The sequence below is a fragment of the Homarus americanus genome, unplaced genomic scaffold (genome assembly GCF_018991925.1).
Source record: "Homarus americanus isolate GMGI-L3 unplaced genomic scaffold, GMGI_Hamer_2.0 scaffold48406, whole genome shotgun sequence".
Classification (NCBI taxonomy): domain Eukaryota; kingdom Metazoa; phylum Arthropoda; class Malacostraca; order Decapoda; family Nephropidae; genus Homarus; species Homarus americanus.
Window position 1 is genome coordinate 4,526,941 of NW_024753828.1, and position 60,948 is coordinate 4,587,888.

At 40.8% G+C, this 60,948-nt stretch overlaps 1 protein-coding gene across 2 annotated transcripts; it reads right to left on the reverse strand.

Annotated features, from left to right (window-relative positions):
- Positions 1 to 12,360: 12,360 nt before the first annotated feature.
- On the reverse strand, positions 12,361 to 59,884 carry LOC121855482 (putative mediator of RNA polymerase II transcription subunit 26). Of its 2 annotated transcripts, none has more exons than XM_042350457.1 (4): positions 59,582 to 59,884; positions 19,840 to 19,962; positions 17,823 to 19,332; positions 12,361 to 15,871 (listed from the first exon to the last, which is right to left on the reverse strand). In XM_042350457.1, exons 2-4 carry the CDS (start codon positions 19,952 to 19,954, stop codon positions 15,529 to 15,531), a joined length of 1,968 nt encoding a protein of 655 aa, XP_042206391.1. In that variant the 5' UTR covers positions 19,955 to 19,962; positions 59,582 to 59,884; the 3' UTR covers positions 12,361 to 15,528. The 2 variants fall into 2 exon arrangements, with proteins under 2 accessions (XP_042206391.1, XP_042206390.1); XM_042350456.1 differs by lacking the exon at positions 59,582 to 59,884 and adding an exon at positions 52,947 to 53,515.
- Between the last annotated feature and the right edge of the window lie 1,064 nt (positions 59,885 to 60,948).

Here is a 60,948-nt window from a genome sequence, read left to right on the forward strand (position 1 = left end):
TCATGTATTTTTAAATCCTTATCTGTAAAACAATATAAAATTGACTACTATTTTTAATAATTTATTCTAGATATAGTAAGTTCTAAAATAAGGTCAATGAGAAAAGTTGTACGAGTAGTCACACCTGGCATACACAACTGAGCTTCGCCTTGCGCATAGTTTACTAACACTCATTTTGACATAAAACCGCTTACAATTGTCCCTTCTAAACCATAAATTAACAGTACTTTGACCTTTACCCTCGTTATCTAAATAAAATTGCTTCCGATAAATTTTCGTCAATAATATATCCTCTCTAAGCGTTAATACGATCTCACATAATCATTAAACTTTTGTAATAAGAATAAAGTACCTAATGATCCTTTATTTTTATCATTTAAACTCCTTTATCAATTTATTAGCCGTTCGAATGGTCGAAGTATTCTTTTTTCTGACCTTCCCCGTCCAGTGTAAATACAGGATGAAATTGGAGAAAACCTGCCACAGTATTTTTCGTAGACAACTATCTCACACTGGCTCGGGGAGCTGGGATTAAACCCGGGACACCGTATGAGAGGCCAATGCGCAACCAACACCTTTGATTACTATAAGTTCATTATCTAATCAACTCTTAATTATCATCGCTAGTATGTGAGAGAGAGAATAAATGACCTTTACTATAATAAAAGGCTTAAAACATTCATATCAATATAATATACTGTATACCGAAAATAAGTCTTCCTGGTGCTGGGAACAGGACCAAGAGAGAGAGAGAGAGCTAATCAACATTCTGTACAGCCCGTAGCTGGCTTCACCAGTGTGTGATTAGAATGATTGTCACTGTGCATCATGCGTCTTGTCGTTCGTTATTATTATTATTAGTGCAGCTCAAGTCTTCAAAGAAAATGTATTCTATCATTCTACCCTACTCTGGATACTACTGGAAGCTTAGGAAGTGAAGAGATGAATGAGTGGTAAACAGACCTCTCACTTTCTTTTTCACGCCTCCCCCCTACTTTCTCACGCCTCCTCCAATAGTTGTGCGCCCTGTGTTTTTTTTTTCTTTTCTTTTTTATAATAATTTCACCACTTATCAACTTACTAGCCGTTCGGGCGGTTGGTCTGTCCAATGTTAGTACAGGAGGAAACCGGAGTTCAGGAAACCTGTAATGGTTGGTCGGGTCACCTCGATGATACCCTTCTCACTTTTATCTGGGCCAAGCAGGAGTCGAACCCTTGACGTTTATATGGGAGATATGCATGTTACCGCTGTACCACTGACAACTTTTTTTTTACGAGTAATAGCCCACACGGGCACAGGTCATCGACCCACAACGGGGTCTAGGGGGACGAAAAAATAAGAATAAAAGAAATTAAAAATATTAAAGAAAAAGACTATTAATCTACACCACGTATTGTGATTACAGGTGTAAATACACACACACACACACCATCTACACACACTGTAGATGGTGTGTGGACAAGAATGCCTGAGTAACCATTATACTGTACACGTATACAAGACATGCACTCTTACATACAACATATGCTGGTGTACACACTATTACATACAAATATGCTGGTGCACACACTGTTACATACAACATATGCTGGTGTAAACACTCTTACACACAACATACTCTAGTGTACAATTCTTACATACAACATACGCAGGTGTGCACACTCTTACATACAACATACGCAGGTGTACACACTCTTACATACAACAAACGCAGGTGTACACGCTCTTACAACATACGCAGGTACACACACTCACTGTAACAATACTAGCTACTTTGGCCTGGGAGATCATGAATACCCTGTCAGAGAAGATTTTGACAACACGGAGAGATTCTTTAACCAGACTTGAGAAAAACTAGGACATGATCAGGTACTGTATATTGTTTGAATACCTGCACTGGCTATGTATAATGTTTGTATACCACTATATATGTACGTTTTGTATACCTGCATTGTCTATGTACATTATTTATTTATTTGTATACGTGCACTGTCCATGTACATTATTTGTATACGTGCACTAAGTACATTTTTGTTTGTAAATCTGCTTTGACTATTATGTGTATACCTGCACTATGCGCATTATTTGTATGCCTGCACTATACACATTGATTGTATCCCTGCATTATGTACATATAAAGTCAATGTGAACTTGTATAACTATTTTAATGAATAAATATCTCTGCCCACCTATCTACAAGTACGTATTTCTGAGTTGTCTTGACTCAGTAAACTCAAAGTCCTCTTACGTCACCATTTACTAACGGTAATTAAACATCTATTTATCTCGTTTATTCAGTAAGGTCAACTTTCCGTACGCTCAGACGCCTCTATAAGGACTGGCTGGTCACTGAAGCATAGTTGACGCCGGTCCAACAACTTTCAGGGGTGAAGCACTAATATGGCGGACAAGAACATTACCGACAGATAAAGAGCTTCTCCTACCCTTCATAGTCGCCACTAAAAGCTCACCTTATAAACTTGTATTTTCTGTTCACCGTGCAGTAGTTATCTGGTTTCTACAATATATGAACGATACAGTTAATGCTTCTCTCAGCACTGAACTACCCCGAAGTCGGTGCCAAAAGCGACTGGCGCCCAAATTGTTACACTGCCAGTAAGGATCACTTGGTCTTGGCAAGACCCAATCTTCTCAGAAAATTTTATTTTTTTTGTTTTCAAAATAAGTCAAGTGAAAAGCCATCTAGTTTAATCGTTATCGCTTGGTCAGTTTCATGGAAAGTTCTTTTGGGGAGTTGTTAAAAATAGTGTCTTTTTATGATCAACAAATATAGTTGTCATGTTGTAATAAATATAACGAAACTCCAGATGATTTTGAAGAATTTGTTTTATAATTTGTTACACCGCTGCCGAGTTACATTAAATGGTCGTACGTCCGGCAGTGAGTTACTCCACCTGACAAATTCTTGCCAACGTGGCCAGCGCGTTAGGATGATCCTATATTTTTAGTTTGAGGCGGTGTAATCACTAACTGAGGTTTTCCCTCTGCGCACAATCCCTGGTATGAGTAAGCTAGCAACTTAAATTTAATATATTTAACAGTATAGCACCCTATTAAACGACCCTAAATCCCGCAGGAATCAGACTCTCGCGTACCGTCCTCATATCTGGGGGTTGGTGACCACAGTCCTCCACTCTAAACGTCATCGAGCTCTTTTTACCAATCCCCCAAGGCAGTCAGTCTATGACATAGACTACGAGCCGATCAGTGGTGAAGAGGATAAAAGTAAAGTAAAAAGTATAGTCTTGGTAAATATTGACTACACCACCACGGAATTTTCATAGAAAACGATTTTAAAAACGCTGCAACTTCACTGTTTTATAGCGGACACTGTCGTAGTTGTGGCAAATGTGTTAAAGTGTTTATTTAAAAGTTCAACCTAACCTAACCTAACCAACCCGAAAAAATGATTATCATATCAGAACTCACTGGTGAAAACATAGTAAGAACATAAACATCAAAACAAATAACGAGTCGGTGGTGTAGTCGCCAATATTAGCCTCTGGGCTATCCTTGGCTGACTTACTATTTACTTCTATGTATATACCTCTTGCCTTTGTACATAATGCACGTGACGAACCACTCCAGCATGAAATAGTGTGACGATCTTACTGAGAATGCGTGGCGCGTGACTGACCTACCTCCAGAAAGACCTAACATCCCAAGAAAAGGTGCAACACAGTGATTCCAGAATGTCATCTCGATTATCCAAGTATACTGAGGGCCTTAGAACTAGCAACCCTTCAGAAAAGGCACAATAGCGCAGATGTCATTGAAACATTAAAAATCCTGACGCTGAAAGGATGGAAAACGTGAACCCGGGCCATTTTTGATATCCCGCCAACAGGAGGGGACGTAACTACAAGCTCGCCAAGTTATCATCCAGAACGATAAGGAAATACTTCTTCACGCAGAGGCTGGTAGACTTAAGCAATTGTCTACCAGCCCAAGCTGTGAAATCATGAACAATACTGGGCATCAAAATAATCTTTGGCAAAATTAAGAACACAGGGAGGGGGGAGGGGGTTGTCTTACACAAGCCACTGGCCTTCTCTCAGCATGGTTCTCTAGTTAGTGGCCAAAGGCTTATGTTGTGGACACCTCATATATGAGGCCCAATTCATTGGCTTCTTGTGCCCGTTTTCCCTTAATTATAATTACTCTTTCACTTGACCACTTATCAATTTATTAGCTGTTCATTGTTATGAACTTTATTGTCTAGTTTTAGTACCGGAGGAAACCTGCAATGTTTGGTAGTGTCACACCCTTCCCACGTGTGTCCAAGCCAGGACTCAACTCGTGGAAGGGATGAGATACGCGCGATACCTTGGTCTTCTTTAGATAGATTGGTAGGATTACGAAAACTCTTTACAAGACAACAAAATTATATTATTACAAAATACAAAGGATGCATATTATTATAATGGGACTATCTATTTACACCTTGAGCTCCACACGCGGGATGGACGTAAGGAAGAAGTTAACAGTTCAATACTGTACAGTGGTAGAGGGACTAGGGCCCCAAAGAACCACTAAGTCAAACATACTGTACAGGTGTATATAGTCTTCTCGTACCTTTATGATTTTCTTCAATGAACTAAACTCACAATTATTTGTTAAATAAATAAATATATACACACACACACATATATATATATATATATATATATATATATATATATATATATATATATATATATATATATATATATATATATATATATATATATATATATATATATATATATAAATGATGGGAGTTTTACCTTTTTTTAGAAGTTACGCGGTTTTAGGAGCAAGAGGAAACTCATCATCATATTTACACTGTTAGCAAGTGTGCATGTACTGTACATGTACGTGAGGATATTCAGTCATCATCTGTACACTTACATGTGTTAAACATTTTCATTTATGAATAAGTAATAAATAAATCACAAATAACTGTTATCATCGTTAATTATTCATAGGTCAGTTGTGAGTCAGTACATTACACAAAGAAAACGTAGGGGTACCAGAACATTATGTACACCAAATACAATAAAAATAATAATATTTTAATGTGTTCTGATCAACAATCACTAGCAAATATAAAACTATTAGCTTCAACTGACAAAAAACTTTAGAGTAGAAAATTACTGTAACAATTATTTCAAACTATTTGACAAAAACTTCTCGCTAGAGGATATTTATCATTGAAATGGGATAAAATTCTAATCACTAATGAGTTGAATAACTCAGCCTAAAGTTAAACAAGTTCTAACTGTTTTTTTACACGATTTTCCATCCTGATAAAAATAAAGTTTTCAGTACAGTACTTGCTGTCACCCGGGAGCTGCTATTAAAATAAAATGAAAGTAATATATCACTGTAATTAGCTATAAACAAATATTTTCATATTGTAGATCAAACGTGAAAGAATATCTCCCATCATTTACCATAGGTATATGTGTACACACATCAGTCAAAATCTGATCAAGATTTTTACAAACTTTTAAAATAAGAGTGTGAGCATTAATATATTGTATACAGTAAAGCAGTGTGCATGATGCTCGCCCAAACACTACACTACCAAGAGTGCCAATAAGCTTCAAGTGTGTCTTTTTAAATGCTTCCAAACCAGCCAAATATTAATATCGCAACAATGAAGGCATTTAATTATTTAATTAAAAGAACCACAATGGAAATAAGCTTCTAATAGCTTTCTTGGGATATCCTAGGTTAAATTGACTTGCTGTGACTGTATGGTACGTGCCATTATTTCTGTACCTGCGTGCATAATAAACCAATGTGAACTTGAATGGTGACGGTACTAAATAATCACCATCTATCTAACAGTAAGGTATACAGTGAGGAGTTTTACACACACACATTGGTCTACCCGCTGTAGTTTAACATTCAACTTAAATACTCACTCGACAAAATTACTATCAGAGCAGAAAATATTGATGTATAATGCTTTACAAAGTGGCTTCAGCAAATTCTCTTGAACGCGTTACATTATAAAATGAGTGAAAATGGCCAACTTACAAGGAAGGATTTACTGTAATCCATTTCTGTAATTTGCCAGCTGGTCAATGTATCATTATTTTCAAAGTCATCAGTGGTCAGTTTAAATAGTGACCAATCTAGCAAGTGAAAATTCATGTTACTGGCCATTCTATTCACGGACCATTTCAGTCACTAACCGATTTAACCAGCAACCACTTTAGGTAAGCATAATTTCAGTGGTTATTTTAAGTTGGTCATTCTAGCCACAAACATTTAGCCCCTGACAATATCTGTAAGTGCAAAAGACTCAATAACGTTTTACCGAGGAACCCAACATAATTGTTTTTGATTAAATCTTGAAAGCCATTTTCTACTCGGCTGTAAGGTAAGTTAGTAGGACAACATAGACTCATTTTATGTGTTGTCATCCATCTACTCTACTGTATGTAACATGTCCATAGAGTATCAGGGGCCATGTTTTTTTTCACTCACGAACACTGATGTTGCCATCTTCTGATACCTGGTACATCTACTGTACTCCACTACGCCTCTTGTCTTCCCCTCTTATCTTCCGATGATTAATTAATACATTGTAACAACAACTTCTCCTGTTCCTGTCCCACCACACTGTATACTGTAGCATCATTTTTGTGTTTTTGTCAAGTTTTGTATTCCCTGTATCATCACCAAGTGTTAGTGTGGTGAAGGATGTAAGCTACAAGAAAGTAGCCTTAAAAACAAGCTAATACAGTACGGTATAACAGTCACACAGTGAGTGACATAGCCATGGCTTCACTCACCATAATAGTTACACTTGGAGGTTATATAAATTATAAGCTATCTCTCATTTTGTTATTAATGTTATGAAAAGTATTTGTTTTCGTGTACAGTAGTTTAATGAACCATGAATAAAAAATGGTACTGTATTGTATTTATTATGGAAATAGGTGTAAATGTTCACTGTATTTAAAATAGCTGTAAATGTTCACTCAAAAAAGCTATACTGTATGTGGTTTTGTTTCGTTCCCTGGGGAACACTCCACAGATACTGTGTTATTTTTTCTTCAGGATCAGCATTCCCCGTTTGTCCAGATTATTGAGGCTGCTTGGAATGTCTGATCAGTTTTATAACGAAGTAATTTTAAGGAAGCCTGCCTCAACACACAGTCTGCCTAAATACACAAAGACACAATCTGTCTCAACACACAATCTACCTCAAAACATAGACTGCTTCAATACACAATCTGCCTCAACACATAGGCTGCTGCCTCAACACATGGGCCAATAAAATTATCAAAGTAATAAAGTATGAGCTCATAAGATTAAAGAAAATATCAACACCATAACAACTTATTACTGTACAGGGTATGTACTCTACTGCAAATTTCTTTAACAATATTAAAGGGTAGAGGTGTTAGGCGCGTCTCTGCAACAGAGCGTGATCGGCATTCGGGCCTTTGCTGATGAGCGGCATAAATTGGACAGTGATTACATAAGATCATCAAGATCGTCCTAGCGAAATGAAAGTGTAAATCGAAGTAGGATTTTTAATGCTAGACGCGATTGTATTTTTGAAAACTCAATCTCCACCGAGTTGGTGGTACTGTACAGCCCAGGTCAAGAGGCCTACAACCACAAAATCATTGCCATATGACAAAGCTTTTATTTTATTTTTTTACAGAGTTGTGGTCACGGCTGTGATAAAGGCCAACCAGGGAGTGTAGTACTGTGCCTTTAGTTAAATCAGTTCATAGTGGCATCAGTGACCGCGGACGAGGTTGTAAATAACTTATAAGTGAATACAAATTGGCAAGCAAACTGGCAAGGCACCACTGCCAGCAGAAACCAAGTCGTGTTATAGGTGCCACAGACTTTAAATTTTATTTTGTTTGTGTGCTTTCTCATGGACTGAAACTATGCCTACAACTCACCATTCACAGGGAGATACAGTGTACACAGCGATAACACAAAGAGATATAGTCGTTGATGAGAATGGGAAAAGAAAGTATAAGGAAATACTAGTTGAAAAAAAAATCAACAAGCTTGGCTATCCTAAAAGGCATTTTATTACCGCCCCAAAGAAAGTTTTATTTTATTTTTCTGTGTTTCTAAAGGACTGAGTGGGTGTATAAAATCCGTTATTCATAGCAAAATGCAGTGTACATAGAGATAGCACATAGATACCGACAAATCGCAGAAGTGAACTGAAAAAAAGAAAAGAAGAAAAACAGAAGACAACCCTAAAGGCAACAGAGGAGGTTAAAACCATCAGAGGGCAGCCAAGTACTGTTTTTTTTCTTTATTTTTAAATAGGTGTAGATCTATACACAGTCTGCACCCCCCCCCCCACAACATCAACAACAACCATGAGTATGATATGTGATTACTGCAGGGGGATGACGGATATGGAGGATACAGGCCTGACCCTTGCAACGTTTAGGACGATGTAAGCTGCAGTAAAGCATGGAGGCTGTTGCTGGTATTGCCCTGAATGCATAGTCAAGGTGAAAGAGGCGATTGCAAGCCATTGGGGAACGAGTTCCCTAGGGATGAAAATAGATGAAGCTGGAGCCTTACTGGTTGCCAAACTAGAACAAGTTGGGAAAGAGATCCTCGCTAAGACTGAGGAAGTAGCCGATAGAATGAAGGTGGTTGCGAAGAGGAATTATGCTGAGGCATTAGCAGGGCCACGGGAGGTGCAAGATATCACGGGTTCGATTCCCGGGCGGGTGGAAGTTGTTTGGACATACTTCCTAGCCCCCATTAGTCCCTGTTCACCTAGCAGTAAAGTAGGTACCTGTTGTAAGTCGAAAGTTGCGAATTCGTATTCAGGGAGTTGTTGGAGCTTTTAATAACATGATGACATAAACCACTGACTCTTCAGGCTTCTACGCCCTTGACTCTTCAGGCTTCTACGCCCTTAACTCATGAGACATAAAGGCAAGCATGAACTTAGCATGCTTCCCTGCTGGGCGCTGTAAACGCTTCTGCGCTTCACCTTACACAAGGACGTAGAGGGGTGCCCAATTAAAAAAAAAAAAAAAAAGTTCTACAGCAGCTAGGGACTCTAAAGAAGTGTGTCGAAGAAATGAAAATTAACGGACCTACTGTTAGGGGAGAGGAGGAACAACGGGAATATTTCCAGCGCAGGAACAATGTAATAGTTGTTGGAGTCCCTGAGAGCCAGGCGGAGGGAACTGAGAGTAAGATAGCACACGATAAGATGCAGTTTAAGAATATTTGTACAGAGGTTCTGAAGATGCCATCAACCCCTCAGGATGTGAGGAGGCTGTGACAAAAGCAGGGGGATAAGCCTCGCCCCCTCAGGATCACACTAGTGAGTGAGGAGGAGAAATGGGAGGTTATTCGGCAGGCAAAAAACTTAGCAAGGAGTGAGGCATTTCGGAGTGTATTCATTCACCCAGATCGCACGGTAATGCAGAGGGAACAGCACAGGAAGCTCCTGCAGGGCTTGAAGCAGAAGAGGGAGAAGTCGAAGAGGAATAGGGACGGGTGTACAGTACATGGGTTTTATTCAGGGGGAGAGTAGTGAAAGCAAGTGTGCCGACACAGGGCCAGGGGCAGCAGCGCACCCTCCACCCGCTCTACCCCCCACCCGGGAGGTGGCACCAGCTCCGCCTACCTAATTGAGGTGTATAAGCATCTCAAGGGGCACTACTCAGTCGAGTGTCCTTACTTGGAGCTGGCGGACGCTCGCCCCACAAGGGGTCACAGCTCAAGATTGAAGAAGCAGCAAGTCCAGAAGACTGTGAGGGCAAACTTTTTTTGAGTGAGAGTTGTGAACTCTTGGGACAATCTACCAGAAAGTGTTGTGACGGCACCGAATGTGAGCTCTTTCAAGACCAGACTTGACCAGGTTCAGGTACATTCAGGAGCCGGTGCATGCCCAGTACTCGCCAACAGTACGTAACAGAGACGTGACCGATAACTCAAGCGGGTAACGAGCCGATCAATTGGTGAAGAGGATAAAAGAAACAGAAAAGTAACAGAGATATGACTGATCGCCCAAGCGGCAAACGAGCCAATCGGTGGTGAAGAGGATAAAAGTAAAGTATAACTCACAACAATTATGAAATTAATTACAAACATATTCAGGAAAATTGTCAAACAGTAACTACAGTATTTGAAGCAACAGTAATGACAATAATGATAACAATAATAATATTACTGTACTAATAACATTAAACAACAATAATGTTATTAATAATGTAATAACAATACTGTAATCATATTAACAATGAAATGATAAGATAAAATAAATAAATATTCTAATAATAATAGTGTAAAACATTCTCATTTCTATGAACTATGTGCAGAATACCTGTTCCATTAACCTTACCTCACACTGTGTAACAATGTACAAACATTAAAAATCTTAAAATCGTATAAGATGTTTGTGAGTGTTTTCATCAAGTGTATGTGTGTCCAAGTACTTCCTGTAGTGTTGTGGGTGTCTTTCAAACAATATACAGTATATGTAAGTATACAACCATTGTTGCATCAGAGGTGTTCATGTTCAATTACATGTTGGATGATGGAGAAGATATGTAACCGAAATATTAATTTCAAGAGAACGCGCACACACACACACACACAGAGCAACTTAAAGCAGAAATACAGCACAAGTAAATGCATGTAGTCACAATTACTGCCAAGAATAACTAATCTGAGTGACAGGTAAAGTAAAAGACACAACATATCTGCTCTGAGAAACTTACAGGTACTGCACTGTATTTCTCTAAGGTAACCAACATCAATGAAAGCATGGCACTGAAGAGCTGTGTACTGTACTGTACTGTATTGTACTGCTTATGAATAACACACCTTTTCACATATCCGTTGAAACATTGTTACATAACTATTTAACAAATTTCATAACCGATTGACAGACAGAACACATATCGAATGACAATCTAAAATAACTGTTGGTTCATGCTAACGGAAATGATTGACATAAGTTATGAAGTTGACAGATGTGAACAATAAACTGACAGTCTACATACAGTTTGAGAATGTAACAATTGGAGAATGACATACCACCAACAGTTATTTTAGATTGTCATTCGATATGTGTTCTGTCTGTCATTCGGTTATGAAATTTGTCAAATAGTTATGTAACAATGTCTCAACGAATATGTGAAAAGGTGTACTACTACAGTACTGTAAATTTTACCAGTCCAGTACAGTCATATACAAAACATTACAAATACATAACATCTGCATTTTCCTCATGTAGATAATTAGATATTGTATTTTTTTCCAGATACATTAAACATTGTAAACCATCCCAGAGTGTTGGAAGATGGTTGGTTATTCAGACAATGTTAGAATGATTAACCAGAATTTTCAATATTCCGAGAAAATATATGGAAGAACAATGTTTATGATTCAAAGTAATGAAATTTAATTCTGTAATGTTGTAATGAGTTAATGTGAAGATATAGAAGAGTTCTTTTTACTTGGAAAACACTTAGCATTTGTAAATAACATGACATTTTTTTTTAAACTTGGATCTCCACATTGTTTTACTTAATAGTGACCAGTAGTAACAATTTCTCAGGTCTATCAGTCTGTTTGTGGAGAAATAAAGAACGTCTTTCTATTATTTTACATGATCACTTAATAGCTTCAATCTATGACCTCTTGTGTGTGTGTGTGTGTGTGTGTGTGTGTGTGTGTGTGTGTGTGTGTGTGAAACCTTTTATAATTTGAACAAATGGTCTGAGTTACATTAAGAAACACTTCTCTTCGTTATGCCACCGCTTATCTGTGATGAGTCTCAACAGAAGAATAACTGCATTGTCATTGAAGATCAAAAATAGTTTACGAATTTCGGGGAAAAATGAGGGAGATAAAGTTCACTGTAGCCTATTACCCTATCTCGAGCCAATTACCCTATCTCAACTTGTCTGTTCGTAAGGGATCTCAAACCTACATAAGCGATGCCTTGGACTGACTTGTAACTGTTCACTAAGGTGTACACAACATGGACATTGGTCACAACTTTCCCATAAAATAAGTGTGTATGTGTATCGTACAGCAGCACCTAACACTTACAACACTTAACAAGCAGGTCAGACACAAGCAGTTGAAAGGTTTGCTAACATGATTACGTTTTTAACACAAACTGTCATACCATTACACTGCATTCTTCAATGAAACTTGATCTTTCAATACATGTTTCAACAATATAAACAGAATTTTATTATTGCATTTTTCAGTACACTATAGTACTATATTAACTAAGGCTATGGTTAAACTAAGCAATTGTACAGTACTGTTTCTGAAACTTTGTTCATTCAACAAATATCAAAATAAATACTTTCAGCTGTATCAATATAAAATTTATTTACATCATATTATTATAGTATACATGAAAAATATAGTTATAAATTTTATATTCTTATTTCCATTGTTTTATAAATACTGTGTTTAAGCGGGTGTTACAAGATTATCCTGCTACTGTACAGTACAACATGAGATCTTCCAGTAGTGACAGTAAACTAAACTAACAGCAAGACCCTCCAGTAACCTCTATATGTACTGTATTTTGTTTTGTGGTTACGTGTGTTATGTTTAAGTAATTACAGTACTTTACAATATTGTACTGAATTTATCCTCTTTGCCACTTGTCAGCCTCGAGGCGCATCACATCATTTTCAGGCAGGTTATTACAACAGTTTACAACTTTTTGTCTAATTAAGTAAGTCTAACAGTTTTCTGTACTGATAGCTTATTTAATTTGTGTTTAAATACGGTACAGGTATAAAGGTTAATACAATATTCAACACACAAATGGGCAATTAATTCTTCTATTGAATAATTTTTCAATCTTTATACTCTATTTCCACAAGAAAAACTGAAGTGTTTGGTAAAAAACTTGATATTAGTTACACCGGACGAATGTGTAGCCAGAGAACATAAATACAGCATTGAGTTTAACTGGGGCTCTTTAGCTTAGTTTGATTAGTTCATTTTTGCATCTCATAAAGATTGTAAAAATGCAAAAGACATTAAATTAATAAGATGAGGCATAAAAACATAACATAATACTGTATAAGGCTCCAGAAATGTCCTGTTTAATTATTACAGTACAGTACAATATAGTACTGGTACATGAAACATCTAATGAATGATGAGCAATATAAGCATAAGAAAGTATGAGTTTACATTAGAATACAGTGAGATAACTTTAGTGCTTGTGTGTAATGCACAATTGTTGTAGTGAATATTTCGTCTCGGAAGTTTGTCTTCAATTTTGTATGAAGAACAAAGTGCTTGTTTGTTTCTTCTCAAACGGATGTGAAACTTCAGCACTGAATGACAATATAAATTCAGGATACTCTACAGTACATAATAAAAACCCGAACAATACAGCAATACAGAACATGAGTTTCTCTACCAACTACAGTGTTCACCCTATAGCCAACACTCCACTATCACATAGAGAACATCACACATTCTCCACACACCTCATGAAAGGCTTAACACAAACGCTGTTAAGTCTTGAAGATAATTTTTTCTTGCATTAGTTCTTAAGAGAAGGAACCGAGATGGCGACTGGACTCAGTACATCTTCAAACAAGTGAGGAAATGGATAAAGTACAATAATATCAACACAAGGAAACACACTGCTCCCCTGCATTACAATGTGTTTGTGAAGGCTTTCTGATGTAAAATATCCTCTTGGTTGCTTTTCCTGTTAACTATTGCAAACAAAAGTTAATGTTTCCATAATGTGTTCAAACTGGGAGCAATGGAAGGCTATGGTAGAAAAACTGAATAGGAAAGAGACAGAAGCAATATGGAGATGGCAAACAATATCACACTTTTATCTCTTCTATTTAAGAATGTACGGTACATCATTGTTTTGATATGTACGATGTTAGTTCACCTTCAAACTGTTGTAGAAGAAGGAAGCAATACAATGATGTGAAATATTATTAATGTTAAAAACTTTTTAATTTAACTGTCTTACTGGCCACTGAAGAGTAGTGTTACATTATACTTACGGGTAATATCAGAGGTTCAAAGTTGCCACAGTACTGCATTGTCTTAGCAAGCTGAGTGTGAATGCATGCAAAGAAAACATTGTAGTGTGTCTGTGGGTATGCATAAAAATTAAGGTGTTTTGGGGGATGAATATGTAAATAGCTTCATAACTCATCTTAATTTTTGTATATGACCCAAAATTTTAGGTAATTAGGTCTTCATTGACGACACCTACACACATAAAGGTTCCAAAATAAGACACGAACCAACTATGAATTTCTGATACGACTCCTGTCTTAACTCCTGATATTTTGGCAGAGGTTTCTTATGCCAGCAGATGAACCAAATGATGCATAACCCATGTAATGTATTATTTATCCTCTTCATTACTTTGATTCTATAATTCCTGTACTGTACATTATAATATACCTTGGAGTAGATGTGAGAAGGCAGCTACCTTACTCATTTAAACACACAACTGGTGGTCTTAGTGGTTTCAAAATTCTTGTTATCTCTCCTGCCCAGTTAAGGGAAAAAATTAATGCACACATCTTTGATAAATGAGAATCAAGTTTTATAAATCAAAGACAAGTGTAATAAACAGCTGCTCTTCACTAAGCACAGAGGCCTCTTGTTTGAGATATTGTATTATTGTTGTGTTGCACTTTTGTTTTATTAATTTTTTTATAAATATGAGAGATTGTTTTTCTTCCAATATTTTTATGATGTTGCTGTACTTTTAATTTTCTAAATAAATTTGTTATAAAGACTCCCGAGTAATAAAAATAACTGAGTTGACAATGAATATCTACTGAGATATATGAGTACAGTACAGTACAGTACTAATACTGTATTACTGTAAACTCTACTACACCATTCATTATACAGTAACAGGTCTACACATCTGTCAGCATAAATGCAAAAATATTTCAAGTAAAGATCAGATCACGTGTCACATGCATAATTTTTCCAAGGATGTTTTACTGGGTACGATTTTGTTGTCTGTATGCTGGTTGTTAAACGTCTCAGGTACTTTTAGTGTACTTAAAGATATAGCAAATGCATTTTATTGGATTTTGTGTGATGGCTGTAATTAATCATTAAACCTGAAACTAAACAATAATATTTAGTCTCCTCATGCCCCAGCAACATGTAATTTCCTGGACTTATCAGAGGTGAACACGCACAAATAATGTAACTATATATAAAAAAATTCCTAATAAATCTGTACAGTTGATGAAATAGATTGCTGGAAAACCCGCATGCCCTGACTGCCAGAAAATCTAATGAGAAGAAGCTGGGTAAAACACAACAGAGAGTTATATCTCTCATAATGAATGATTATTGACTAGTGTAATCATTAACCTTGTTATGCGCTTAAACACCTTAGTTGTTGAAGCGTAGTAATAACATTATAACAATATCTTGGTACAGTCATAAAATCACACAGAGATTGAATAACCCTTAATATAAAATAAAAATAAAATTATGTACAGTAAATTAAATCAAGCATTCAATAGTACTGGAATTGTGGTATTTAAATAATCTTCCTCATTTTGGAATATTCTTAACTGTAGTCGTTGAAGAGGTTGTATGCACACGTCCTGAATTGCCTCGACAGTAGTAAAGTTGAGATCACCACGCCATGCAAATGTGGTAGCTCGGGAGTCTCGGAAAGTACTGTACGGGCTGCCGTTGCCCCTCCTTTTAGTTTTTCTGTTAGGAGTGGTGTGATCTTTGACAAAGGTGGCCACATATTTATTGTACGACAGTTGCAGGAATTTGAAGATCTCTCTGGCCTTTTTCCCTGGTTGAAGGCCCATGTCTTCATATCGAACCATTAGATATCTGTTAAAAAGATCACTTATAGTGCAATACAGCCAAATAATACAAAATAATGGCAATATAGTACAGGTATACTGTACTTGAATAGGTTGTGAGAGGCATTACATATACAATATACCAAGGAAGTTTAATATACCACAAGGCATTAAATTTTTTTTTTTAAGTTTTCATCATCATGTAATTAATAGCATCATCGTTGTAAATATATATGAACACAAAGCATCTCATTTTTTAACACATAAAAAGTACAGGAAAAAATGGGACAAGTGTACAGTAGTGGTCAGATCTATTCCTTAAGGCTTAAGGTGTCCCACTGCTAAAAACTTGGGATACAGAATTTGAAGTTGGATGATTAAGCTGACTACCTATGCAGTACAGTACATGGGTGATGAAAAACACTCTGAGGCAAGGAATTTTGGTAGGTCGAGGTTCAGGAGTATATTATTTAACTGAAAAGTCATGGTCTCCGTGTGAGGTGATGGTACTACTGAATGTAGCTTGTCATTATACTAACTGCTCAAGTATCTACAGAATAAGGAAAGTGATGACATATCCCTAAGTACTGAACTATACAATACTTTATCTTCATCGCTGGTGTGCAATGCTGGAAATTTTCTCATGAAGTTATCGTTGTTTTGATAGCACTCTCCTTTGTTGTAAGGAATCAAGGCAGTAAAGAGTTCCAACACCACACCCAGGCCACAGTGTTCCAACACCACACCCAGGCCACAGTGTTCCAACACCACACCCAGGCCACAGTGTTCCAACACCACACCCAGGCCACAGTGTTCAACACCACACCCAGGCCACAGTGTTCCAACACCACACCCACAGGTACAGTGTTCCAACACCACACCCAGGCCACAGTGTTCCAACACCACACCCAGGCCACAGTGTTCCAACACCACACCCAGGCCACAGTGTTCCAACACCACACCCAGGCCACAGTGTTCCAACACCACACACCTCAACACCACACAGGCCACAGTGTTCCAGCACACCCAGGCCACAGTGTTCCAACACCACACCCAGGCCACAGTGTTCCAACACCACACCCAGGCCACAGTGTTCCAATACCACACCCAGGCCACAGTGTTCCAACACCACACCCAGGCCACAGTGTTCCAACACCACACCAGGCCACAGTGTTCCAACACCACACCCAGGCCACAGTGTTCCAACACCACACCACAGTGTTCCAACACCACACAGGCCACAGTGTTCCCAATACACACCACACCAGGCCACAGTGTTCCAACACCACACCCCAGCCAGGCCACAGTGTGTTCCAACACCACACCCAGGCCACAGTGTTCCAACACCACAGGCCACAGTGTTCCAACACCACACCCAGGCCAGTGTTCCAATACCACACCCAGGCCACAGTGTTCCAACACCACACCCAGGCCACAGTTGCCTCTGAAGATGTCTTGAATAAAGACGAAAGCTAAGGTACTCCGTTGTTTCCATTTTCCCGTGTGATTTTATCAAGATTTATCTTATCCACGTTCGAATCCTGGTGGGTTGAGGTGTTGATTATATATATATATATATATATATATATATATATATATATATATATATATATATACTATATATATATATATATATATATATATATATATATATATATATAGTATATATATATATATATATATATATATATATATATATATATATATACTGGGATTAGACCTTAAAATTTACCACCCTAATGCCACTTGCTGATGGGCTTGGGTTGGGGTAGGTTAGTGTACCATTAAGGAGGTAAGTTAGAGTTATGAAGGGGATCATAAAGGTGATTAAGTTTGTTACTGGCACACATAAAGATTCTGGCACCTTAAGTGTTAGAGCCACTACCTACTATACAGTTTTACAAAACGTGAGCTTTGATATAAATGATTGACACATAAGTAACAAAAAAACGTAATTAACTTATACATTTATAACTAACCTGTCCGGGAAGTTTGCTTTAACAGTTTCAGAGAGTTTAAGGTCTGTTAGAAGATCTTTACAGACAGTCTCTGGGTCGCTGCAGGCCTGGGAGTGACACCATGAAAGCTTCCTGCGTGAGTGTAGACACCCTCGGGGATCACGCACAAGATGGATCACTCGCACATCTAAGCTCGTGTCCTGCAGCAGCTGAATCGCTGGAGAAAGTCCCATCCGCACCGTCTTCAACACATTAACAGGAGCGTATTTGCATGCCTCTGATATATAGTCTTTGTCGAAACAGAGGGCACGGTTCATGGCACAGGAATTCCACAGTCGAGTATTGTGATCTACGAGGAAAGTATTATTGCGCATGTAGTTCACATAGACATCTAGTTTACTATAGTCACACGTTAGGATGTCTCGAAGGAGTTTGAGTACCTCTTCAACCAACGGGCCATCCTGCAAGTGAAGATTTTTCAATAGGTGGTGGAGAGGCTCATAGCTGAAGAATGTTCCTGGGTATGCTCTGAGCAGGTCACCCAGGTACGATGATCCACTCCGCCAGGTGGAGACGATAATTACCCTGCGCACCTGTGAAGGAGACACCTTTTCTCCCGGGGTGAAATTGGTGTCCCTTTTAACATTATTGAATTCTCTTCTGATTATAAAGCTAAAGGTCGTCATGCCGTGTTTCTTCAGGTAGTCGTAAGATATGTGAGGCATGGGAGGAACTGTCTGTTTCTTAAGCACAGGTCGGCTACGATTGGCGCCAGTCCAGTTTTGACTCACCCGTGATGTCCTTGACACAACGGACTTATTATAGCTCTGCAGGTTGCCGGGTAGTGGAATGGCTCGTTGCTGTACTTGATTCTGATTACCAAGTTTACTTTGTGATTCTTCTTGCTGTAATTTTTGCTGTAACATTTGTGCCTCAAGTAGATGATGCTCCTGTAACTTATGCTGATCTTTGAGGAACTTCTTATGCTGTAATTCAATCTGTTGTAACCACTGTTCGTGCTGGCTACCATTTTGCTCTCGTGGAAGGTGTCTTTGTTGTGGTTGTCGTTGTTGTTGTGGTAGTTGCCGTTGTTGTTGTTGTGATGGTTGTTGTTGTTGTGGTTGTCGTTGTTGTTGTGGTAGTTGCCGTTGTTGTTGTGATGGTTGTTGTTGTCGTTGTTGCTGTGGTTGTCGTTGTTGTGGTAGTCGTCGTTGCTGTTGTTGTGGTTGTCGCTGTTGTAAGTGTTCCTGATTTTTTGGTTGTTGTGGACGACTGCCAACTATACTATCATCACCATCATCATCATCATCCTCAACGAGTAGAACACCTTGTTTGGCTAACTGTTCCCGCTCTTCTTTAGTGAGGTGGACAGGTGAGTGTGGAGGAGCCGCGGAGTGAGTGGGGGAGACGTCCTGGTGGCTGGAGTCAACAGGCGAATCCAGCGGGAGGAGCGGAGGAGACACCACACTCGTTGTTCCTTCACTATCGTCGTTGGCAATCCTCCTGCGTAAAAATCCTATCCCGTTCTCTCCTGCAAGAAGTAAGGGTAGTTAGTATGACTTATTGAGAAACTACTTCAGGACATTATACAACAACAATAACCACTGAGGAACTTTTCAATACTAATCCTACATGACCCAGTCCGCGCTGACACGACTCGACTCGATCCTCTTCGCCACTCGTCAGCTTATTAGTTGGTCGGGCGGTCGGTTAGCTCTTTGTTACATACTGTTGACCTATTTATGGTCTCCTTATTACGGTGGAGAAGGTTATTGAGGTCAGAGCCAGCCTGATACCCATGTCTTTACTGATCAAAGTCTTGGTGATTTTCTCTCTCTCTCTCTCTCTCTCTCTCTCTCTCTCTCTCTCACCGCGGTTGACACCCAAGAGCCTATGGACTCAGTCTAACCTGATTTCAGTTTAAAATATTTAACCTAACTCAGCTAAATCACAACAAAGTAACCAAACCCAACTAAATCTAACCTAACCTGACCACACCACACCACACGCCAGAACACTAAGCTTAAGCCAACATTACCTGGTAGAGGGATAGTGGTCTGTAGCGGCTTCACACTGAACACCACCAGTAGCAGGGCGCCCGTCAGAGTGAGTGACAGCAACACCCAGTGCTTCCTGCGGACTCCTATCAGCATCACGCCTCCTGCAACCATAAGGCGACCACTTAATTCCACTGTGATCTTACCAACCATAGGCACATCAACACTACAACCATACATGATGAACTGTCAATAGAACTGAAATAAATAAATAAATTATGTAACCTTATAATTATCGTACTGTAGTGAGGGGTTGTCAGACCACAGCTTACATCGTGAGGAAAGCCAGACTTGACCCGACATTAGCCGAGGTCAAAAGTATAGGGTAACTCTGCGGTTGACCGGGATTGTAAATCAGCATAGCTCCCCTCCCATGTGACATGTGGCCCCAACAAAACATGTAAGAAGGCACCAGCCGACTCTCTTCCAATATACAATAACCTACTCTCTGAACAAAGGCCGGACCTGACCTCACAATTAGCCAGGTCAAATGTAACCCTTGGAGCCCAACTCAAGGGGCCACAAATCAACCAGGGCCTCTCGTGTCACACGGCCCCACCTGATGACTTCTCCTTACATCTCAGAAACTCCAGTCTGACCCGACGTTTGGGAGGTCAAGTGTAGGGGAACTCTCACGGTTGCTCTCCCAATATACACACGGCCCCACCTGATGACTTTCCCAGATAGTTCTGAAAAGTCCAGACCTGACCTCACATTTGCGAGGTCAAATGTAAGGAGACCCTTCGCCGCGCCCCCCCCCTGCCAGCTGAACCTGACGGCTCGCATCCCAATATATAGGACGTCCTGGTCCTCCCTCGGGGATTCGCAGAGAGGGAGTTGTCTTGTAACCAGGGAGAGCCAGCTACCACGTCCCCAGTCCCGCTCGGCAGAGAAGCCCACCACTAAGTGTAACGAAGTCTCAGCTGGGTCCATCGACAAAGTGCTGTCAACTCCACGTGTAACAGTAAGTGCTGGCTGTGTAGACTGTAGAAGTGCAGTGATCCCGAACCTCCCCAACGATCGACTTAGTGAAGTGCCCATTCTAATTGTGAGGTTAGGTTATACGAGAATACCATAGTCTATCATAAATTGTGTACGAACCCCCCCTATTAATCCCCCCTATTGAACTAGTAAAATAAAGCTGTAACACGCATTGGTGTTTTATATACTACACTTGTACTGTGCCTGTGTTAATATACAGTGTTGACATCATACCCTCGAGACACGCTACCATTTCCTCTCGCTATAATACTCTACTACTATAAACTCCTAACTTACCTCTTCATGTGAGATTTTGTCTCATTACACCAACATATATAATTCATGGGTTTATCCGACTTAAAACACTAAATTTACCAAGAAGACCTAAAACTCACGGGTTTATTATAAAGACCTAAAACACACACACACACACACACACACACACACACACACCAGGGTTTATCATCACTACGAGCACCTGTTAATGACGTTGAGCACCTGGGATCATTACGAGTGCATCAACTAGACATCAGAACCCATAAAAAGCACTAATTAGCCACCTGAGGTCATAAAACACACATGGTAGTCATTATGAGCACCTGTGAGCAACTTAGCACAGTTATGAGCTATTAGGCACCTGTGAGATACTTTGGTGGCACCTGAATTATGGAACACGTGGTATTATTAAGAGGAAATGACTATCACGTGAAGTATAATACAAAACATGTGGTATTATCAAGAGGAAATGACTATCACGTGAAGTATAATACAAAACACGTGGTATTATCAAGAGGAAATGACTATCACGTGAAGTATAATACAAAACACGTGGTATTATTAAGAGGAAATGACTATCACGTGAAGTATAATACAAAACACGTGGTATTATTAAGAGGAAATGACTATCACGTGAAGTATAATACAAAACACGTGGTATTATTAAGAGGAAATGACTATCACGTGAAGTATAATACAAAACACGTGGTATTATCAAGAGGAAATGACTATCACGTGAAGTATAATACAAAACACGTGGTATTATTAAGAGGAAATGACTATCACGTGAAGTATAATACAAAACACGTGGTATTATTAAGAGGAAATGACTATCACGTGAAGTATAATACAAAACACGTGGTATTATCAAGAGGAAATGACTATCACGTGAAGTATAATACAAAACACGTGGCATAATTAAAATAAAACGACTAACAAACCACCTGTGATGCTCCTCGGTGCCACATCTGGGATCATTATAAGCCTTAATGATACATACTAATTATAAGAGTCATTAAAACAAAAACAACCAGTGACGAACCCGGGATTATTAACAGGTTGCTTAAACAGAGTCGACAACAGGCAACAAACGGTGACCTAAAACAGGTCAGAGAGAGAGAGAGAGAGAGAGGAGAGAGAGAGAGAGAGAGACAGAGAGAGACAGAGAGAGAGAGACAGAGAGAGACAGAGAGAGAGAGACAGAGAGAGAGAGACAGATAAACACCAGATGACTCTATTGAGATATCCTTGGTCACACTGCCTCATAAATCTTCACCACCGTTTGTATACATGCTGAAACAAATGTGAACTTGGGTGACGATTTTAATGAATATCTGTCTATCTATCTACAAACAGATGGACAGACAGACGGACTATATGCCCCCCAAAAAATATCCATTGACAGGATGGGAATGCAAATAAGTTAAAAGTAAAAAATTAACATTCAAATATTTCATAACGCGGGCTTCACAGACACCCAAAACTGCCTCGATTAATCTCTCTCTCTCTCTCTCTCTCTCTCTCTCTCTCGTAATCAATCAGCGTGTTCACTCCTAGCCAATCTTACTTTTGCTACTATGTTGAAATTTTCCCCCCTTTTTTTTATTCTATATCATATTTGTATCACTTAAGTTACTTGTATATTATTTGTAACTGTATTTTCAGTGTTTTGGCTGCCATGTTATTTCAATGAACCGTTAATTATATTATTATTATTATTATTATTACACACACACACTCCATCCCTTCCTTCTCTCTACCCCCCCACACACACACTCCATCCCTTCCTTTCAACCACACACTCCCCCTCCCTTCCTTCTCTCTACCCCCCCACACACACACTCCATCCCTTCCTTTCAACCACACACTCCCCCTCCCTTCCTTCTCTCTACCCCCCACACACCTCCATCCCCTTCCTTTCAACCACACACTCCCCATCCCTTTCTTCTCTCTACCCCCCCACACACACCTCCATCCCTTCCTTTCAACCACACACCCCCCTCCTTCCTTCTCTACCCCCCCACACACACACTCCATCCCTTCAACCACACTCTCCTTCCTTCTCTACCCCCAACACACACACTCCATCCCTTCCTTTCAACCACACACTCCCCTCCCTTCTCCCCCCCACACACACACACTCCATCCCTTCCTTTCAACCACACACTCCCCCTCCCTTCCTTCTCTCTACCCCCACACACACACCTCGCCCTTAATAACCACGGCAGCCACAACAAATGGATTTAACTTCACTACTAACACGGGACAAACAATGGTGAACAACTCAAACAACAAAACACCAATACAAGCACCATTGAAGGCCGTGTTTACATAACAAACAATTAGCTCCGGTAGTCATTTTCACCCTAATTTGCATATCGCTGTTTTTGTTTCTATCATATCTGTAACATTGACCGACAAACACAGACAGAACGGGAAACAGATGTATAGATACACAGAAAATGTTGGATACATAGGTATAATAAACAGATAAACCAAAAGACAAACAGATACATAAATAGACAGACACGGGTTTCTAATTTAAGAAAACAAGAAAACATAAATCACGGAAAAGGTTTGAAATTACATGTTTGGTGAGGAATGTTAACTTGCGCAGTACCGCCTGGCGCGGCTCTCCACTAGGCTTTGCAGCAGCTGTACAGTAAAGGCGTTTATTGTAAGGCGTTTTAAGATACACGGAATAGCTAACGCGTTAGTAATAAAAACATACGGCAGTGTACCGCATTCTTGGAATAACTGTTGCACAACATAGTCTTCAGAAAACAATAAAATTAGGAGAACTTTTTTTTGGACACAATACGGAAAGAAATAGTGAAGCAAATATATAGAAAATTGTGGAAAGAAAGACAAAAAAAAAGTCAGTCAACAATAAATAAGACTTAACACAAAAAATCGGGCCCGTTGTAAAGGAAATTTCTCCCAGACACGAACCACACGAAAAGACAAGAGCAGCTGTACGCTTCTTCTCTCGCGGAACTGTAATCAACTTGTTCACCCTTATTTAAAGTATCTTATGAGTAATGATATTAAATGTTATCGCCACTGGCTTCAGCTACAGTGATTTTTTACAGATTGTCCACGAGGGGGCTAGTTTATTGGGCACCCCCTTACATCCTGTGCAAGGTGAAGCGCACACAGTGCTGGCGTGTGCTGCCATTAAATCTTTCGACCTGTGACCTCGCCAGATGTAGACGTGTTTACAGACAAGTCCTGGTTCTGCTGAGTGGACTGTCTTTGGTGGGTGGCGGTGCTGCCCGCCCCGCCATGAGATGGATCGCCCTCTCTAGTGATGCTGTGAAGACCAGCCCTCTGCTGGCACTGGTGAACACAGACTCACAATCCTGTCCGAGAATTTGTGCTGGGACAATTTACGCAGTACTGTTGTCTCTTGGAACACCATACTGATCTGCATTGACCTGCAGTTGAAAGTACAGCCTAAGTGATGACATACCCCTCAGTACTGAAATATTGTTGACTAATTACACCTACTCGTTTCTGCCTAACCTAGAGTAATAAGACAATGTTTAATAAATAGTAATTAAGATAAAATTGTGTGAGACTAACTAATTATGTAACAGATGGATCACCATATAATATTATGAAGGTCTTCTCCTCTGTAGGTTTTGACCACATCAATAAATATTGAATGCGTCAAAAGGCGGGTTTCAATCATTCCCTTCGACTTGCCCGTCACCTGAACGTCCTTAACTAAGGCCTTTACATTAAAGTTTTAATCATATTTGAGTAATTATCAATATTGTTACATCAAAGTCACCAACGGCGGAGCCTAAACAGGTTTCAACTAGGCGCAATCCTTTTCAATTTTTTCATGCCATACGCTTTGTTTTAGATCCTATCCAATATACTACCGTATATAGAATTACTTTTATTATTATATCACAGTTTTTTATTGCCTTACATGCCCTTAACTTTTCAATATTAATCAAAATATTCTCCATAAGCGGCCATGATCCGCTTATTTTCAGTGGGAGAAACTCTCTGATTGCTTGTTAGCTAATCAGGCGCCTCTGCCCGCTGCAAACGCTAATGCCTGATCGAGGTGTTAGCTTTCTCCTCTGAAAGTGTCATGCGCAGAAGTCAGCAGCAGCATCTGCGCATACAAAATAGCCAACACCTTACATTAAACGCGCCCTAAAGTCAGTAATTGCATGTAAAGTGGTGCTTGTTCGTTGCTGAGAAGAGATGCCCCGCCCCTCCTTAAGAGTTACAGCAAAGACTATATGGTTACAGCTGTTTGGTTGTTGCAAATCTGTCCGGTTTCGTTAGTTTTGAATAATGTAGAATTATTGATACGTAATTTGTCTTAGTATGCCTTATTGTGCGTAAAAATAAGTATATATTAAATGCGTCCTCCTAAAGAGTGAATATGCTAACAGAGTTTAACAGTTAATTTATTCATGTACTGTATAATATTTCTGATAAACTTCTTCCGTGCTGATGTTCGAAATAATGAATGTATGTATCTTTATAATTATAAATTAGCTAAATATCTGTCTCGTCAGAAACGGTCATTTCAACGATTATGAATAAACTAATTTAGAAATACATTATTATTTCAGGACGAAATCGGACAGATTGAATCAACTTATTGTTTATTATTGTTTGCGTATCTGCACTGTCTATGTACTAGTGGAACCTACACTTATGGCCTCTAGCAATAAAGACAATTTTTACTGTAATAGCCGTACTTAACCGTTACACAGAGAGTTCTATCTTTCATATTGTTTTTAACTGTTGTTAAAATAGTGTACAGTACTGTATTTACTATCGCGTTACGCGTTTAAAGACCTTTGATTTTTCAAGCGCAGCAATAACATTATAACAACAACTTAACCAGATGTGATTTCTACAGTAAAGTAGCCTTTTTTTTTAACTTATCCAACTTATTTTCCTCAATGCCAGAAGTTATTATTGTAGGTTCCGTGAGGCTGTCTACACCTTTAAACCTTGAGTGTGCCAGTGTTCCAGCTATTTAAGAACATAAGAACATAACATAAGGACTCTTGGTGCCGACAGCAGGTCACAAGAATGTCTACAGACCAGCTCCCACAGTACCAGATCTAAAGTTAATCTATATGTTGACTCTATGTTTCTTATGTATCTGTATTGAAAGCTTTTGTCAATCAAGTGACTCACTCCCCGATTTCATTATATGTAACTTGTCATCTCTGTTCGTTGTATATTTTCAGCCTTCGGGCTGCCATGTTTTTTTAATAAACCGTTAATTATTATTATTATTATTATTATTATTATTATTATTATTATTAAAATATCACAAATTCAGAAGACTGTGAGGGCAAACGTTTTCGGTGTGAGAGTTGTGAACTTTTGGAACAATCTGCCAGAGGGTGTTGTGACGGTACCTAGTGTGAGTTCATTTAAGACCACACTTGGCCAACACTGGAGCAGGATCCGATATAATCAGGAGCCGGTTCATGCCCAGTACTGGTCAATGCCATCAGTGTGTAACAGAGACGTGACCGATCTCCCAAGCGGCTAACGAGCCGATCAGTGGTGAAGAGGATAAAAGTAAAAGATATTGGTGTCACTGAAACTGTATAGTTCATCTTATTACCCGATGACCAAGCTGTTGTCAATGCTGCAATAGTAACCAGAAAGAAAAAACCAAAATGTATGAAAGAAATAAAGGTGAGAGGAAAGTGCATCAACACGGACTGGTTCACCTTGTGTCGTAACAGTGGCTCATGATGATAATAGTTTCCCCTTCAACTCACTTCCTTCCATTTGTATAACTAGAACCGCGAGACAATGGCGATATCTAAGTAATCTAATAACACAAGTAAAGTCTCTTCGCTTCTCACCCAATTATTGTCCTTTCCAACGATATTGACTTGAGATAATTAGAAGATGATTCGTCAAAACCAAGCTTTAGGTCGAATCTGTGGGAGAGAGACTGTGGGAGGGGGAGTAGGGAGGGAAGCAGGGAGAGGTAGGGTGTTAGGAGGGAGGCAGGAGGTAGGGTGTTAGGAGGGAGGCAGGAGGTAGGGTGTTAGGAGGGAAGCAGGGAGAGGTAGGGTGTTAGGAGGGAAGCAGGGAGAGGTAGGGTGTTAGGAGGAGGCAGAGGTAGGGTGTAGGAGGGAGGCAGGAGGTGGGCAGGAGGAGGAGGAGGTAGGGTGTTAGGAGGGAGGCAGGAGAGGGTAGGAGGGAGGGAGAGGTAGGGTGTTAGGAAGGAGGCAGGGAGGTAGGGTGTTGGGAGGGAAGCAGGGAGGGTAGTTGGGAGGGAGGCAGGAGGTAGGGGTGTTAGGAGGGGGCAGGGAGGCAGGAGAGGTAGGGTGGGAGGCAGGAGGTAGGGTGTTAGGAGGGAAGCAGGGAGGTAGGGGTGTTAGGAGGGAGGCAGGAGGTAGGGTGTTAGGAGGGGCAGGAGGTAGGGTGTTAGGAGGAAGCAGGGAGAGGTAGGGAGGGGGGAGGCAGGAGGTAGGGTGTTGGGAAGCAGGTAGGGTGTTAGGGAGGAGGAGGCAGGAGGGTGTTAGGAGGAAGGTAGGGGTTAGGAGGCAGGAGGTAGGGTGTTAGGGAGGGAAGCAGGAGGTAGGGTGTTAGGAGGCAGGGAAGCAGGGAGGGGGTGTTAGGAGGGAAGCAGGGAGGGTAGGGTGTTAGGAGGGAGGCAGGGAGGTAGGTGTTAGGAGGAGGCAGGGAGAGGTAGGGGTGTTAGGAGGAGGCAGGGAGGAGGGAAGCAGGAGAGGGTGAGGAGGAGAGGGGGTGTTAGGGAGGGAGGAGGGTGTTAGGAGGTGTTAGGGAGGGAAGCAGGGAGAGGTAGAATGTTAGGGAGGCAGGGTGTTAGGGAGGCAGGAGGTAGGGGTGTTAGGGGAGGAGAGGTAGGGGTGTTAGGAGGGAGGCAGGGTGTTAGGAGGGAAGCAGGGAGGTATGGTGTTAGGAGGGAGGCAGGGTGTTAGGAGGGAAGCAAGAGGTAGGGGTGTTAGGAGGGCAGGGAGGTAGAGTGTTAGGATGGAGGCAGGGTGTTAGGAGGAGGCAGGGTGTTAGGAGGGAAGCAGGAGGGTATGGAGGAGGGTGTTAGGAGGAGGATGCAGGGGTAGGGGTGTTAGGAGGAGGCAGGGAGGTAGGGGTGTTGGGAGGAGGCAGGGTGTTAGGAGGGAAGCAGGTGGTAGGGGTGTTAGGAGGGAAGTAGAGGGAGGAGGCAGGGTGTTAGGGAGGGAGGCAGGAGGTGTTAGGAGGCAGGGGAGGAGGAGGTAGGAGAGGTAGGGTGTTAGGAGGCAGGAGAGAGGGGTTGGAGTAGGGTCCAAAGGCAGGAAGTAGGGGAGTGGGAGGCGGGTGGTGGGGGAGGGGGAGGGTCAGCAGTTCCCCCTCACCCACCAAGACTTTCACTTAGTCTGAAGCGGCTTACCTTACACCCAGGTGCCCGGGCTTATATTCACAAAGGCTTGATGTTAATATTGTCTACTTCAGGTAGATTTATCCTGTTCATCTCCCTGTAGCCTCCCTCATGTTCACCATCTCCCTGTAGCCTCCCTCTATGTTCACCATCTCCCTGTAGCCTCCCTCTATGTTCACCATCTCCCTGTAGCCTCTCTCATGTTCACCATCTCCCTGGAGCCTCCCTCATGTTTAATCCCCCCTGTACCCTCCCTCATGTTCACCATTTTCCTGTACCCTCCCTCATATTCACCATCTCCCTGTACCCTCCCTCACCATCTCCCTCATAATCATAAACAGGAGTGATACATGGACAGTTTCGTTCACTTGATTGCCTCAGTGTCTCATGACCCAACGTAATGTCAAGTTATTTATCTTTCTTGTATGAGTTGCATTCATCCGAGTGAACAGAGTAAATTATACTTTCACTGGGTCTCTTTGTGCTTACATTTCCACCTCTCTCTATGTCTGTCTGTCTCTCTGTCTGTCATGCTTAAGTTAAACAAACAAAGCTTACTTGGGGCTATCCTTGGTTAAATTGACTTATTGTTTGTTTGCCAAGGTTGGTTAGTTTACCTGGACTGTCTATATACATTGTTTGTATACCTGCATTGTTTATGTACATTGTTTGTATACCTGCACTGTCTATGAAGAAGCTGAACCACTGTGAACTTGTACCTCGATTTGACTATCTATCTATCCATTCATCCATCTATCTATCCATCCATCTATCCATCCATCCATCCACCCATTTATCTATCTTCCTTCATTCATCTCTGCTCACTCCAACAGTTTCTCAGTGCAGTTATATCATTTATTTCATTTCGTTTTGTACATAGTGTTCTAATGTATCCATACACCCTATTAAGTACGCCATTGTCACCACCTGTGAACCTTTGTAATGTTTACACAAGGATTATATTTGATCATAATCTCGGTTCTTTAGCAATCACCTTTCAGCCGCCATTAATATCCTCGCTGAGTTATTATTTTACAACAAATTATTCTTCTCTAGTGGATAAATTTATGGTAAAGAACTGTATTAATGTTTTTTTATTGTATGAATGTTTTTAAAGTATTCTAAGAATGTTTGTTTACTGTATGAATGTTTGTTTACTGTATGAATGTTTGTTTACTGTATGAATGTTTGTTTACTGTATGAACGTTTGTTAAAGTATTGTACGAATGTTTGTTTACTGTTTGAACGTTTGTTAAAGTATTGTACGAATGTTTGTTTACTGTATGATAGTTTGTTAAAGTATTGTACGAATGTTTGTTTCCTGTTTGAACGTTTGTTAAAGTATTGTACGAATGTTTGTTTACTGTATGAATGTTTGTTAAAGTATTGTACGAATGTTTGTTTACTGTATGAACGTTTGTTAAAGTATTGTAGGAATGTTTGTTTACTGTATGAACGTTTGTTAAAGTATTGTACGAATGTTTGTTTCCTGTTTGAACGTTTGTTAAAGTATTGTACGAATGTTTGTTTACTGTATGAATGTTTGTTAAAGTATTGTACGAATGTTTGTTTACTGTATGAATGTTTGTTAAAGTATTGTACGAATGTTTGTTAAAGTATGTACTTTCTCTTATACAGTAAAGATGAACCAATGAAGGAAAGTGAATCATTCATTCGACAATGCTGTGTGACATTTGCCGCCACTCACACACACACACACAGAAAGCCTAAACTGAGGCCAAGATCTCATGCTTTCAAATTCAGTAAGCTGGTAAGTAAATAAGTAAATGAATAAATAAATAAATAAATAAAATCCTACCTTACGATTTCCTGAGAGAGAAAACTCCAGTCTCAAAAATAAGAAACATGACAAATTATGTCTCTATCTCTCTCTCTCTCTCTCTGCTTGTGGTGGCGTGGATCTGAAGTCTAGGGGGTGTACAATAAACTAGCTGCTGGTGTGTGGATCAAGCGGGAACAGAAACCACAAAATAACGGGAATAAAATAGCAGCGAGTGAGCAACGCGAGTCACCGTGAGTGGAAGCGACAAGTATAACAAAGATAATTGAAAATAGAAATATACTACACATTGTAAATAACTACACACAACTTTTCGTTTTCATTAGGTTAAGTTACAATAGATTTAGTTAGGTTAGGTTACAAAAGAATAGTCTTGGTTAGGCTAGAGTGCGTGTAATGTGAGGGAATTTTACGTTTTAACAAGAAGGTTAAATTAGGATAGGTTAAGTTAGGTTAGATTAAGTTTGGTTAGGTTAAATTTATTTAAGTTAGCCTACGATAGGTTAGCCCAAGTTAGTTTAGGTTAGGTTAAGTTAGCCCAAGTTAGGTTAGGTTAAGTTAGCCCAGGTTAGGTTAAGTTAATATAAGTTGGGTTAGGTTAGGTTAGTGTATGTAATGTGAGATTATGTTAGGAATTTCCAGGTAACTTTATTGGGTAACCATCCAGGCTGGGAGGCGGAGAGGAACTGACCGGACTTCACCTTGAGTACCAACTTTCACCAGTCTTCCATCCTCTCTTGTCCGCCTAACCATCTTTCCACCTAACCCAACCATCTTTCCACCTAACCCAACCATCTTTCCACCTAACTTAACCTAACCATCTTTCCACCTAACCTAACCATCTTTCCACCTAACTTAACCTAACCTAACCATCTTTCCACCTAACCTAACCTAACCATCTTTCCACCTAACCTAACCATCTTTCCACCTAACCTAACCTAACCATCTTTCCTCCTAACTTAACCTAACCTAACCATCTTTCCACCTAACCTAACCATCTTTCCTAACGTAACCTAACCTAACCTCTCTTGTCCGCCTAACCATCTTTCCACCTAACCTAACCTAACCTAAGTTAATCCAACATAGTCTAGGGCTCCTAAGTTTATCGAACCTAAATTAGCTTAATCAAACTACCCTAACTTACCCTAAATTAAAATAACCTAACTTAAGATAATTTAACTTAATTTAAAGCAGAAACTGAATTAATTCTTTGTCTTAGACCACTCTAATGGTGCGGCCACCCTCGCGTACATATGACCGCAACATGTGATCGACTAGAAATAGAAACGAAGCACAATGTTAGTGCGACCGCACTACAGATTCGGAACCCTGTGCTTCGTTTCTTCTTGTCGATTACCTGTTTCGATCAAAATGTACGCAAGTGTAGCCGCACCTTAAAGGTGACTCTAACCTAACTTAACTCATTTGATGGCCAGGTGGCAGCATGGCGAAACGGAGTGGTAATAAGTAAGTAAACAACAATGAAGCGGATGTTCTTAATGTGACACAACAATGGCGAGCCACCTGCAGAATGTTGCACGTGAGGCACCCCACAACACCACTTGGCAAAAGTTGACAAACTGTGTATGAGACAGTTGCCTCACATATTGAATGCAAAACACTCTTCTTGATGGTCTGTCTCCATCCAGTCACACTAACAAACAAAGATAATTATTTGACAATACTGTAATATGTGTGGCTCCATCTTGGTGCATTAAGCGTGGGTTTATAATCTTTTCACATAGGAAATATTAAATTGATCACAATTCATAATAGAATTAACAAGAATACTACATAGGTTTACAATGTCTAAGGCAGCGGCACACTAGGCACTTTCCTTCAAACATGTTGCCCGTTTTGCAAATTTGCAGGCCGTTGGCCTGATGGCCCAGCAAGCGGCAGGATTTCGGCTGTTGCGAGAAATGGACAACAGTTTGGCGGTGAGTTTTGTTGGTCGGGTTAGTGTTCAAATGAGCTTCACATTAGGTGTTGAATATTCAAGTAAAAATTGAACACGATACAATAATAATTTAAAATATAACACATAAAACGGTGATATGTTTCTATTTATTCGTCACTTTAAAACTTTGGTTTTATTAAATCATGATTTAGGATTTTCTTTGACCAGCCAGGCGCCGTCACTTGAAAAGAAAAAAAAACGTCACGACGCACCCATTGTTTTTTCGTTAGCTTTTGCAAACGCTCCACTTGCTTCAGCAATTAAAGAACTACAGTATAGTACAATCCTGCAGGGCCTCAACTGTAGTAACGGGATCCATGGCGAACCTCATCTAGACGCTTTTTTTTATTTACAATTTACATATAATGTATACATATATTACATATTAATATATTTGTCCGCTTTGTTGTTGTTTTCGTTGCGTTGGGCCAAGTTGGGCAGACGCGCCAACAAAACATTCCAGTGTGACGCAAAAGTCTCTCTGTGTTTTGCTGGCCAGACCGTGTTTGCCCAATATGTTGGCAGGAAAAGTGCCTAGTGTGCCGCCACCTTAAGATCTAATCTTAGGCTGACCACAGAGTTACAGGTAGCTTGAACTCTTCAGATCCTGAGACGGACCCCAGAATGACTCCAGTATTAGATCCTCTTGTTTGTGTAACTCTCATCTTGTGGCAGAGGGTCCCTGTGTTTATTGTGTTCCAAGAGGCCTCTGGCGAGTTTCCGGGACAGCTCTTCTCTTCTTTTTGCAGGTGTATGAAGGCCCGTAGGTGTTGTTGTTGACTACTTCCATCTTCATGGCTCTTCGCTGGACCCTCTCAGTCCGCGGGCACTGTCACACACTACTATTGGTCGGATGTACTGTATTGTAAGTGACGTAGGTTTTGGAAAGTTGTTCAGACGGTGTTGTGAACTTCTTGAGTACAAGGAGCATGTAGAGAAGGCGAGATGACCTACGTGTATTCCTCCTAGGGCAGGTCACTGAAGCCCAGAAGTGTGCAGTTACTCACCTCTGGTACCATCAGACTCAGGTGGATCTAGGAGTCTTTAGATGTTATCATTCATCACCTGAAACTTACTGATGTCCACCACCAGACTGATGGTTGCAGCCCAGGTGTGTCAGGTATGTGGTGCTGCAGATACCCTTCTCAGACAAACCTTCCACAGGGTGATAACGTCAGCTATGTATTTCAGATGTTTCTGAATGTCACTCACAACATTACTGATCGTGGACGAAAATGTGAGTGGCCCACTATTAGTGCCATGCGGTATGCCACAGGTTGTTGATTGTCAGTCACTCAGGTTCCTGGACGACATGCCTGTTCTTTGGGGGTGACCGTGAAGGAAGCCAAAGAACTATCTGGTGAGTGAAGAGCAGTATGGATATGTCAGGGTGTCAACACGTGCAATATGACAGCAAAATCAGTTCTGTCAGTTTCGTCATTTGATACATTGTCAACTTCAAGTTTTCTTTGAATGGTGAGGGTAGATACTGCACTTCTCTGCATCAGCTACCCGTCCTGTCGTCATGGACACGCTGATGTCACCTGTTGTTTATAAAGTGGATCTCTCTCACCCCCTGTAACCTGTTGTTGTATTGTCTCACCTCACGTATGTTGTCTGTGACCGAGTTGACTGTAAATGAGTTCCTTGTTGTAGGTCGTAATGCTGCCAGGATCTAGAAAGCCTCACCGAGTTAATGTCAGTGTCTGGCAGTGGTCGCACGCCTCATGGCAGGTTGGCTGCAGCACGATCGCCAGATGGTGACATCATGATCCATTATTCTAGTGGGCGGTGATACTTCCGGAGACCGCCTGGATGTTCATGTCAGCTAAGATCTTATCTAGGACAATAATTTGTCTGGTGGGATGTTCAACTAAATGGGGGACTCTTATAGAGCGGACCACTGTCAACAACATTTCAGTCAACAGGACGACAACGCAAACATGTGGTCTCTTACCTTGAGTCATATCAACTGCTTCTAACAGATATTGTGTCTGTAAAAGATGCCTGGTTGCCCAGGCACCAGTTGACACCAACCACTTGTTTATAGTATCTCTACTTCCTGTAGAGACACTGTGGAACGAACAACATGACACATCTCAAGCCTAGACATAATACGTCAGGAGTTTTCACATCAGCAGTTGCCTCACTCTGGGTTGTGGTAGTCAGTAAAAGGTAAAGTCAACTTTGGTGAATCTGTCTAGAGCTCTAGAGGGAACACTTTACCAGCAGACCTGCACCACACACTGTACCTGGGTGTGGTGGAGGTTTAACACAGCACAGACACTGACGAGACTACACCTCACCACCAGCTGACGCCTCCACTCAACACTCAGCACTTAACGTACCTCTCCCCACACACACTTGCTGTTTAAAATGATCGGAAGCGTTGTACATTCGTTAGAGACAAGGAAACAGACAAACAGCCGCCAGAACAATGAAAATATCAACTCACTGATTTAATTAACACTAAAATATAATAAACAATGTAATAAAGAAAACGATCAGCTGAAGCACCCACAACGTCATTCAGTTAAAGTTATTACAATGTTATCTTGGGAGACACAGACCAATATCTCACTTTCATGTTATCTAGGAGGTTAGGTTAGGTTAATCTTAAAATGAAATAAGCTGGGGGAGGGGAGGTTCGAATCTTTAGGTGTTGCAAGAATGTACCAACACCAAGCCCGGCCCTATACACCAGGCCCGGCCCCGTATACCCCGCCGTACACCAGACCCGGCCCCGTATACCCCGCCGTACACCAGGCCCGGCCTCGTATACCCCGCCGTACACCAGGCCCGGCCCCGTATACCCCGCCGTACACCAGGCCCGGCCCCGTATACCCCGCCGTACACCAGGCCCGGCCTCGTATACCCCGCCGTACACCAGGCCCGGCCCCGTATACCCCGCCGTACACCAGGCCCGGCCCCGTATACCCCGCCGTACACCAGGCCTTGATGGTGTCCTCCTCACTCACGGATACAGTCAATATTCATTTCCGAAATGTATTTAAATAAGGCGGCGGTGAGAGGCTGTGTGACCTTGCGTGTGTTTGGTGAAGCGAGCGCTGTGTTTGACCTGGCCTGAGGGTGTGTAGTCAGCGCCTAGCCCCAGTGTTGAGCCACCAACACACACTTTACCTGTTAACATAAAATCATATCTAACTAAGAATGACCTAACCTAACCTAACTTAAGATAACCTAACCTAACCTAACCCTAGCATTAAGCCTCCAACACCTGACCTGACCTAACTTAACCTAATCTGACCTGATTTAACCTAACCTGGCCTAATCTGAACTAACATAGCCTATCCTAACTAGCCTAGCCTAACCTAGCCTAGCCTAACCTAACATAACCTAACCTAACCTACTTAACTAAACCAAATCTAACAGGTTGAGAACTTGTCTGCTGCACCTCTCTCTCTCTCTCGTGTGCGTGTGAACGCTAAACGCATGGATATATATATATATATATATATATATATATATATATATATATATATATATATATATATATATATATTTCATTAGCCCAATAAAGCACGCGGATTTCTACATACAATCAACACCTCAACCCGCCAGGATTCGAACCCACGGCCCACGAGCCCATGACTGTGACCGGGGAACGCTACCTCTGGACCACCAGGATACTAAAAGCAGTCCTAGACTCTGTTATGTTTCACACAAAGCCTGTTCAACGAGCTTATGGCGCCGTGAACCTCTAATGGGGACTACCCGTATCACATAGGTGGTCAGAGTAACGTTTTACCAAATCCGGCTTCGAAACACGAGGATCCATATATATTTCATTGGCCCAATAAAGCACGAGGACTTCTACATACAATCAACACCTCAACCCGCCAGGATTCGAACCCATGGCCCACGAGCCCATGACTGTCTAGGACTGCAGAGTCTAGGACTGCTTTTAGTATCCTGGTGGTCCAGAGGTAGCGTTCCCCGGTCACAGTCATGGGCTAGTGGGCCGTGGGTTCGAATCCTGGCGGGTTGAGGTGTTGATTGTATATATATATATATATATATATATATATATATATATATATATATATATATATATATTTCATGTAAATCCACAAAGTTTTAAAAGGTCACCCTGTATATTTAAGCCTCTCTCTGTCCGTGTAATCCAGTTGCCTCTGAAGATGTCTTGAATAAGCGAAAGCTAAGGTACTCCGTTGTTTCCATTTTCCCGTGTGATTTTATCAAGATATATATATATATATATATATATATATATATATATATATATATATATATATATATATATATATATATATATATTGGTTGTTTTTTATGCAACATAAGACAGAGTGATAGTAGTAGTAGTAGTAGTAGTAGTAGTAGTAGTAGTAGTAGCAGTAGTAGTAAACGATATTTGAGCAGCGTGATTGTGAGGCAGTTCTGGTTGATGCTTCCAACACATTTAACATACTTAACCGCAAGGCTGCACTGCACAACATCAAGATCAAGTGTCCAAGCTTTGCAATGTATGTTGAAAACACCTATAGGAATCCATCAGACCTCTATATACTCAGCATCAAGAGGTGATACCATCATACAGTCAACTGAGGGAACAACACAGGGGGACCCTGTTGCAATGGCAATGTACGCGATAGGCCTATCCGTGCTCCAACACACAATAAAATTTTAAACAACCGAGTTCAAGCAAGTGGCGTATGCTAACGACCTTACAGGAGCAGGAAAAGTGGAGGACATAAAAGAGTGGTGGGACCTGGTAACATCACAAGGCCCACAAATAGGGTACCACCCAAACGCCAGCAAGTCCTTCCTCATTGTGAAGCAGAACATGAACGGACAATGGAGGTGTTCGGTGGATGTGAGGTCAAAATAACAAAGGATGGCCAAAGACACCTAGGTGCAATAATCGGCACGACGGACTTCAAGACCGAGTACGTAACGGGAAAGGTGAATGAGTGCGTTAGGGAAATCCAAAGCTCTGTCTGATATTGCTAACACAGAGCCACATGCAGCTCTTGCGGCATTTACCCATGGAGTCAAGCATCACTGGAACTACCTGATGCGCACTATCCATGATATCGGACCCTCCTCCACCCTCTGGAAGAAGCTATCAGCGTCAATTTCATTCCCAAATTAGTGAAACATCTTCACTTAACCCCAACAGAAAGATCACTCCTTGCACTACCACAGAGACTGAGAGGAATGGGATTGACTAATCCAGAGGAGATTGTTGCCACCGAACATCAAAACTCAGTTAAGCTCACGGCAGCCCTCACTGACCACACAATAGCTCAGAACGCAACAGATGAGGTGGATACCAGCGACGTAAACAAGATTCGACGGTCCATTATGACAAAACGACAGCATGGCCAAAGTGATAAGTTGCAGCAACTGATGCTGCAAATACCAGAGAATTTGAAAAAAAAAGGTAGCTATAGCACAGGAGGTGGGCGCCTCAAACTGGTTAACTACATTACGGATAAGGGCAAATGGTTTCAGTCTCAATAAAAAAGAATTTGCAGATGCCAATGCTCTAAGGTACAGTAGGCCAGTAGAAGGTTTGCCCTCCCAATGTGTGTGTGGCTCTTCCAATGACGTCGATCACGCCATGGTGTGCAAGAAAGGGGGCTTCATATGCATGAGGCATGACGAAGTAAGGGATCTCACAGAAAATATGTTGAAGGAAATCTGTCCTGATGTCAGGGTAGAACCGACCCTCGCTCCATTGGACGGTGAGAATTTCCAACATAGGACTTCAAACACATCCAACAAAGCCCGTGTTGACGTCAGTGCTCGAGGATTCTGGACGCAGGGACAGTGAGCCTTCTTCGACATCAGGATTTTTTATCCCATGGCCGCATGTCACCGTAACTTAGCTCTCAACGCTGCACACAGGAGGAACGAGAACGACAAGATAAGGGCATACGGGGAGAGAATTCAGAACGTTGATCAAGGTAGCTTCACTCCTCTAGTGTTCACAACCTCTGGTGGGATGGGACCAAGAGCAAGATGCTTCTACGCCAGACTCGCGGAGGTGATATCCGAACAGAAGCAGCAGCCCAGAAGTTATGTTACAGCCTCTTGTTGAGATATCGATTGTCCTTCTCTCTCCTCTCGGCTTTGCTCTGCCTCAGGGGAAAGAGAGCATCGGCCCTAAAGCCGACAACAGTTGCAGATATTGACTATGAGGCAACAGTCACTGAATGCCACATAGATCTGCGGCTCAACTAACTCAACACAGCTAGGATAGTTACTTATGTATTAGGATATTTAATTTTAAGGTAATAAAATGGCGGCGAAGGTATATATGGCTATAAGGGGAGTATGGAGGCCACTATAAAAAAAGTAGTAGTAGAGGCAGCGGTAGTAGTAGTAGTGGCACAGTAGTAGTAGTGGCAGCAGTAGTAGTAGTGATGGTGGTGGTCGGTGAGGTAACCACACTCCTGTACTGCTGTAGTTTCTCTCTGCCAAGACCGGCCACAGATCTTACCAGAGAAGAAAACCGCACGATAAGGGAGAGGGAGGAGGAGTAGGGGAAGGAGAGTGGAATGGATGGAGGGAGGGATGGTCAATATGCTTTCTAGTTAAAGGGAAAGTGACAGTACCATAGACAGCCTTTCACACCCCCCCGCGTGTGTGTGTGTGTGTGTTCTTTGGATTACTGTACGTCACTGTCACGTCATCTTGTAGCTGCCCACAGAAAGCAAAATTATCTCTACCACTACCACCTACCACCATCACCACACTACAGCCACGACGACTACCACCTACCACCATCACCACACTACAACCACGACTACTACCACCACCACCATCACCACACTACAACCACGACTACTACCACCTTCCACCATCACCACACTACAACCACGACTACTACCACCACCACCACACTACAACCACGACTACTACCACCTACCACCATCACCACACTACAACCACGATTACCACCACCCAGGCTGACATTTGGTTATATAGTGAAAAAGTGACCTCACTGTAGTATATCTAATATAAGACCATTTTTATCAATAAATTAGTTAAGAATGATGACCGATGTTTCACCCTTCTTTCCACTAAGAGAGTTGTGTGGACAATGACCTACCTGAAAAAAAATCACACAAACGAACAGTTTGCTAAATTGAAAATGTTAAAATTCGAGGATATTAACAACTACTGCTATGGACTATTTGTTTACAAATCTATCACTTACTTGCTTGACAACAATTATTTCCAGTTCTGGAATAATCAGAGATACAACTTAAGGCACCCAGAGCTACTAAGACCACCCCCATGCGCTCCTCTTAGTCCCACACCTCCATAAAATATCACGGTGTGAAGGTGTGGAACAACTTACCCCCACCCATCCGAGCAAAGACTACGCTCCCTTCCTTTAAATCATCTCTTAAAAAAGTCTATTGTCCAAGTATTAATAGTCTTTGTAATACCTACTTTATATACCTGCTTTTATTGTACCACCAAAATCGTTTTATCAGAAATTATCATGTAGATAGATATAAATTACTATTGCAATAAAGATATTTGCCAACTTGACATGATACTGACAGCTCTGTCCTCTTGTTCCACCTTACTACAACCAATATTGTACTGCTTCCCTCTCTTATCATATTTATGTATACCATCTACACTGTTAAGTATGTATACACTTGTAATATAATGTAAAAATATATAAATAAATAAAATAAATAAATATCGAAGTGATAACCGTGGTAACATTCTGATATGTTCTTATTACCATCATGTACTATTCCAGAGAGCTCAGGCTCTCAACTGGCTCAGCCATGTTAATATTGTTATTATTATCGACTCTGTATCTGTATTCCTCTGGCTAAATAAACTGTTTCAATATCAATATCAAAATACCATCACCACGCTACAACCACGACTACTACCACCATCACCGCACTATAACCACTAACTACCACCACCACCACCGCAAGCTTCCCGAGAAACACGACGCCCGCTTCCGTGCCATGCCGTGATGTGAAAGTTAATTATGCACTGAGTTACATACATTCTCATTGATTTCTAAGTCTATACTCTCTACTGATGATGTGAGAACGAATAACCAACTGACTCACTTAACGTATTTAACTGACTAGATCACCTGACTTATGAATAGTTGAGGAAGTGGTTTCAGAATTTTTTAATACTTATCAGTTGTTTTGGGTTCCTTTTACCTACGGCAAATGAAAACTAAAATGGCCTTGATATTAAACAGAATCTCTACCGTGATTTGTCTCTTAAGGGTAAATAAAATAAATTATCAAAGAATGTGTGAGGATCCGGAGTGAGAACAGTAAATACAGGCGCCATTGTTCCGTCACGTAACTGTGTCAGGAAGGTCGACAAAATGGTCCGTGTTAAAAAAAAACACGAACAAAACCTGGGAAAGAGGATGCTGCTCCATTAAAAAAAAAAAAACTATTTTCACTTAACCAAAATTTACCCTCAGATTATTAAGCTACGTATTGTTAAGTTAGGTTAATTCCTTCTCTCCTGATTTAATAAATATTTATAAACAAAAATAATGTTCTTGTTCGTTGATTTTTATGAACATTAGTTAATGGTAAAAGAAGGTAAACAAACAGTGTTATTGAAAAGATCACAGGTTTTTTAAAAGCATTTCCACCAGACAAATTGAGGATAGGATAAAGTTAGTTTAAATTAGATTGAAGTTTAGCCTTGATTAGACTGGATGTTGACCGAAATTAAGTACAGCAATATTATGTCGGTCTAGATTTGTAGTGCTGGTATGGACTCTAGCATTGGTCTGGGCAGTATTAGTGCTGGTCCGGACTCTATCACAGCGTCTTGGAAGCGATCACTAAATATTGGTGTAACGGAGCCAGTGTCTGATGCAGGGTGTGTGTGTGTGTGTGTGTGATGGTAATGTAGGTTAATGGTGTGTGTGTGTCTTTAGCAGCTGTCATTAACACATTCTCAATAACTCGTCAGTGATATGGACTAATTTCTCTTAATTAAACGATACGAGATAACGCAGTAGTCTCAGTGCAAGATCGACGCCATCTTTATTGAGGTTAGGTTAGGTATAGTCAGGGTAGGTTAACTTTAAGTTTGGTTTGGCTAGTGCAGGTCAGGTAAGGTTCAGCTAAATAAGGTCAGTTCAGGTCAGGTCAGGTCAGTTAAGGTTACAGATGTGGTCAAGTTAGGTTAGGTTAAGTTAGTTTAGGTCAAGTTAGATTAAGTTAGATTAGGTAAGGTTATTTTTTTTTCATATCTTGGAAACCAAACTTATAGTCTTTAATTTTCTGTAATGACCACTTAAGTTCACACACACACACACACACACACACACACACACACTGGCAAAATATCAATACCGTGTAAGGTACTTCCGCCTGGGAAGATATTGGAAGCATAATGTGTTGTCTCATGGTAGACCCTGCTGCCATATGGCATCACAAAAACTGTGACCAAGTCCCAGGTTGCTGATCTGACTTTCTGCCTCATTTACACACACTTGCAGGGTCTCAATTATTTCTCTTACTATTGACAACACAATATATATATATATATATATATATATATATATATATATATATATATATATATATATATATATATATATATATATATATATATATATATATTGTTTCCCTTTCCCCGTGTGATTTTATCAAGATTTATCTTATCCACGTTTTCATTGTGGGCTAATCACCGTAATAAAAAAAAGTATACAGATGAATGTACAGGTGCAGGATAAGATACAGATACAGGTTCAGGCAGAAGCACAAACACAGGTACAGGTTCAGATACAGGTACAAATACAGGTTCAGATACTGGTACAGGCAGAGGTACAAAACAGGTGTAGGTTCAGATACAGGTACAAATACAGGTACAGGCGGAGGTACACATACAGGTACAGTACATATATCATAAAAATAATATCTGTCTGTTGGTAGACACGCACAGTGAAGCTACTACTACTATTACTACTACTACTACTACTACTACTACTACTACTACTACTACTACTACTACTACTACTACTACTACTACTTTTTTTTTTTAAGTGGCCTCCAGCCTCCCCCAATAGCCACACCTTCGCCGCCATTTTATTACCTTTATATTAAATACTACTACTACTACTACTAAAAATAATAATAATATAATGAGCCCAAGAAAATGAAAGCCAGTAAAATAATATACGAAACACTTTGACAGGTGGTAAGTGAACGTTTATTCCACAGGGTAACAATGGTAGTTTCAGACGCCCTTATTCTTAGCTAAGAAGGCGCGGGTGTGTGGCGTGGTGATCTATAGCCAGCGAGGCGCGTTCCTCTAGTTAGGATGTCCTTGTTAACCCGCCAACAAGGTCGTTTGGCGCATTTAAACGGAGTATATCCTGTGGCTCACTATGTAACCCCCCACATAACACAGACTTGACACAGCAGAACCTGATGCACAGTGATAATGATGTCACAGGCAGGGTATGTTTGGGGAGTCTCTCTCTCTCTCTCTCTCTCTCTCGGGGTATACGCTCAGCGGACACACACGCCATCACAATCACACTAAAAGGTATGTCCCTCAATACTGTCAATGTCTGGCACTTGACATCATTAGGGACCTGCCACGCTCTGCCATAAACAGATGAATTGTACTGGGAATTTCCACCCACACATTCATCCTTCTGTCACTTTATGTAACTTGTTGACAAAACCCATGATTCTTCAGGCTTTTACGCCCTTAATGCATGAGTCAAGAAGACAAGCATGAACTCCGCATGCTTCCCTGTTGGGTGCTGTAAAAGCCTATGTGCTTAGCCTTCCACAGGATGTAAGGGGTGCCCAATAAACTAGCCCTCGCGGGGCAAATATGAAATATGAAACCCAGTAATACAGTGTGTCAGACGTTAAAAGTCTACATTGTCACACTGTCCAGCCCCACCATCTATCCAAGATTGTTGATGTGGAGACAGAGAAAACGAGTGTCACCTTCAGGAAAGAGAGAGGTTATCCACTGAATAAAACTAATACTAATTAATTGTAGATAAGATAAGCCATGGTGGATGACCAGAAAACTTAAACATGACATAGGAATAAAGAAAGGAATATATAAGAAATTAAAGGGAGGGGAGGAGCAGCTCAGAAATAGGTATAATGAACTATCTAGGAATGCTAAGAAAAATGTAAGGAAAGCAAAGAGAGACTATGAAATCAAAATAGCAAGAGAATCCAAGGCGAATCCCAAGGGATTCTTCCAGGTATATAGGACACAGGTCAAGGACAAAGTTGGGCCTTTAAAGTCAGGGAGGGGAGAAGTGATAAATGGCAGTGAAGAAATAAACAAAGCATTGAGCAGCTACTTCTTATCAGTTTTCACAGTAGAAATTTGCGATGAAATTCCAGAGGTGGAACTGATATTTAAGGGAAAGGAAGAAGAGAAATTATAGAATATCACTATCAGAAAAGAGGATGTTCTTAAGAAGATAAATAAACTAAAGAAAACAAAATCTCCAGGGCAGGATGAAATTTTCCCTCGAGTCTTGAAAGAGTGTAGGGAACAGATTAGCGGACCCCTCGTAAACTATTTACAAAATCATTAGACACTGGAGTTGTGCCAGACTTGTGGAAACAGGCAAATGTAGTACCCATATTCAAAAAGGGAGACAGAGCAGCAGCGTCAAATTACCGGCCGATCAGTTTGACGTCAATAGTGGGGAAATTTCTTGAATCAATTATAGCAGATAGCATCGGATCGCATCTAGAGAAAAGCAAATTAATCTACGACTCTCAACATGGGTTTACAAAGGGAAAATCTTGTCTAACAAATCTGCTAACGTTTTTTAGGAAAGTCTTCGAGGTAGTAGATAATGACGAAAATTACGATGTTATTTACTTAGACTTTAGCAAAGCATTTGACAGAGTACCACATCAAAGGCTTCTGAGAAAAATTAAGGCTCATGGTATCGAGGGGAAAGTTTTAAATTGGATAAAATCATGGCTCACCGATAGAACGCAGAGGGTCAGCGTAGATGGTGTTAAATCTGAGTGGGGCTGTATAGCCAGTGGGGTTCCCCAGGGGTCAGTACTAGGCCCACTCTTGTTCATAATCTACATAAACGATCTAGATACTGGGATCAGCAGTGACAAAAGCAAGTTTGCGGATGACACCAAAATAGGGCGGCAAATTAATTCAGGGCAGGATGCAATTGCATTACAGGAGGATCTAAATAAACTGCAGGGGTGGTCTGAAAAATGGCAAATGAAATTCAACACCAGCAAGTGCAGCGCACTTAATATTGGAAGAACAAATACTTATAATGTATACAGCCTTAACAACATCAACCTAGAGAAGTCGACTTGTGAAAGAGACCTAGGGGTACTTGTATGCCCGGACCTACGGCCTAGAAAACAGTGCGTTAATGTTCGAAATAAGGCAAACAGAGTATTGGGTTTTATATCTAGAAGTGTTAGTAACAAGATTGCAGAGGTCTTATTGCAACTATATCTTGCGCTAGTCAGGCCGCACCTCGATTATGCGGTTCAGTTCTGGTGCCCCTATTATAGAATGGATATAAATTCACTAGAGTCGGTGCAGCGAAGAATGACAAAAATGATTCCGGGACTTAGAAACCTTCCATATCAGGATAGGTTAAAGAAACTTAACTTGCATTCCCTAGAAAGACGAAGAGTGCGGGGAGATATGATAGAAGTATTTAAGTGGGTGAAAGGAATCAATAAAGGGATATAGATAAAGTTCTTATAATATCCGAGCAGGATAGGACTCGGAGCAACGGATTCAAGTTGGATAAGTTTAGGTTTAGGAGGGAGATAGGAAGAAACTGGTTCACAAATAGGGTGGTGGACGAGTGGAACAAGCTTAGCAACTTTGTAGTAAGTGCGGGAACTCTGGAAAGTTTCAAAAGGAGGCTAGATAGATTCATGGATGATAGAGAGTGGTAGTAACTCTCGACAGGAGCTGCCATGCACAGGCCAACCGGCCTATTGCAGACTCCTTATTTTCTTATGTTCTTATGTTCTTATGTACCGAGGCGTGAAAGGTCGAACGCTCGTGCATGGCTAGCGCGCAACCGCCGTCCGGCTGACAGCGTACAGCAACATCGTTTTCCAGATGGTCGTGGTTGTTATAATCATGGTCATGGTTGTTATAATCATGGTCAATGGTTGTTATAATCATGGTCATGGTTGTTATAATCATGGTCGTGGTTGTTATAATCATGGTCGTGGTTGTTATAATCATGGTCATGGTTGTTATAATCATGGTCATGGTTGTTATAATCATGGTCCTGGTTGCTATAATCATGGTCCTGGTTGTTATAATCATGGTCCTGGTTGTTATAATCATGGTCGTGGTCGTGATACTTACAGTATCTAATATACAATAAGAAGGAATAGAATATAGGTTAGAATATTTAGTTAAAGAAATATTCGCCATAATGAAAGGTTAAAATCATAAAAAATAATTATTTTGAATCACAGATGATCATTACTTTTAAATTATATTATGAAGAGAAGTGACCTTGATTCTGGTTAGATTAGTCACCATCTGCTTAAGTCATCACCTGTGTTAAGTGATCATAGTCATCATGTGAACCAGTCAGTCAGCTGTCTGTCTGTCCTGTTAGTTGCCATATTGTCTATTTGTGCATGTATGAATCTGTCTATTTTTGTCAACCTCCTGTCTGTTTCACTGTCTATATTCACCCTGTGTCTATTGTAGTCATCTTCTCCATGCATTCCTGTTATTATCTTTTTATCTCTTCTCCTTTTCCACCCACAGGAATAAGTATACACTGTAGCTGTAAGGTCGTCTGGTAACGTTGAAACTGCACATCCAGACGCATGATGAAACTCAGTTCCCCCCACCTGTTATCTCTAACTATTTTCTGTTTTCCCCTTCTTTATTCTTCTATTCACCCATCTTCCTTCCTTTACTAATCCAAACAATATTAAAAAAAAAGTAGGCTAAGAAAAAAAGGTGGGGGGAGGAGGAAGGAGCTATACGATAACTGCAATCGTGGGCTGACAGCGTCCAGCGAATGAGGGTGCGCCAAGTCCGTAGACTTGCATCGTTTTCCAGTGTAAATAAAATGGTTATGTAATGGCTTCCTAAATAAACCATCGATATGGGACCAGGTTTGTTCCACTCTACGATTTTTTTGCGATTTTTCCACCAAGTTTGATGAAAAACGATTGTGCCGTTTCGGCTGCCCAGAGCAGACACACACACACACACACACACACACACTCCTCACAGGTGGAAGTACGTGGATGACTGCACTGTGGGGGTTTCAGTGAACAACACAGCACCAGACTACTCATCGCTCCAAGGCACCCTGGACAGGCTACAGGCATGGACTATGGAGAACAAGGTCACCATCAACCACACCAAAACCGTAGTCATGCACATCAATACCGCCACCACTCCAGTGCAAGCCCCAGCAGTCACAGTGGGTGCCCATCCTCTCCAGCTGGTGCAGTCTGCCAAACTCCTGGGTGTAACTATAGACAACAAACTTGACTGGAAGGCCCATGTAAATAACACAGTCAAGGCAGCCTCGTAAGCTCGAAGACTTACACTTGACACCCACGCCAGAGCTGAGGACCATCTACAACGCCTTTATTCTCCCCAAACTAACGTATGCGTCACCAGCCTGGTCGTCTTCTCTCAACTCCACCCAACAACGTCAGCTAGAGAAGGTACAGAAAAGGGCCTGCAGAATCATGCTCGGCGCAGAATACTCCGGCTACACCAACGCTCTCTCCACCCTGGAAATGCCATCCCTCAGTGACCTCCACCACCAAGCACTGGAAAGGTTTGGCCGTGGACTACTGCACCACCCTCGCCATCGCCACCTCCTGCCACCTGCAGCCCCCCACCCAACTCGCGCAGTCCGCCACTACAACAAAATTCAGCCCATAAGAGCCGGCACCGATAGATATAAGAACAGCACCATCCCATCTATTGTTAAAATAATAAACAACTCCTGATTTATGTACTGCACAGCCCTGTAAATGTATTCAATGCATATTATATCATTATGTCTAAATTTAATGTAAGTCTGTATATTTTCAGCCACCGGCTGCAACTCTATTAATAAACCGTTTATTATTATTATTATAATACACATACACACGCCCTCAGCCTTCATAGGGTAAGGACGTGTGTAGTCGGCGCTGCCCGCTAACGCGGCCGTGGTCTCTTGACCATGGAGACATTTGACAGCCCGGTCTGTCGGGCCCTCCCCTGCCCAATCTCCTCCTTCCCATCTGGATTTATCAACATCCTCACACCAACAGTACAGTGCAAAGATTGACGATCAACCCACAAGTGATATACAAAAGTGGCAATTTTAACTCGAAGGAAAAACACAAAAACACAGCAATATTGAGTGTGGCTGGATCTGATCTAACCTGACCTGACCTCACGGCTTCACCTGACCTAACCTGAAGGATGGAGCACACCTGCAATGCAGGTCCTGCATTGCCCCAAGCTACTGTCCCGGCCACGTGGCCACACACCTGCCCAACCGCATCCAGCCCATACGTCCACGAACTGATTGCTAGAAGAACAGCCCAGTCCCAACCATTGTAAAAATTATCAACACCTAATTATTATATATCATATTTGTATCACTTATGTTACCTGTATATTATTTGTCAATCAAGAGACCCATTCCCCAATTCTGTAATTGTATATTTTCAGCCTTCCTGCTGCCATGCTCTTTCAATAAACCGCTAATTATTATTATTATTATTATTATTATTATTATTATTATTATTATTATAGTTTATTAGATAAGATAAGATAGGATGAGATAGGATAAGATGACGTGGAATAGGATAGAATAGTAGACAGCAGGGCCGGTATGCAGGCTTTGGCAAGAATCAGCTTTGAGGATAATACTAGTGGTGATTCAACATCGTGACCCACTCCTGTCACCCCCCCCCCTTAACCCCAGTCCGTAATAACTGGTTTCTCGTAACATCCACTCCCACACGGATGTAAACCTTAACTGACTGCTTCATCAAACTGATTGTCATAACACCCGTTCCGCCAAAGATAAAGAGGAAGTAATTAAATAATATTAATGCTTAGATGTGCGTACGTGCGGGTGTGTGTGTAATCATCATTATATAATAATTAACAGTTTATTGAAAGAGTTCTGCGGCCCGAAGGCTGAAAATATATAATGGACAAAAATTACTTGTTACATACAAAGTCGTTTTACAAAAGCTTTCATTACTGAAAGGAGAAGGAACATGAATTGAACATACAAATTATTATAGTTTACAGTTGATGGCCCGGACGTGTGTGTGTGTGTTTTATGACCCCTTTGATATGACCCTTTTAAAATTTGTCGCAATTTTTATGAGTTACCGCCAGACGGACGTTCTCTCACACTGGCGAACAACTCTCAGACACAGGGAAAAGGGAGAATATTGATTGCCACAGCTCACCAAATAGTTTCCAGGAGGCATCAGTGAGGCAAAACTCTTAACTCGAGCTCAACTTGTTCTCAAGACACACGAGCGGATAGGCGGGAAAAGGAGGGATGGATGGACGCAAGGTATAAAGGACGGACGGACGGGAGATGGGCGGTCGGACGGACGGACGGGAGATAGACGGACGGACGGACAGTATGCAAGTTTCATTGAGGCTTAATTCTCTACTGTTTCCGTTCGACCGCCGGTGGTAGATGAAACAAACACACACACACACACACACACACACACACACACACACACACACACACACACAGTTGGTAGCATGTCATTAAAAACAAATCAATAAAAATAATAAACGTGATAGTTCAAGGTTCATACAAACAGTTAGCACTCGAGGAAGGGTTAAGTAAACGTCGCTTGATCATTGTTCGCTCGTACACACACACGGAAGAAGGCTTGAAGACTAAGTTGGTGGAAACACAGGACAGAGTGGAAGCGGGTCATCGTGCTTATCATCTCTGGTGGCTTAGTTATTTGTCAACAGTTCCATGACAGTGGCTACCTGGTCACAAGATGGAGGGTTGTTGAGGTGGTCCAGCTCCAGGTGCTGAGTAATCTGAATATATACGTTGCTGTTTTAGTTGAACAGGGAATGGCATAGTATTCTTTCCAGCACTGAAGGATGGCATTGTGTTAGCTTCTGTCACACATAGAGATGGTAGTATTATATAAATATGGGCTTATAACATATATTCATTATACATTCTATCACCCAGAGTAATGAGCATCTAAGCTAGAATAAGTATTTGTTTAATTTTTATTTGCCCCGGAGGGGGCTAGTTTATTGGGCACTCCCTTACATCTTGTACAAGGTGAAGCGCAAAAACGTTTACAGCGCCCATCTGGGAAGCATGCGTAGTTCATGCTTGCCTTTATGACTCGTGCATTAAGGGCGTAAAAGACTGAAGGGTCATGGGTTTTGTCAGCAAGTTACATAAAGTGACAGAATGATGAGTGTGTGGGGGGGAAATTCCCGGTACAATTTATCAGTTTAAGGCAAAGCGTGGCAGGTCCCTAATAATGTCAAGTGCCAGGCCTGTCACTAGGAGGAGGGATATCTGGTCAGGGAGGGAAGAGGTGTTGGTAACAGGGTCATCAGTGGTTTGTAGGTCAGAAAGTCAGGAGTTACTCTGGGAGTTTAGGTAGGGCCCCTGGGAGTAGAGACTGGGGTGTCGGGCATTGAGGCCCCCCACAAGGAGGGTGGAGGTGTGGTAGGACAGGTACAGTAGAGGTGGAGGGAGGCACATAGACAGTGACAATATTGAGGGACATACCTTTTAGTGTGATTGTGATGGCGTGGATGTCGGCAGTGTCGGCTTCAAGGGGGACGTCGAGAGGTTGGTAGGGGACGTCCTTCTTGGCGTAGATAACACCATCTTGACAGCCCATTAACCTCTACACCCCGCCCTCTGTTTTTGTCATAGTTTTCGTTAATGGCCTTTTAAAGTAAGGTTACTCTCCAGCCACCAGTTCATAGCCCGACACCATACCCTAAAGATCTGTCCCGAGACAAGCTCTCTGGGCTATATACTCGTATACCTGTAGCTCTGTCTCTCTCAGCTAATTACAAGCTAACAGCCGGTGCTCATTAGTCTGACAATACCAAATAATTGTGCAGACATTACTACCCCAATATAACTAGAAAATCACCACGTATGTTTATATTAAACCAAGGAACAACAAGTGAACCGAAAACTACAAATGGGTCTTGTTTAACTTACAAGCTAAGATAACTAAAAGTACAACACTGAACAGCTGTGACGATTCCAACTATCAACTAATCTACAACTGTATCAAAGGTGACAAGCCGTGGGAATATCTAACATCTCACTCAGCTGCATCAAAGGTGTCAGCGATGGAACAACAGTTCAAACAAGTGCCAGCTTTGACATCTCACCACAGCTAGTTCAGTACATTGGTCTTTAATCAGATGAGTGAAGTGGACCCACACCGTTGGTTGTTGGACCATAGACAGTGTTGGTGGAAATGAAGAACTCTTATATCTGGTGTCAATTTTCAAACTTCAGCATTTCATGTGTTTTTATAATCCAGAATGTGTTCTTCATCTCCTCAAGTTTATGCTGGACCATCGCCTTCCGCTGACGGAGCGTCCGTAGCAGCTTTGATCTGCGACTTAGGTTTGTTGTTCCAGTCATGAAGGCAAGACGTTTACCGGAGATGAGTAACTGGATTTCTCGGTCATTGTCATCAAACAAATCCTGATGTTTTCTTCTGGACTGGCCGAGGGCCTCACTGCACATCTTTGGTATTTACTCCAAGTCATCAGTTATCGGGGCGTTCAACAGCCTCTCGTGGAGATGTTCCTTAATAATAGGTTCCGCCTCCTGACCTTCAAGTTGCATAACACTGAATCTCCTTCCAGCAGCTTGTTGCTTTCGCCGTTTTACAACAACGTGAAGGAAGACTTTGGCTCTGATGGGACGATGATCTGTCTCACAATGGTATAAGGTCCGCTTGGCTCTAGTGATGAGCTCATCTCGGCAATTTTTTCTCGGATAACGATGTTCTCAATAATGCACTAATGTTTGAATCGTAGGTGTTGCCAAGAGCTCTTGAACTTGCGACGCTGCCTGAACAAAATATTGTTGAAGGAGTGGTTGTGTTCGGCATATTTACCGAGGGGGAACAGGTCGGCAGTTATTAAACTTGAACACTCAGTGTATGCCAATGGTTCCCTGTCACAGGCCGATATCCTTCCCACCCCTGGCGTTGTTGAGGTTACTAATGAGTAACACCTTATCTTCTTTGGAGACACAAGTTATCATTCTATCAAGTTCACAATAAAGTGTCTCCTTGATGTTTTCCTCTGCGTCCAACGTTGGGTCGTCTGTACAAAAAACCATCTATATGAACTCTTCCCACTGCCAGACCTATTGAGATTCTTCCCGTCAAAATACACCGAAAACCCGCCGAGATTGTAGCATGAAGAGGAAGGAACATGGGAGTTAATATTACAACAAAAAGATAAATATTGTACTTAAAATCTTTCCTTCCATTACGAACGCATCGACAACACTACACTGCCCCAGCTACTATGTCTGTTCTGACAATTAATTTATTGGAATTTCCCTCCCGGCAGGACTTGTGCGCGCGGAAACGGAAATATCAAGGATGTTTTCACGTTGCCTGAGAATTGCAGACGACGAAATAGTGTCTGAGCCTCACCTCACCTCACAGAGAAGGATAATTAGACAATTTTAAATTTAGGCGCGAGATAGGTAAACATTGGTTTGGAAATAAGAGTAGTGGATGAGTGGAACAAGTTACCAAACATTATCATTAACTCGAATTCGCTGGATAGCTTCAAACATAGGTTGGGTGGATATAGGAGTGATAGAAGTTGGGTGTAAACGGGACTGCCCAGTATGGCCCGTTGCAGTTTCCTCCAGTCTTATGTTCCTATGACGAAGATAACATATACAGAGAAGGATAACAAAAATAACAAATTCAGAGAAGGATAACATACACGGATATATTAGAGAGATGTACAGCTGTCTCATAACTGACCTGGAAAGATTATTGTCAGCTTATTTACACGTTCACGGACAACGGTTTAAGCTTACACGAACATGGGACCAAAAACACTCACACGGACATCAGATCAGACATTGAGAAATTAAATCTGGCACTCGTAAATTTCTTTCTCTCTCATTTTGTCTGTCTGCCTGTGTCATTCTCTCTCTTTTTATCTATATAATCAAATATTAACGTTATAACCTGTAAGTTAGAGCGGTACACTATACTATAGCAGTCACAACCGCGGCCAACACCCTGAGTGTGTGTGTGTGTGTGTGTGTGTGTGTGTGTGTGTGTGTGTGTGTGTGTGTGTAAAGAGGAAACATTGGATAAACATAAAATTTAACTATAAATCCTATAGATCGTTTTCACTTAATGTATTATATGTGACCAACCTTGCGATAGGTCTATTGTAGACTATAGGGCTATTGTAGATTACAGGACTACTGTAGACTACAGAACTGCTGTAGACTAGAATTATTGTAGACTATAGGACAACCACAGGACTATTGTAGACTATAGGACTACTATAGACTACTATAAACTACAAGACTACTACAGGACTACCAAAGAACTATCACAGCCTACAGCAAGCGTAGCCTAACCTCACCCCCAGCCACCACAGTCATCACCTTTAAAAGGGTGTGGGTCGCCTTGCTGGAAGATCCATTTGGCTCCACTCCTCCACACTCCACTCCTGCCCCCACCAACACCCATCATTGCTTAGAACAAGACTGTAAAAAAAAAAGACTAATTATCCCAGAGCTTTCCATCCAGGCAGGTACTTGGTTAGGTTGAGGGCCATACTCTGGTTATTGTCCACTGACGTTAGAATGTACAGTCCACGCAAGTTGGTTTTGTGACTATTGGTTATATTATTTTTCTGTTATTTTTGTACCTTCCCGCCAGTTTAGCACCACGAGTATTGATTATATAACTTGTATAAAAATAACGTTATAAAGAACATTTAGAAACGTTCTTGTTAGATCTCTATCAATGTCAGTGTTCTTCTTGTGCCAATAAAGATCACCATCATATCTCTAGGCTCCAATGACCTTTGTTATATTACAGTATAATCGGTTGGGGATTGTTCACTTTTTCCGATGATTATCCTTTAATCTATTTCTCCACCTCCTTCTCCTCCACCAGTAGCACCGACACTGTCCCAGGCCAGGACTCAGCCAGGAGCGAGCGAGCTGCCTCACTCTGCTGCATTAAGACTTGCGCATCACACTGCCCAATATCCTCAGAGGCTCGCACACTACGTTCGATTTTTTCACCCTTAAGAGAATTTGGCGGCGTCTGTCAGGCCAAAATGTCACCAAAGAAGGCACTGTGACATTATCGTAATTAGACAATTGCTTTCAAACCCAAATCAAGTTGTTAAATTAACTCGGAAATCTGTTTAAAGACTAAGACATGCAAAAGAAAATCTGAGATTGCTATGACGACATCTGGCACCCACACAAATTGGCCATGTTAATAATGCACCACGAGCAGACCTCGACAGTGGTAATCAATTTATTTTGAGACAAGAATCACAACAACCAAACCCACCTTAAATTAATAACTCTACACCCAGGAACTTTAGATATGGAGATAAATATTTATATAAATATTCAGTTAAACTGTTCTATTAAATTACATTATTAGTTCAGCATGTACTGTACAGTGCAAAAAGAACGGATCAAGAAATGTGATAAAAACTTTAGGATAGGCTAGGTGAAGTTCAGATAACGTACAATAACTAATAATAATAATGATAATAATAATAATAATAATAATAATAATAATAATAATACATATTGTATTTTTCTTTATGGTGATGCTCGTGGTACTGTGTAACATTGGTCAGTTTCCCTGCTCATGCTGTGACATCAGGCATGTTGTCCTCGGCGTCTACGAGAATTTTATCTTTCTTGCCTCGTCCTTTACTCTATTTTAGATTCCTTTAGACTCATTCCACTTCACTGTGTTAACCTTTCAGAAATAAACAACATTAAGATTTTCTACAACCAGGATACAGCTGAGGCATTGAACAACTTCTTTTCCTCGGTGTTCACAAGAGAGGATGCAACTAACCTTCCTGCGTTTGAGGACAGACAGTTCGACACAGCACTGACCCACATTGTGTTCGCAGAAGAGGGTATTAGAAATAAACTGTCCAGGCTAAAGGTCCATAAGAGTCCCGGCCCTGACATGGTGCATCCTAGAGTACTAAGAGAGTTGTGCAACGAGCTTGCAGAGCCCCTGAAGATCCTGTTTTGTAAATGCCTGGATGAACAAATGGTCCCCGGTGAATGGAAAGTGGCTTATGTGAGTCCTATCTTCAAGAAGGGCGATCGTCACTCCACGAACAACTATAGACCGGTGAGCCTGACCAGCATAATATGTAAAGTACTTGAGAGTATTATCAGAGATGCTGCAATGGAACATCTAATACGAAACAACCTTGTAAAGAATTGCCAACACGGTTTTATGCCGGGGCGCTCCTGCTTAACACAATTGCTCAAGGTATTGGATATTTGGACCCATATTCTGCAACTGGGTGGTAATATCGACAATATTTACCTAGATTTTGCCAAGGCTTTCGACACTGTACCCCATGAAAGGCTGAAAATCAAACTGGAAGGTTACGGAATTCGGGGAAATGTCCAAGCGTGGATAGAAGACTTTCTACATGACCGCAAACAGTGTGTGGTGATTAATGGCACGAAATCGTCATCCGTACCTGTCACAAGTGGGGTACCACAGGGCAGTGTATTGGGCCAGCTGTTGTTTGTTTGTTTCATAAATGACATGCCTGACGTTGTACACTCCTCCATACAAATGTTTGCCAATGATGCCAAGTTATTTCTGGAAATTAAGAACCAAGCAGACTGTGAAGAGCTGCAGAAGGACCTCTGTGGGCTACAGGAATGGTCGAAGAAATGGCTGCTGAGATTCAAGTGTAAGAGGATGCACCTGGGGCGTACCAATTGTAAGGAGGCGTATCATATGTCCCAATGGGATGAAGAAACTGCACTAGTTGAGACTGGAGTACTGTCACCCCGTCTGGTCCCCGAGATATGCTAGGGACTGTCAGTTGGTTGAAAATGTTCAAAGGAGGGCCACCAGACTGGTGCCTGCACTTCGGCACCTCAGCTACCCTAAGAGATTGGAGCGCCTGAACTTGCCGAGCTTATACTACAGACGGGCAAGGGGGGGACCTAATTGAGGTATATAGGCATCTGAGGGGGCACTACTCAGTTGAGTGTCCTTACTTGGAGCTGACGGACTCTCGCCCCACAAGGGGTCACAGCTCAAGATTGAAGAAGCAGCAAGTCCAGAAAACTGTGAGGGCAAGCTTTTTCGGAGTGAGTGTTGTTGTAAACTCTTGTTGCAATCTACCAGAGAGTGTTGTGACGGCACCGAGTGTGAGCTCTTTCAAGACAAGACTTGAACAACACTGGAGCGGGTTCAGGTACATTCAGGAGCCGGTGCATGCCCAGTACTTGCCAACAGTGCGTGACAGAGACGTGACCGATCGCCCGGGCGGCTAGCGAGCCGATCTTTTGGTGAAGAAGATAAATGAAAAGGAAAGTAATCAGAGACGTGACCGATCGCCCAAGCTGCTAACGAGCTGATCAGTGGCGAAGAGGATAACAGTAAAAGGTATTTGAAAAATTTATTAATCTCAGTGAAACAGCTTTTACTAGTGTTCCTGGTCTTTCAATAATCAGACTTACTACGTATTACCATTGTTCATATATCTATATCCAATACATGATGAACCTATGTGAACTATTGTGACGATTGCATTATCTATCACTGGTGATATAGAACTGAAAACTCTTGGAACAATCTACCAGAGAGTGTTGTGACGGCACCGAGTGTGAGCTCTTTCAAGACCAGACTTGACCAACACTGGAACAGGTTCAGGCACATTCAGGAGCCATTACATGCCCAGTACTAGCCAACAGTGCGTAACAGAGACCTGACCGACCGCCCAAGCGGCTATAGAACCGATTAGTGGCGAAGAGGATAAAATAATGTAAAAGTATGATATCACAAGTTTAACGAAATTATATTAACTGAACTGGGATGGGTAAAATTTTTTAAGGTCAACAAAATCAACGAAAACTAACCTAACCTATTTAAAATAATTTTCAGTGGCGCAAGGTTTATTTCAATTAAGTTAGGATCGTTCCAATTGATTATCTTAAAAAATAACGACTAAAATTTTATGCTCGTGTTCGTTGTATTTTCTCAACATTGAGGAAGTTTTGTACTTTGAATAACCTAAAAGAAAAAATGTAAATCGGACACTGAAACACGTGTTATTAATACTCACAAGTATTATAAGTTATCCCTTTATCGTTTAAAGAGATTGCCTTATCTCAAATACCGTACGAAAATTAGAAGGTTTGCGTCAATAAATGAGAAGTCATAGTCAGCTGGCGTTATCGCACGTCACCATAATACCGCGCGTCAACTACAAAACAAGAGAAATTTTTATTAGCTCACTGCTTCCTCTCTTTATATTTATCTCATTTCTTTTCTTCTCAACCATTCTTTTTTCTTCTCTCTTTTTTCTTTCTTCCTCTTATAACCATTGCTTTCCAGATCTTGTCAGTAACATCTTCACTCTCTCTTGCCCCTGGTTATATAGCTTATTTTCTCTTCTCTATTATTATTATTCTCTCCCTACTCATATCCATTCTCTTAATTCAAAATCTTCTATTATTATTACCTTATTTACTTATTCCATCTTATATTTTCATTTAGATTTGTGAACTAACTCTCTTACTACACGGATATATATATATATATATATATATATATATATATATATATATATATATATATATATATATATATATATCCGTGTAGTAAGAGAGTTAGTTCACAAATATTTCTGCTTCTTCGTGTCAAAGATTATCACGGTCACTGCCGAGTCTTCTTCTTCCGTTCACTTTCTCTTTTCTCTTACTTTCTCCTGGACGAAAAGTTCACCTAACTTTTCACCTCTGTGTGTGTGTATATATAATAAAATAATAATAATAATAATAATAATAATAATATTATTATTATTATTATTATTTTTATTATTATTATTAATCATAACAATAACGAACATGGTGCAATTACAGTATACAGTAGAGTGTAGTCATTGTATAGGCCTAGTCAGCCTACAGTAACCTAGCAACGTTGCCTGTCACTCACTTTAGAGCTCTAGTTAACGTCTATAGTATGTTGAAAATAAAGGGAAAAGCAATGGGAGGAAACGTAAAATTTGGAAGACAGTTATTTCTTCATATCATTGTAAGTTATAAAATTGTCATCGACTTTTTCCATTTTCAGGCGAAGAAATTAATATAGGGTGATATTTCCTTGTCATAGCTACGTGAAGCAAACATTCATATGAAACAAGCCATAAAACTTTTCAAATGAAATATACTGTGTGTTGGAGTAGGCATTTAGAGTTTGATAGGTAGATGGATATATAAAATTTAATTCACGGAAATCGTTATACAAATTTTAATTGACTTTTCCGGGAATTAGCCAACCCGGGCAGAGGACACCGACCCACATCGGGGCCTGGAGGGGGGGGGGTGGGGGCAATATTGAGAATTGAACCATAAATTCAGAAATGAAAAACGTCAAATAATCAAGAGTGAGAAACGCTATAATATTATATGTTGCGTTGTCAAAGTGTGAGAAATAATTGAGACCCTGTAATTGTGTAAATGAGGCAGAAAGTCAGTTTAATCAGCAACCTGGGACTTGGTCACAATTTTTCGTGATGCCATATGGCAGCAGGGTCTACCATTAGACGACACATTATGCTTCCAATATCTTCCCAGGCGGTAGTACCTCCCTGTTTGATAACTGCCTACTACGTGTACTTAGTGATAGTATAAAACAATGTATATAAAGACCAAGTATATAGACAATGTAGCTACAATGAAGGTGCAGGTGTACAAAGTGCAAGTGTTTATAGACAGTGCGGGCAGACAATGCAGTCAAAACTAGATTCCGCTCCTTTACGGTATTATATAATATGACACACCGGACCAAGAATTCAGAATAACACTCATTTACAAGGGTGATCCCTGCTAATTTCTATGCAGTATCTATACGTGATATACTGTACAGAATACATCATATTGGTTACACAATGCATCGCACAATCAGAAGTACCAACCTTACCAAATTAACAGGGCTGAGGCCTTTCAATGATCGTTACGAAGGTCGTCAGACCTGCAACGGTGCAATTTTTTTTCCACTGTACATACAGGTATATAATGTACGTACATAGCGTGCAGGTATACAAACAATATACAGTATGTGCAGGTATAAACTGTATAGTACAAAGATAGCACAGGTATACAATGTACAGTTGTGGACAAAATTACCTGAACAATTAGCAACTTTTAACTTTTATCCTCTTCACCACTGATCAGCTTGTTAGCTGCTTGGGCGGTCGGTCACGTCTCTAGTTTCGCACTGTTGGCAAGTACTGGCCATGTACTGGCTCCTGGATGTATTTTGTACCTGCTCCAGTGTTGGTCAAGTCTGGTCTTGAAAGAGCTAACACTCGGTAACGTCTGAACACTGGGTGATTGTTCCAAGACTTTACAATTCTCACTCCGAAAAAGTTTGCCTTCACATATACTTCTGAGTCTTTTTATATGATTGTTTATATTAATAAAGCAACTTTTTATAATATATTATGTTGGAACTACAAAATGCAAAAAAAATAATATATAAAAAAAAAATCTGAGAAAATGCGTTAAAATTCCAGTCCCATCACCTAATGGTCCTCTAGTACTGTACTTACACGGCCAGATACTGTACATACAGTGTAAGTATACAAATAATGAACATACAGTGTAGGTATATAAACAATGTACATAGTGTAGGTATACAATGTACATACTGTAGATATACAATGTACGTAGAGCTGATATAAAAATAATGTACATAAACAATACAGGTATACAGTATTATAAATGTACAGTACATGTTGAATGTAAAGTGTACTTGCATGACGATTTTACAAAAGAAATATGGATAGACTGATAGATAGATAGATTGGTTGATTGACTAATGGAAAGAGCTTTATTCAGAACAACTGTCATAATTTCACATTGATTCTTCATACACTGTAAACAGGCAGTATATGCCCAGTAGTTGCCAACAGAGTGTAACAGAGACGTGACCGATCGCCCAATAAATCCGATAAAAGTTTATCTCTACAAAATAGACCTTTCTAAAACCTTACCTTATTTTGTCCAAGAGTTTGTAAATAATCTTCCCGTTGATATTATTAGTATCTTAATTCTTATTCTTTTTCGCGCTCTGCTTAGCGTTGTTATATGGAAGTTAAAAGAACCGTGACCTGCAATGGGTCAATTTCCTACAAGAGTAATAGTAGTAAGAATTTAAGAACGAAACTGGGATATCTATGTATCTATTTATCCAACTATCTTAACAGCGGGAGAGGGTACGCGTGCACAACCCTTCCTAACCGAGCACCAAGTGACCACTGACTCCCGGCACTGCCACTGACTCACTCCGAGTGTCTGAGGAAGTGAGGGTGGGGCAGTAGGGAACCTCAAGTTTGTTTCTCGTCTCACCAAGCATTTTATACCACCCCTCCCCCCCAAGCGGCGAACGAGCCGATCTTTTGGTGAAGAGGATAACAGAAAAGGAAAAGTAATCAGAGACGTGACCGATCGCCCAAGCAGCTAACGAGCCGATCGGCGGTGAAGAGGATAAAAAGGTGACCGATCGCCTAAGCGGCTAACGAGCCAATCAGTGGTGAGGAGGATAAAGTATAAAGTAAAGTATAATCGCGTTTCATTTTACTATACAATCAATAATTTTCACTTAAGACTTTACTGTGTATGTTGGGAATGTCTGTTATCGTACGTCCGCCACCACATACCGGACCTGCATGTTTGTACCACAGTAAACGTCGTATATCAGTTTTAATAGATAGATCGATGGATAAAGTGATAGATATTCAGTAAAACCATCACACAAGTTCACATTAGTGCATGTGCATTGACAGTGCAAGTATAAAGACAATGATAAGTCGATTCAACCAATGACAAGCCAATAACGTTGTTGCAACTACAGTATATATTGTATAACCAATTAATCTAAACTAACCGGATTATTTGAGCTAACTACTGCAATTAAGGACACTAATCTAATCTGTTCTAATTAAGTCATTTAATTAAAAAAATATTAAGTGTTAGGATAAGTTGATTGGGCCATGTATTTATTAACATTTTTATTTTATTTTTTATTTTATTTTATTATTATTATTATTTATTTGTTTGTTTATTGTTTATTATTATTATTTTTTTTTGGGGGGGGGGGAGGGGGGGTCAAATAACACCGAGTGAACTCCATGCCAATAGCCTATCGAGTCCCACAAGTGATTATTCTACGACTTTTGCTCTTCCCGTGTTATGTAAACGTCATATCCATTAGTGTTAATTGTAAACTTTTGCTGTGAGCCGATGACAGTGCTCTTTTAGTGTCAGGTAAAGATCCAAATGATATAACTGACAAGTTATCTGAGCTGGAGCCATGCAAACTATAGCTCATAGACAACAAATTATACCTACACCTTGGAAA

What these genes read in the sequence shown, in the direction of transcription:
- LOC121855482 (XM_042350456.1), bottom strand. Translation starts at nt 53,034, where the DNA reads ATGATGGGTGTTGGTGGGGGCAGGAGTGGAGTGTGGAGGAGTGGAGCC. An exon ending in CGACCCACACCCTTTTAAAG is followed by an intron (nt 19,963 to 52,946) that starts GTGATGACTGTG and finishes TTATGGTTGCAG; the next exon opens with GAGGCGTGATGCTGATAGGA. An exon ending in GACCACTATCCCTCTACCAG is followed by an intron (nt 19,333 to 19,839) that starts GTAATGTTGGCT and finishes TACTTCTTGCAG; the next exon opens with GAGAGAACGGGATAGGATTT.